General features: G+C 38.1%; 1 protein-coding gene, 2 long non-coding RNA genes and 1 pseudogene across 5 annotated transcripts; 1 reads left to right on the forward strand and 3 right to left on the reverse strand.

Moving 5' to 3' along the window:
• Positions 1-3,738: 3,738 nt before the first annotated feature.
• Positions 3,739-9,535, reverse strand: LOC120595404 (uncharacterized). Its single transcript, XR_005650817.1, has 4 exons — positions 7,591-9,535; positions 6,497-6,665; positions 5,140-5,262; positions 3,739-3,912 (listed from the first exon to the last, which is right to left on the reverse strand). It is a non-coding gene; the product is annotated as an uncharacterized LOC120595404 (long non-coding RNA).
• A 17,610-nt stretch (positions 9,536-27,145) lies between these two features.
• On the reverse strand, positions 27,146-38,813 carry LOC120595403 (uncharacterized). The gene is made up of 3 exons (XR_005650816.1): positions 38,603-38,813; positions 33,323-33,467; positions 27,146-30,096 (listed from the first exon to the last, which is right to left on the reverse strand). It is a non-coding gene; the product is annotated as an uncharacterized LOC120595403 (long non-coding RNA).
• On the reverse strand, positions 37,065-37,183 carry LOC120595857 (uncharacterized; annotated as a pseudogene).
• Positions 38,814-38,823: 10 nt separating the features above from the next.
• GOLGA7 (golgin A7) lies at positions 38,824-55,202 on the forward strand. Of its 3 annotated transcripts, none has more exons than XM_039853495.1 (6): positions 38,824-38,954; positions 39,171-39,303; positions 44,504-44,656; positions 50,218-50,319; positions 51,347-51,413; positions 53,809-55,202. In XM_039853495.1, exons 2-5 carry the CDS (start codon positions 39,193-39,195, stop codon positions 51,383-51,385), a joined length of 405 nt encoding a protein of 134 aa, XP_039709429.1. In that variant the 5' UTR covers positions 38,824-38,954; positions 39,171-39,192; the 3' UTR covers positions 51,386-51,413; positions 53,809-55,202. The 3 variants fall into 3 exon arrangements, with proteins under 3 accessions (XP_039709429.1, XP_039709426.1, XP_039709427.1); XM_039853492.1 differs by having other exon boundaries at positions 51,352-51,413; XM_039853493.1 differs by having other exon boundaries at positions 38,924-39,303; positions 51,352-51,413.
• The last annotated feature ends 3,424 nt before the right edge of the window (positions 55,203-58,626 follow it).

Here is a 58,626-nt window from a genome sequence, read left to right on the forward strand (position 1 = left end):
TTTAGATTAAACAGGGTTCTCACCCCTTCAGGAGAGAAATCAGTGTCTGGGAGAAGGATGAACTTCAACCCAACCTGAGGAAGAACATCTTAACAGTCAGAGAGGTCTGCAGTGGGGTGGGAGAAAGCGAGTTATTTTCTCAGTGGAGATTTCCAGGCTCAGGCAGGGTATTCAGTACTCCCTGACTTTGAATTGTCCATCGCTATCAGACAAATGCTCCAAGAGATCAAAGGAGGCATCACTGAAGGCTGGAGGACCCCACAAAGAGGAGAGATCCCCTTTGGGTCTATAATAGCAGATAATAGTTTCTATTTGATTGTGGAATCGATGAAAGAAGAGTTTGATTTAACTTAATTTTCACAGTGACACATTCCCCTAACTCACCCTGCTGATCCCAAGCGAATGCTGAGCGATGAAGAGGGGTGAGGAGGGGCCTGGCCCTCTCAGGTGGTGGAGGAAAGCCAAGGCTCTCTCCTGCCCTCAGTGGGGCAGCAAATCTAGAGCTAACTCCCTCCCTCCTCCACGGAGTAGCTCCCTACTGCAACTGGAGAACTGGAGGTGCCCTTGCAAACAGCAGAATCAAAGTGGAAAAAATTACAAGGCAACTTTTTTGTTTCAACTTGTCTCCTACAGAAAGGAAATAGATTTTATTATAAGATCTAAGAGGCAACATGTTTAATAAACTGCAAAAAAAAAAATGTACTTTTGGCTAGATACTAACATGATGAGCTTTGGGATAAGGATTTTTTTTTTTTTTAAAGAAAGTTAGACATGAATCCAAAAGAGGGCTGGGATCCACCTCCCACCATCCCACCAAAATGCTCTCTAGGCAGTTGGGAGCAATCACCTTAACCCTGTCACAGATACCATGCAAAAGGCAAGATTAAAGGCTGTTCCTGCTCCCTTTCCACCCAAATGGAAAAATTTATTGCAAAAACTCTTTGTGCAAGCCAAGTAATATATAGTCCCCTTGTGATGCGACATCACTTAGACACTGACAAATCCCATTCCCCATGTTGTGGGGCCTCTGACTGTGCAGGGAGGCAGCCCCAGAGGTCAGGAATGAGAATATTTCATTGTGTCCACCTCCACCCCCAAGTGAAGAAATATTTCATTCGCATTCTCCTTGGCCCAATTGGAATCTAAAGTCTAGACAGCTTTCAGATAATAGCCATTAGAGACAGCGAAGGGGAATGCATATACGTCTCAAAGATTAAGTGGACATTGGACTTCTCTCGTAAGTTTTCTGGAAAGCTCTCAGAAGGCCCCTCTGATGAGCAACTGAAGGAAGAGTGTCTGGCAACACAATTCCAGATGCTGGGACACATTTCACTCATCCCTGGAACCCTCACCCAGTTCCTAGAGACATGGCAGGGAAAGGCTATCCTCACCCCAAACTTGTTCAGAAACAAGTGCAAAGACAGTCCCTGGGAAAGTAGGCGAGTGTGTATCAGCGTCCACCTCACTCGTTAATTCTTTCATTTAGCAAATATTTATCAAGCGTCCACCACTCCTCAGGCATTTCGCTGGACACAAAACTGTTCACAAGCCCAATAAAGACCCTGTTCTCCTGAAACTGAAATTCCCGCTGGAAAGTCTGGCAAACTTTCAATCAGAAATGAGATGCTATCTAGAGTATACCAACTTACATTAAAACTTTGAGATATTGTGAACCTCACTTTACTGCTTGTAACCTCAAGCAACCACATCCTCTACCTTCTTTCCCATATGCACTGTGGTCTGGGCTCACAATACATCAGTGTCTCCATACCCTACAGCAAAGATGTTTCATTCCACTAAACCGTAGGACTTCCGCTGGCAGAGACCACACCTATCTTTCTCCAGCCTTTTCTTAATACCAAGCATGGTTTTAGGCACAGAACTAAAACCTTTAGGGTACTCAATTAATACTTGTAGTTATTAAGCAAATAAACTTACAAACAATAAAAGATGTATCTATGCCTGTCAGCTCCAGGGCTGTTGTAAACGCAAACTTTACCTTTCTGCCCTCAGGGAGAGCAGCATTCACGCTGATATAACTCTGTCCCCCTTAAGACTGACCAGTTTTGGTGAAGGATCACACTGTCTTTGTGTAACATCAACTCCTGAAAAAGCAACAGCAGTTTGACCAGGTTAGGTCAGATTCCAAGGCAGCTTGTAAGATGGTTATGTTGAAGCCACTTTTCTCACACAAAAAGCTGGAAACTCTATCAAGTCTCTGATATGTTACCAGAGTCTAGTTCTAAAAATTCCCTGGGTCATCAGCTAGGGCATACATAAGCCCTGGGAAGGAAAAAAAAAAAAAAGTTTATTATAGCTGCATCTATCTTTCCTGAAGCTGGAAAGAATTATGTGCCTTGATCCCAGTGCTTCTGTGCCTCTGATGAAAAGACTCAACCCTGAATCCCAGAATGATTGCCTGGAGCAAAGGCTTGAGTAAGATTTCACCTCTTCTCTTGCCAAAATGTGGCTTTTAGAGCCTGGGCTGCTGATGAAAATGTCAACAATGCTCCCATCAAGAGGAAAATGCTCTTTCCACTGGCTAAGAGCACTGACATTCCAATAGATCAATGGTGGTCTGAGGCACCCTTTGCTGGGCAGAGAGAGAGAACACACCTCCCTTCCCCAACCAAGAGATCCAATGTGGTTAGTAGTGAGTGTTCCTGCTCCAAAGAGGCTGAATGAGGAGCAAAAGTTGAGACAGGTGATATCCTTTTTTTCCCACAGGGATCCTTAGAAGAGGCAGGTGGTCTCAGTCCCTCCCACATTCCAAGCCTCTCCGGCAGCAATGGAAACTCAGGATCCATGTTTAGAATCTGACCCCCTTCCAAGATCTCACTAAGCACTTGCAAATTAAACTTCGTTCCAAAGGGCAACCAACTGGACAAATCCCAAATGCCAAAGAGTCAAACGATGGGAGGATTAGCTAGAGGTTAACATTCCTGTGGGTCTAACTAACCCTAAGCCCAAAATTCACATGTTAAAATATAAATGAATGGTTTAGGGCTAATGGACCTGACTGCCAAATCTTGATTAACAGTGAGCTCGCAAGGCTAGAACACCGAATGTGTTGGAATAGCTGAAGGAGAGCTGAGCCCGCTGGGCTCAGCCGCAGCGCCCCCTTGCTTGTTAACTTTACTAACCAAAGAGGGAGCAAGTGTTGCAAAGTAGCAATGATACAGTAACTAGCTTTGCAGCGACTCTAGAAAAGGGGCAGATATTTGCTATACAATTAGTTATGTCCTTCCATAGAATCATGGAATCGTGTAGTTGAGTGGTTTCTAAATTTTCTCTGAGAACAGGAATTCTGGAGAGATTGTAGACCCTGCCATAGCGGAAGAGCTGCACTTGCACCTACTGAATCTGATTGGGGTTCTGAGTTAAGATATTGTTTGAAGAAGTGGTTTTACTGATTGTATCAGATAGGACTCTTTTTAACTACAAAAGTCAGAGACTCTGATTTACACAAAAATAGATTTAGGTAAAATTTAGGTTAAAGACTATGGGCTTCAAGAACAGCCAGATACAGTGACTTAAACAATGTCAGCAGGACTGAGGCATTCTCGGTTTCTTACCCTGCTTCCTTCTATGTGAGCTTCATTCAGGTAACCCTTCCCATGCAGTGGCAAGGTTCGACTTCCACTCTCACATCTCACAAGTCCAGTGGTTCCCTTCCCTAATAGCTCTCTATCAGTTAGGACCAGGTTAGTCTGCCAAGTAAAGAAAATTCAAAATGACAACTGTTTAAACAAGAAGTTTATTCTCTCTTATATAAGGAAAGTCCAGAGGTAATCAATCCGGGATGAATGGCTGCTCCACAGTCTTCAGGAATCTGGGCTTCTTTTCTCTTGCTGTCATAGGTGACTTCCAATTCATAGTCCAACGTGGCTGCTTGAGCTCCAGCCATTTTACCTATATTCCAATCAGCATAAGAGAAGAAGGGAAGAAAAAGGGCTTGCTCCTATTTCTTTAAGACTATTTTGGAGAAGTAATATATGATACTTCCTCTTACATCCAAAGGCCAAATTTAATCGTATGTCCACAACCCGCTCTCAGGAAGGCTGTATATGTTAACATTTATTCCTTGTAGTTATAAACCCAGCTAAAAATTAGGAGTTCTACTACTGAAAAAGATGGAGAAAATGGATATTGGAGGAAGACTAATAGTAGCTTCCTAATATGAATCTTATAGGTTGGACTTTCATCATGATTCAATCCTGATTCAATCTCTTTGGCCAGATAGAGGGAATATACTTATTTACCAGGTCTGATTCTCATGGCCATGCCTGCTTCTAGAGAGAAAGGAAACAGGGAGAAATGCTGGGCAGACAGAAATAACAGAATCCATTATACTGCCAAAATAAATTTTGACAACAGCAGAAGTTGATAACAGAACTCTTGCACTCTAGTATGATGTCTTAATCTTTTCATTTTTCAGGTGCTTCCAGAAACTGAGGTTCTGAGAGGTGAAAGGACTTGTAATGATATGCAGCTATTACTACTTAGGCACAGGTGAAGACTCTCTGTCTAGTGCTCTTCCTACTCCTGCTTAATTACTCTGTGCTGTCTGTCACATTATACAAATATGAAATTTGAAGTCAAGGTCTATAATTTACACCATACTTGGCTGAACATAATGAGTTCCAATAAATTGCTTCTTAATTTTTTTCAACCTTTATGACCAAGAATGGAGATTTACTAACCCCATGGACATAGTTACATCAATATAGAAAAAAATAAGCTTCCTTGATTTCCTTTTCTGAAGCTTACTAATCAGCGTATACCTGTGTTTTCAACCACCATGAGCAATCTGTCATCTCAACATCTGAGAATACAGCCTCCCTCGTTCATCCATCCATCCATCCATCCATCCATCCATCCATCCATCCTTTCACGAAGCTGCTTGCCAAGCACTGGTAAACAAAAATGAGAGAGGGTCCTTTCCCTCAAAGGGCTCACATTTGTATGTGGAAAACACACTAGTAGAGAGATAGATAAATGGGATAAATATGTTTACACACTTAAGATGTCAATGAGAACAGAAAGAAAAAGGCCTCACTGTCAGACTTCATAGAGAGGTAATAAAGCTAGCCAGGCAGGAAAGGGCTTGAGCAGAGAGATCAGAATGCACAAACACACATGTGCCTGAGAGGGTACTACGCAGAGTTCTGTATGGCTGGAGCTTGATTGTGAAGGGCCTGGAGGCAAGAAAGGTGACAGAGGATCACATCTCAAAGGTCTTTGTATGCCTTGTACCTAGACCTGAGGAGAGAGAATGATTTAAATTATTAATCAATTAAAAATTTAAAATGAAGTGTAGGCAAATAAGTGCTAAGTCACCAGTCAAGTTCCAAAGAGAAAGAATCTTTTCTATTCTGTGATTATTTTTCTTAAGACTCTGGCTCTGCACAAAGCGTTCAGAGGTGTAGGAACTAGGTAAGGTGGAGTGTGAAGAAAAGTAGTTCATTTTCATTATTCACAGATCCCATATTTGTGAATTTGCCAACTCTCTAAACTATATATGTAAAATCAAGTGCAGTGCCTCCATGGTCATTCATGAACATGTGTACGGGGGTGAAAATGTTGAGTCATCCTGTATGCACATTTCCAGATGAGCCCGAACAAAGCAACACTCTACCTTCTTTTGTATTTATTTCAAATATCTTTTAGTGCCACCTTTTTGGGGATTTCTGTTGGTGATTTCACTGTGGGCCCCCAAGCAAAGTGCTGTCTGGTATCCTAAGCACAAGAAGGCCATGATGGCACTCATGGAGCAAATCACTTGAATTCGAAAAGCTTCATTCAGGTATGAGCTACAGCCCTGTTGGTCATGAGTTCAGTGTTAACGAACCAATAATATACATTAAGTAGGCTGCCCTTAAACGAAAACACACATAAAACAAGGTGATATGGACTGGTTGACAAAAATGTTGTTACCAAAAGCTCATGAGAACCTAACCCTGTATTTTTCCACCACCACCCCATGCAGGTCAAGTCTCAAGTCACCTCCACTGCCCCACCCAGGCAACGTAGATCCTGGTCTCTGAGACACATGAAAGGACTGCCACCTCCCTATTCACAGCTAACGGTGATCCTGGCTTCTCTCCATAGCGCACCCTCACGTCCCTATAGCACAGGAGACTACGGGTCTCTCCTCGTTGTGCCTCAGCAGGACACACAGCAGCAGAGACTGATGTTGCCACCTGAGCTCACTTGGGGGCCCCCATCACAGCCTGTGCTACTGCCTTGTCCAGAGGTCTAAGACCAGACTCCAGCCTTGTCGATAAGGGAGATCAGTAGAAATCCTTGCCAATGGGTTGCCCTCATTTCAGGTATCAGGTATCGACTGAAAGAACAGATGGCAAGAATGAAGTAGGCAGAAGAGAAAGGGAGGGCATTTGGTGTATCAGATGTCATTTAACCCCTACGGGGGATGGGGTGGTAATCCCTGTGGTATAGGTAAGGACATTGAGACTTGTAAGAGTTAATTACTCACCAAGGTTACAGCTATTAAATCTAGAAGGAAGATTCAAACCCGCATCCACTTGGGCTAGTTCTACCTCTTCAGGTTGCCTCTGCTTTGCTCCCACAGAAAAGTTAGGGTTCATGACTTTGTGAGGACTCAGTGACAAGGACTGTGAAAGTACCCGATGAATTATTAAATTCTGCACAAACGAAAGAGGATATTACTGTAAGAAACCCAAAGAGACTGTCTACATTTTCTCAGTGTCCTGGAATCTGGTTGTATCTAATGCTGCTGCTGGAGGGGAGAAGCCTGTGCTTAACCTTGCTTTTTGTGTTCCAAGGATCCAACTCCTCAGTAATTTTATTTGGAGTCAGAATATGTGTAAAGTCCTAGATATAAGCACCAGCCTTTTCCATCTTTTCTTAGTACAGGTTTATAGGCCTTTCCCAGTCACCACTTTCATTCTGACCAAGACCTCATTGGGCCCCAGCTGGCAAGGTCCAGGATAGTTAGCCTTGGTACCTGGTGTGTGGTCCTGGTGTCAGCGCTGGGTACCTGTACTTCCCTGGATTGGGGTTTTCCTAACTCCCAGTGTACATCCAGAGCATACAACGAAGCTTTGGTCAGGGTTTCCTGCTTTGGAGCCTAGTTCCCTTCATCAATATGAAAGTCCTGCCTTGAATTCCTTCAGTAAAGAAGCTTAGAATTTAGCCAGGAATACAGAACATATTTCTGGATCCACAGATCTTCCACGAGCAACTTTCCCAAAGGTACCTTGTTTGGAACAAAGAGTAACCATCAGAGTGACCAGCAGGACATCTGGCAACTAAGACCACAGTCCCAGTTATGTAATTATATAATAACTCAGATATAAGCCAGAACATGGTAAAGGACATAAATGAAGTACTGACAAAGTGCTGCATGGTTACACAGCTAGTGAAAGGTGAAGCTTAGAATCCTAAACCACCCTCTCGACTAAGGGCTCCCAAGCAAAAGATGCACTCCAAAAAGGTCTTGCAGTTGAGAGACATAGGAAAGAAACCACAAGTTCCACTCCCTCCACAAGTTCCACTCCCTCCTACTATTCCTCCCAGCATCCTCCCTCTATCCCCAAAGTACAGTACCTTCACTGTAGTTAATGAGCTCCTTGCAAACCTTGGACATCTGGAGTTGGAAGGACAGCTCTGAGGCTAAACTAGGTTTTCTATAAGTGTTTTGACAGATTCACCTGGGTGTCAGACAACACAGAGTAGAATTCCATGAATTTAAGATTCCTTCAATCCCTCTCTACTGCTGCCCAGGTTTCCATTGGTGATTAGTTCCCAAGAAGCTCTTATCAGGTGGCACTGTGGAAACAGTGCTCAAGCTAGTTTATGTCTTTGGGAGTAAGGTAAGAGGAGTCGCCTTGCTCAGATGTTTGGGTTAGCAAAAGCACCCCTGAAGGAGATGGACAGCTCCACCATGGAATGCATCCAGAGCCCTGGAGGCAGTCCAGGTGCTTGGAGAGCTAAGCCATTAGTCCCATTGTCTGATTAACATCTCTCCGCCTGGCCCTTGTGTCGGGAGAGATTGATTGAGTCCATGCTCTCAAAATGAGGCAGTGGCATGGGAGCAGGGAGGGGAGGATGAGTCAGACAGATGGGGTGTCACGGGACTAGCCGACTTGCCCTCACCAAGAGGGAATTTGGTGGGGGAGGGAGCCCAAGGAGAAAGAAGCCTCTGCCCTGCTGACCCCTTCCACAGCAATTAGCAGAGGGGGCATGATCCTTCTGAATCTATGCAATTAAACAGATGCGGTTTGTGGCCAGTTTGCTAGACCACTCTCTTCTACCAGTGCACTAATGGGCCCTAAGTGGGTCCCAGATTCTCAGCTGCCAAATGGAAGTATCTGCCAGCATTTCGGGCTGTCCCAAGACAAAAAGAGGAGAATAAAGAATGGGGATATTTGTGTGTGGGGGTGGGGTGGGGGGATTATCTCCATTTTTTTTTCTGATGCAAACTAGAAAGAAAAGCCAAAGCTCACAACCAAAAAGTTATCAAAGAAAATTTCGGAGGCACACAGAGTGCAAAATAATATGAGTACACAGGATAAAAATTCTGGCAATCAGTTAATCAACAGCTACCTTACTGACCAATTCCTTTGGGCCCAGAGAAAAGCTAGATTAGTGGTTTTCAACTGAGAGGAATTTTTTTTTTTTTCTGGAAAGTAGGAGGTAGCTTGAAAATATTCTCCTCTTCTTTCCATAGTCAACTGCAATAGACCCCCTCTGTAAGTATTATAGAAAGAAAAAGCCTTAAAAAATAATTTAGGATCTCTAACCTCAAGGTGCTCACACTGTTTAATTAGAGAGACCAGACTTTCTAATCTTAAATCATAACCATGGAGAGTAGAAAAACCCCAGAGATTCAGTTCCTTGTTTCGAAGATAAGAAACCTGAAGTCCAGAGAAGGAAAGAGACTTGTTAAAGAACTCGAGTCTAGCTTTGCTTAAGGGAAATAATACAGGTTTAATATGACAGAAGAGAACCTAATCCTAAACTGGTCACCTTGACAGAGTGTGCACATATGTGTGTATTGTGTGGTTTGATGTACTATGATATGGTGGTGTCTGGCCAACCTTCAAGCTATTGTAAGCAAATTGGATCAACATGTAAAATGTATTTTTGTAACAGTAATTCTTGGGATGCTGAGCTGGGAAGGTCATGAACCATGGCACGGAGCCAGCTTAGAATTGAATAGGAGTCTGAAGTACTACCTGTTGACTGGACCTTGCAAGAACTTTATCTCATTAGGAATTCCAAGGGCACAATTGAGGCAGGAAACACGGTACGAAGGGTGGCCCCAAAAAAATGAGGCAGTATGAGTGAAGAATTTAATAATACCTCCAAAAGGACTATAAAAATTGTAGAATTTGAAAGTGAGACAAAAATATGAAAAACTTGAGGCCAGCTTACTAACTGATGGGGACGCTCAAGACAGACTGACTCACAAGACATCATTCCATAGGCCATGAGAGAGCAGAGGCTGAGAATGGACAATACCTATAGGAGACAACCATTTGTTTTTCTGGTTTGAATTAAAGTTAAACTGCTTTATACATATATACATATATGTATGTATAAAGTAGTGTATATATACATATATACATGTATATACATATATACTACTTATATATATGTAGTAGTATACATAGTAGTATATATATATATATAAAGTAGTATATATACATATACATACATATATATATGTATCAGACTTTCTACTAATTCAGATGAGCTACCTCTGAATTAAGGCAGGTGCAGGACTTCTTTCTATTGAATATTGTTTTCATTTCTTCAAAGCCCTTCTCTTTCCCCTACACTCAATATTTTCATTTTCTTTCCTAAATTATAATTTAGGTAGCTGATGACTCATGTAAAAATGCCATTATTTTAGATATTTCTCTAACATGATAAAGAAAATCTATATTGAGCCAAGCACTGATGTCATAATAGCGAAACACTAGAAACATGGGCTGGACTTAGTGACTTGCTTCCCAAGAAAAAAAATGTCTGAATGGGAATAAAAGTAAATTTACAAGGTAGAAAGCTGGCAAGTACTCACTACCTAGGCCAGGTGACCAGGTTTCACATCGCTAGTGATAAGTCATGTTGATAGCATGTACCCCCTGATATGATGTATATGACAAGAAAACGTCACCTCTGCAGGCTTCTTCTCCAAAACTGATACCACAGTCTAATCATGAGGAAATATCAGACAAATTCAAATTGAGGTGCATTCTACACAATACTTGACTAATATCCCTTTAAAAACAAGGAAAGACTAAGAAATTATCACAGATCAGATTGAGACCAACGAGACATGCCAACTAAATGCAATGTGGTATCCTGGACTAGATGCAGAAATAGAAAAGGGATATTTATGGGAAAAAAATAGTGACATTCAAATAAAGTCTTAAGTTTAGTTAATAGTAATGAACCAAAAGGAAAAAAAAAAAGTAATGTACTGATGTCGGCTTCTTAGTTGTCATGGTTATGTAAGATGTTAACAATAGAGGAAGCTGGGTGTAGGGTATACAGGAACTCTCTCTGAAGAACTATCTTTGCAGATTTTCTGTAAATCTAAAACACTCCAAACTAAAAACTATTATGTTTAAGGAAAATGCAGCTTTAAGGAGCAATCCAGTATTTTTGCATGTTCACAGCCAGGAAAAAAAATTAGAATAAAAACAAAAATGCCCATTTCACCACTAATTCATATTGTTCTAAAATTTTTGACCTTTGTAACAAGGAAAAGAAATGAGTAATAACACCATTATTGTTATTTCTATGTAGAAGGTACATGAGCAGTTGTTATATTTTAACTTTCACTTTTCTATATAAAAATAAAATCAACATAGGTATGAAAAAGAGAAAAATAATCTTTGTCAATAATATTATTATATAAAGCACAAGAGAAATAGCTAAAATTCTGATAATTACAAACAAGATTGAGTAATGTGACTTATAAAATAAACATATGGAAAAAAAGCAGTGGTTTACCTCTTTGCCAGAGATAACTAGTTAGAAAATATAATAGGAAATAACATCATTCTAAAATCTAAAAAAAAAGATAAAATAAAATATCAAGTAATAAATTGAACAAAATTGTCAAGGCTCTACTTGAACAGACCTATAAAATTTTACTGAGGTACACAAAAGATATTCAAATAAATGGAAGGATGTGGTTTGTTCTTGAATGAACAGATTAAAAAATAATAGAGATGGCAATCCTTCTATAAATTATTTCATAAACTTAATTCAACCCCGATTTTTAAAATAGGAAAAAATGATCTAAAGTTCAGCAGGAAGAAAATGAACAATTATTTGTGCTAACAAAAAACTAAAAGTAATCTATATTTCTTTCAATCAAGGACTGGCCAAACTAATTATATCATATCCACTCAATGAACTATCACAAAACAGTTAAAATTAATGGGTTAGAACTTTATATAGTGATATGAAAAGATGTTTAATAAATTTTTAAATACAAAAAATGAATCATAAAGAAGTCTGCATAACGTAAGCCCACTTACGTAAATATGCATACACCGATGTAATTTTTAATACGTGCTTTCCAAAAACGCAGAAGAAACTATTAACAGTGCCTGTTGGGAGTGGAACTGGAGAGCTGAGAAGAGAGGGAGCGAGCGCTTTGATTTCTCATCTCTTTTATTGAAACTGTTGGCCATGAGCATGTATTGTTTTTATTTTTTTGTTATGAAGTATTTATGTATTGGCTTTTACAATAAAAACTCCTTAAAATATGCAGTAAGAATTATGAAAATTAAAATATTACTGCTATATCATCAGTTATTAAAATACATAATGAAATTAAAATAATTAAAAAGTTATAATAATTAGCTCATTAATGTGATATACTATAAATGGACAGGTCAGCATTACAGACTAGAGAATCTCAAAACAAATCCAAATGTACACATAAGTATTTAGTATAAGATAACAGCAGCATCTGGGAAAATAAATGACCAATAATATCGAGATGGCTGAATAAAGCATGAAGGGGAAAAAAGATTAGAGCTCTGCCTTATAACTTATCTGAAATTCCAAGTATATTAAAAAGTTAAATGTAATAATGACTGGAAGAAAAAAATGACTGGAAGAAAATAGATTTACATAATTTATTATAAAATAATATGTTAATACTATAAAATTGATTTACATGATCTTATGATAAAGGAAGTTTTTCTATGCTTACCACCAAAAGCAAAAAGCACAAAGGGAAGACCAATAGATTTGACTAAATAAAATGTTTACAATTCTGTTTTTACAATAGCAAGAAGAAATAAAATTGTAAACAAGCAAATTCAAATAATATTTGCAATGTGTATAACAATAAAGAGCACTTAGAAATTAAAGTGAAAAATTAATATTCCAGTACAAAAATGAGCAAAGGATATCCGTTGGCAATTTACAAAACACCTTCGAGGGTCAATAAACATGATTAAATTTTCAGTGTACTCAGTAGTCAATAATATGCAAATTAGAACTACAATAAATTAGTATTTATATCTATCCTATTGTTAAAAAAAATTTAAAGATAATATCCAGTGTTGTCAAGAATGCAAAAAAAGGGTACTCTCCTACATTTCAGTTGGGCATGTTGACAATTTGCATGAAAAGTCTTTAAATCTGCTTAATTATTGACTCAATAAGGCGATTCCTAAAAATGTATACTAAGTAGTTAAGAATGTATATAAATATTTGTGTACAAAATGTTTATCAAAGCATGATTCACAATAGTGCAATATTGAGGAAAATGTCCAAAAATGGGGATTAGCTTTAAAAATCAGAGGACAATTTTATTCTATAATTTATATGGAAATGAGAGGGTTTAGAACAGTCAACACAATCTTGAAGAACAGCAGTTGTATTAACTGAATCTAGAACTCTTTATTCCTTTTTAAAGGAGGTTTCTAGAACAAATATAACAGAATACTAACATTTGGTAAATATATGTGGTAGGAACAGGGGCGTCACATTATTTTCTGCATTTTTGTATGTTTGGAATATTTCACAATTTTTAAATCTCAAACAACAGCAGACTTGCTCTCACTGTAACCATTTGAAGGACCAATAATGGCAGCAGCCACCTTATTGGGTAATGGACACCCAACGATGTGACTGACCATCACCAGCTGGTTGCCGGGGATGGAGTGATGGGCCTGATGACCTCCAAGATCCCATTCAACAGTAAAAATTCTGATTTTTGTGGCTATACAACTAGAATTCTTGAAACTAGAAAAATATTTACAGTAACAAATCCAATTTTTAAGGGACAATGGGAGAACCTATGTTCATGTGTCTTTCAAATATATAAAGTGAGACCAAAGGCCATCCGGAAAGATAAGGACTGAGGAAGGGAAGATAAAAGGGGAGAGTAGGCCCAGAAAATCATGACCAAACCTACGCTGGACCCTCAAGACCCCAGGGAGACATGGGAGGAAGTGCACATTAACAAGGTCCAGGTTACAAAGAGCTCCACTGTGAACGACTTTAAGTCGCTTGTTTTGCTCTGATTGAAATATTCCCAGCAACCGAAGTGCTACAGATCGATCGGCCTTGCTTAAGTGAAACGTTTTCCCCTGGGCAATCTCATACACTGCTGATGAGAATTTAAATATGTTCAATCAGCCTGGAAGGCAACTTAGCAATATGTATAAAAAATGTTTTAATTGTACATACTGTTTGACCCAGTAATTCCATCTATAAATTTTTTTCTTAAAGAAATGATCGAAAATGTCCTTAAAGATTTATGTATAAGGACCTTCACTTCAGAGAACAATGAACATTTAGAAAAATCAGAGAAAAAAAATACTAGTAATATAGGATTATAATTGGATTATGATATATCCAAATAACAGAATACTCAGCACAATATTTAAGAATGTGAATACTGAAAGATTGTGTTCCATGAATAAGGCAGGTTATGAAATAGTACATAAACTCAGATTCCATCATGTAAAAAAACAAAGGAAGAAAAAGGAAGAGAGAAAGGAAGGGACACAAAGGGACAGAGGGAGGGACAGAGAAAGGATGCCTACTCACCCTTTTCACCTTGGATAAGTAGCATACCCTGTCTAAATCTAAGCTACCTCTTCTATAAACAAAGACTTCATCTCATACCTTGTAAAAAAATAAACAAATAATATGTTGGTGAGGGCTCTTTGTAAACTTCAGGTGCAGCAGAAATTAAAGGTGGTGAGAGATGGTGAAGAAAGAAAAAGAAGTTAAAAAAAAAATTGGAAGGCACATGTGCTCTTCTCTGCAGGAGTTTTCTTGGGGAAGAGTGAAAAACTTTGAAAGCCATTTATGCATTTATAAATTAGTGAGCACCAAATCCCCAACATGGCCTCCAAGGCCCCTGGACCCTCCAAGCTCAAGTGGCTCTGCTTTCTCCTTCCTCCTGCACTGCACGCTCCCAGGCTTTCTCTCAGTTCCTCTAATCGACCATGCTCTTCCTTTTTCCAGGCTTTGGCAGGCGCTTCTCCTTGACCTGAATGTCTCTCCCCAACCTCTACATTTCTTTTCCTAGATAATTCCGACTTATTTTCCAGAACTGTGTTCGAATGTCACTTCTTCAAGGACGCCTTCTCAATCTGGGTTGATTCCCATAGTATGCTCTCGTAGCATCCTGTACCTCACTTTTATAGCTCTTGATCACAACTAAAATTTATAAATTCCAGAGTTTGCTGTTTTCCATCTACCCTCCCGGCTAGAGTAGAAGCCATCCTGCTCTTTGTCATAGACCCTGTGCTGAGGCACAGTGGCTTACACATAGTTAGGACTCCATAAATATGTGTAGAATTAATTGTACAGTCTGTTACAACCTGAATATCCAGAGAATGCATGAAGTACACATTGAAAGAATCTGAAAACATTTAAAACATATCCTTGCCCAAGCCGCATCCCAGAAAAACTGTTTTTAATTGGCCTGGTGAGTGCCTAGGCATGAGTACCAGCTGGATTTCCCCAGTTGATTCTAAGATGTTGCCATAGGTAATAATCACTGTTGAGAATCCAGGACCAATCTCAGAGCAGGTGAGCGTCTCTCAGGTCTGGTCAAGTGGACACAGTACAGAGCAGAAAGCTTAAACCTTGAATGCACCTCTCCTTTCTTCCCCACCTGCCCTCTGTGACATCTGTAAATGCTTAGAGACAAATATGATGCAGCCCAGGCCCTAAGTCCAGGCTGAGGAGAGGTTTGCTTTTACAGCACCAACACTCAACAGATTAAAATGTGAAGTTGGAGACTGTTTACATCCTTCCTGCTGTTTTTCTGGTATTTCGGTTCACTGAAAAGGTGTTGTCCCTTTCAGAGGTCTTAAGGAAGCCATATTAACACCTGTTATACTAAACATTCCAGGGTCCAGAGCTGAGCACACACACAACTGGCTGCTCACTTTCATTTAAACTAGCTCTAATTAATGTCATTAGATTCAGAGTCCGTTTATTTGTAGCATATGGATTTTCCCACTATATAAACCATCTCCAAACTGAACCATCTCTCAGCAAAAACTATTTCCTGTTACAGATGTTTCTACCTCACTCCACAGCAGACTGGAAACATACCACAGCAGGAGAGTGAGTAGGATCATGTAAGAGCTTGGAGGCTGTTGTGGGGTCGTGCAAGCCCTAATATTCAGTGTGGTCTTGAGACCAACAGCATAAATATCATGTGGGATCACGTTAGAAATGCAGTCTCAGGCCCCACCCTGAACCTGCTGAGTCGGAATCTGCATTTTTACAAAATCCCCCTGGTGATCCACATGTACATTTAAAGCTGAGAGGAATTGGTCTCAAACACACTGTGCATTGGAAGCACTCAAAGAGTTTTTTTTAAAAAACGTTAATGCCTAAGCTCCACTCCAAGATTCTGGTTTAATTGTTATGAGATATGGCCTGAGCAATGAGATTTTTAAGTTCTAATGTAGAGTAAAATGTGGGAATCTAGGTCAATCACCTCTTTTTCTGCTAAATAAACTGAGCCTGGGAGTTAAGTAACTCACCCAAGGTCTCACAGTCAAGACTCAGGTTGAGTTTGATTGCATAACAGCAAGAGAGCTTAGGTCCATGCTAGAGAAACAAACACCAAATTGCGCAATATTTTTTGTTAGTGTGTGTAGTGGATTGTATAGTGTACCCCCAAAAAGATATGTCCAAGTTCCAACCTGCTGGTAGATGGCTTTATTTGGAAATAAGGTCTTTGCAGATCTTAAAATGAGATCATCCTGAATTTAGAGTGAGCCCTAAATCCAAAGATTAATGTCCTTATAAGAAGAAGAGAAGACACAGAGAAGGCAAAGTGAAGATGGAGGCAGAGATTGGAGTGATATGTCTATAAGCCAAGGAACACCAAGGATTGCCAACAACCACCAGAAGCCAGGAGAGGTATGGGTTGATTTCTCCCTCAGGACATCCAGCAGGAATCAACCTTGAGACACCTTAATTTCAGAATTCTAGCCTCCTGAACTCTAAGAGAACAATGTTCTGTTGTCGTAAGCCACTCAATTTGTGGTGATTTATCCTGGCAGCTCTACGAAATTAATACAGCCCACCTCAAGCTTGCCAGCTCATCTGGTACCGACATGGGCACTCCAAAAAATTGTCTGAATCCAGCCCTGAACCAAACAGTTTCTGCCAAGCATGACAGCCCAGAGAACACCCATTGCTCGAAAACGTTCAACAGTTTCCCATTGCTAGTAAAACGAGTGCAACCTGAGCTTCATGGCCTGTCATTTGCATAGGCCCCTGCAAGGAGCCCTGGGAATTCTGTTTTCATAATTTTGTATTCTTATTCTTAGAGTGTGACTCCCAAACTGTGTATATGTGTCAAAAAACACTAAACCTGAATCTGACCTTGCCCCCGCTTTTAGTGTAAAATGGACAGTCAAAGCACGCTGCCACCTCACCTCAGTCTATCTCTCCAAGCCCATCTCCCATGTATCACCTACTTGAGGATACCCTCAGCTCAGCTGGACCTTCTCCGTGCTCCCTGAAACGTGCCGTATGCCTCCCATCTCCCAGCCTGCACCTCAGGCCAGCCCTCTGCTTCTCTGCTTCTCTAAGGTTTGCTTTCCACAGACCTAGTTCAAAGCCAATTCTGCTTGGGAAGCTTTTCCTGACCTTCCTAGCCAATGGAAATTGGCTTTCTCCTGCAGAACTCTCTACTTAATATTTTGATATTCATCTCCCCCATAAATGACCCATTTGTTTTTCCAAATCTCCAAGCACTTGGGAAAAGAAAAGGCCAGAGAAACAGACCTCCTAGGCATGACCCACAATACACCTCCCTCCCTCTTCTCTTTTCTGCCTCTCCCAGATATATGATTCCAAAGTCTCATTCCAAATGGCAATCCTAAGGCCCCCACACAAGTCGGGCCAGTCACTTTCTTACCCTCTCCACTATTGCTCTCTTGAAGTTTGCATCTTAGGCTGCAAAGAAACCTCAGTATCTATCTACATATTCCAGAGCTATCTAGAACCTCCCCAAAGGGTGGGGTTTGGCCATCCCAAATGGAAGTGTACACAGAGTCTAAACCTATCCTGCATATGAGGTGAGAGATGACACTCCCACCAGCTCTGTGTCACCAAACAGAAGACATCCTGGAATGTATATGCCATCTCTGAATAACTTCAAAAGGAAATATGGACCAAATAGCTTCCCAGCAGACATTTGCCTAAGTCATATGCTTGGTTCCTGTACGAGCCTAAGAATTTCTTGTTGGTCATATCATTCCAATGAGTAGTAAAGGAAAAGATGACCCTGGAAAGCTAGAATGACTGGGGACATTCGTGATGACCTAAGCAAAGATTCGTTTGTGGTCACTCGGGAGCTAGACTGTAAAGATATACAAGATAGGATGAAGATAGCTAGCTTACATTTTGCATTTCTTGTGGTTCTATAGTATTCCCTTAATGATTTGGATTAGAACGCTTTCTTTAGCCCATATTTATCAAAATGACAGTCTGCTTTTTCCCATGTCAACCTCCTCACAGATATGCATACTGGATTCTTGTTGATTGTCCTCTTCTCTGTTGGAGTGATCTTGAAATGTTAGTGTGCCTCAGTGTATAAGTGTGGATGCCCCAGGAAGAATAAGTTTAAGGTATTATCGTTCATTCATTTATGCCCCCATACTGTGACAGCATAAGGATACAGACTTTACTCTCAAGGCACCCTTGAAGAGCTCACAGTCTAGTGAGGAAATCTCACATTACATTGCCATCATTTTGTGTCCACATGTCTAAGTGCTATAAAAGAGATATAAATCATAAGTACAAAACACTATGGAAGCACAAAGGAAACAGCAACTCACTTGTTCCCCATGGATGAATCAATCACATTCTTCCCTAAACCAAATGTTCCTAGAGGGGAAGGGAAGTGGAAGAGATAAAAAATTAAAGAAGAATTATATGATTCAGAGATTGAATCAGTAATGTGTCATGAAGTTAAAGTTTATTTCAAAATGCAAGAGTTGCATAATAGGAGTTCAGAGGTTTCTAACCTTGATCTCAGATAGGATAATGAATATTCTTGAAATATGTGAATATGAGTAAAGGGATTACAGCCGACCCTTAAACAACTAGGGTTTGAACTGTGGGGTCCATTCATATGCAGATTTTTTTCAATATATACAGTCATCAGCCTTCCATATCTGTGGATTTTGCATCCATGGATTCAACTAACCTTGGATCAAAAACAGTATTTTCAATCCAAAGTTGGGAATCCATGAATGTGGAAGGCCAACAGTATGCATTGTTCTATGTCACTTTACATAAGATACTTGAGCATCTGCAGATCTTGGTACCCGCAGGGGGTTCTGGAACCAATCTCTCTGCAGACAACAAGGGCTAACTGGAGTTAAGTTTTGGGGGAGTCAAAAGTTGTATGCAGATTTTCGACTGCACAAAGGTCGGTGTCTCAAACCTCCCACGTTATTCAAGAGTCAACTGGACACACTATTAGCTCATACCTATTAGAGGGATTTTAATCACCAAGATGTCAGGGCGTTACACAGGTACAGGACTGATGCCTGAATGGCAGCCCTAGACAATACGGGATTTGCCCGGATTAGTAAAAATTTGTCCACCATTCAGGAGAACTTTGCTTGCATGAAGTATAACCACCATGAGTCAAATTTTTAAGAAATAAAGTCTAGCATCTAAGATGTGCTTGGAATTCAGGAACATAGAATAGCAAAGATCCAAGCACTGGGAGAGAACACAGACCAAAAAAGAGGATATGACTTGAAACAGTGCTGGACTGTAATTCCTATGTATAGTCTAAGATAATTTTAATTTTAAGTATAAACTATGAGGTCTACAAATGATTGTGCTGGACGGTGTAAGTTTTTATGCAGGATTTAACATGAAAAAATTCTTTGTTCAGTTACTATGTTCATTAATTAAATTATGTTCATTGATAACTATCCAAACTCTTTTCCTTATATCGCATATTACTTTGTGCTTTGATTTTGGCACACTAAGCGCCTGAAGGAGGAAACAACATATTAGCTAAAGGGTGGCAAAAGGCTTGAAGAAGTAAAGTTGGGGCTCCTAGGACTCTACTCTGAAGACACAGCTCAACAAATACATATGACATATACATGTATTTTACTCACTAGGAAATTATCTGTTAATAGCAAAAGATTGGAAACAATCCAAATGTCCACCTAAAGCAGACTGGTTAAATAAACTATGGTACATCTATACAATGCAGTTTTATGCAACTTAAAAGAAATGAAGATCTCTAATGAATGGTTATGAAATCATTTCCAAGATCTTTATTAAGGAAGAAATCAAGAATAATTTAAATGTATATAAGTATATAAGTATATTTCCTTTTATGAAAGAAAAAAGTGAAGAAAAGTATAATATACTTCCTTTTGTGAAAGAAAGGGGGATATATATGCACATTTTTGTTGTTACTGTTATTTCAAAAAGAAACAAAGAAAATATAAACCAGAAACAAATGACGATGACTGCCTCTGAGGTCAGGAGATAGGCTGTGGAATGAGGAAGTAGAGATGAGAGCGAGGATTTTCTAAGCATAATTTTAATATTATTTGGACCTTTAAACTTTGTATTTTATATATTCAAAAGCTAAAATTAATTAAATTAAAAAGGGGGGGAACCCTACAACTTTAAATGGAACGCAGAAACATATTAACCTAAGTGTTTATCAAATTAACAACATAATTGTCTTATTATTTTGAATAACTTTTGAATACTATATATATCTTCAATGGTTCTATTCTCTCTGAACAACTGCGTTCTGAGGATAAAAAGTCATTAACAGCATTGTGATTATAACCATGATACTCTTTAATGTACATTACAAGATAAAGAAAAGAAGTTAAAATAGCTTATTCTGTAATCATGAAACTATTTATGTATATTACAAGATAAAAAAATAAGTTAAAATAAGTTATTCTATAAACCAAGGTTTTCAGAATAAGAGAGCAGAGATATGTACATAAAATAAAAGAAGTGAAGAAAAACCTTACTTGTTTCTTTCTCCATTCAGAAAATCTACAGTTAGATTAGATTTGGAAATATCAACATAAATTCATTTTTAAAAATATTCATTCCTAGCTCTGTCTACTGAAAGGCCCTAGAAATTATGACAGTGACGATGAAAATACCTACCTAGCACCTGAATCTTGGTTGGTTTTCCTTTTAACTGTGGTGAATACACATAACGTTTACCATCCTAATCATTTTTAAGTGTACAGTACTGATAAGTCAGATCTTGGTTTTTAACACCATTCCCCATTAAAAGAAATCAGGGCTCTCTGAGAAATGGCTGATTTCAGGTCTGTGGCAAAAAAAGAATAAGGGTGAGTGGGACATCATGATGTGCCAGAAGGCAAGGAAAGCACTCAAAGATCATTCGGGTCAGATCAGAAGGACACAGGAGCCAGCCCGGAGGCACTCACACTGTCTGAATTTGGGTAAACTTGAGCATCAAAAGTGACTGTAATTTATTGTAACATATTAAATAAATGCACGAGTCCACAGTGATCCTCAAAGGAGAGAGAAGAGGAGGGAGGATGGCCTCAGAGGAAAGCTCTTCTTTATAGAAGGTCAGATAATATTGAAGTGAAGGAAATCACTTTGCAATCTCCACAGTAATCAATGAGTCATACAAGGCTTATCAAAAGATGCTAAAACCATTTGGTGAGATGTTATTAAAAGAAGGAGATGTGCAGGGTCCTAAAGTATTACCCCTCAGTTTGCAAGGGTGGAAATGCACCTCACAACTGCAAGATCTGTCAGTCACCACCTTTAACCGAGTGATCATGCACAACTTCACTAATAGGGGACAACCTGCTACCACATGTCCCCTGATGTGCTGCAAAACGAGGAACACAGCATTGCCTATGATTTATTTTTGCAAAAATGTTTAACCTGAACCTAATCAAGCCTTGGTCATAATTCTCATTTTATAAGAAATGCAGGCAATAGAGGAAGACGTTAAAAACACCATGAAAAGACAAATTCAGAATGTAGGCTATTCTGTAAAATACCTGAACTGGACTCCTAAAAAAATCAATGTCATGGAAAAAAAAAATAAAAATAGAAAGCAAGTGATGGGACTGCTCTGATCAACCAGGGCTAAAGAGACATAAAAACCAAAAGCAACATGTTAATCACAATTAAATCCGGGTCCAAAAATAATCAACAAAAGACATCACCGGGATAATTGGGGGAAAATATGTTTGTATAAATTTTTTATTTCTATATATATGTGTATATACACACACACACACAAAGAATAATATAAATAGATAAACCAACGAAGTATCGACTGATCCCCTTGATCGATCCAAAGCCACCTGAGAAGTGACTAAGGACTAAATAATATGCCAGAGAGTGATGAGTTGTGATGAGTTGGTGAGCTGAAGTAATCAGTCTTCGAGAACTAAGTCTCCCTTCTAACAAAAGAATCGAAGAAGTCTCATCATTTCTCAATTGCCCTTTTCATAAAATTGAAGTTAGATTTGCCAGCCTCACAAAGGAACTCTCTGAGGCTTCGCTAGTTAACATCTGTAAATACTGTTAGGCTAAAAAGCATTATGAAAATCAGATGTGCAAATATCAACACATGCCTGAGGTATGCAGAGAAACCAACATGAGTCTTCGGCACACCAGGATGTGAGTGTTCAAAGCATTTTAATACAAGTGGTAGCTCTTCTGAGGTTCTCTATGGAACTTGCCCTTTCAAGGGTATGACTAGGGAGTAAGACCCCTGCCAGTGGCACAACATTTACCCTCAGAGAAAGGCCACATGATGTGGAGAAGGAACACTGAACTACAGGGTCAGAAAACCTGGATGAATATTCTAACTCTATCACATTTTTTGCCTGGAGCCTTTGAACCAGTAACTAGAAAAGTCATCCATTTTTCTTGTGTCGGATTCAGAGTCATTTTATTTTTATCACAAGGCTTGTCTAGGCATTAACCAAAGTTGCATATATTATTTAAATATATATCAGAAAATATAATTAAAACTAACCAGTTCATCTTTCCAGCTTCCAAAGACCTGTGCTTTGCCTCAGCCACACTCCTAACCTCGGCCCCATCCAGACCTAGAACATTAGTATATGCTATATTCTAACTAGAGAACCAGAGAAGAGTATAAAGGATTTCTATTTTTCAAGGCTCTTGGATAATCATCATCTCAATTGATCATCCCAATAGTGCCATGAGATAGGTAGAGCAGAAAATAAATGAATTTCATAAGCGAGTTAACAGAGGCTCCAACTATCTTGGCCAAGATAATGAGATAACGCGATATCTTGGCCAAGATAACGAGAACATTACAAAGCTGAGAACAGAATTCAGTCCATCAATCTATGTGCCACCACCACAGCCCTGGGCCTCACAGTGCCTTCCTTCCAGCATCATACCTAGTCCTGATCTCCGTTTAAACCCCAAACCAAGTCTGCTCTGTGCACCATCAACAGCATGCCACTAGCTCCCCTCATGACCCAGGCTGTCTGTCCTGTGAAGCTTCAAAATTCCAGAGACTGGCTGGAAATGCGCAGGCAATAAAATGGGGCCATCACCAGTGTTTGATGAAGGCAAGAATCCATTGCCCATTTTCTTCCAGGTTCCAGTCTTTTTTTGAAGGATGGGGATCGAAACCTTTTGCGTAGAAGCACAGAAATCTAGGTCAAGCAGCAAGTTTGGACATAATCTAAACCAGTGGTTCCCAAACCTGGCTTCCCACTAGAATTGCTGAAAAGTTTGTTAAAAATAAAAATTCCTGTGTGCCACTCACAAGAGATTTTGGTTCAGTAGCTCTATAGGCAAGCCTAGGAATCTATTTTTACCAAGCTTCCTTGGGGCCCAGCTAGAAGTGTTGCACTGAGCAGCAGTGCAGAGCCTCTGTAGGAGTATAGAGAGACTCTCCAGGACAAGAGATTGATGTCCAGAGACAAAAGAAACTTGGCCAAGGTCACACAGTTCAACAGTAATTTATAGCTTCCTGATCAAATTCACACACATTATCACACTGGGGCCTCTTATCAGCCCTATAAGGTAAATGAGAAACCGCATGTCCTACTGTTTCTGGGAGAGAAAGAAGGGCCTTTTGTGCTAAGCACTTTCTTCATATTAGTTTGTTAGGGCTAATGCAGTATCACAGACTGGGCAGCTTAAACAAAGAAATTTATTCTCTCACAGCGAGAAGATCAAGGTGTTGGCAGGGCTGGTTTCTGATGAGACTTCTTCTTGACTTGTAAACGACCACTTCTCACTGAGTCCTCACATGTCCTCTGTGTGCAGTTGTGTTCTATACGCCTCTTCTTAAAAAAAACACCCACCAATCATATTGGATTAGGGCCCACCCATAGGACCTCACTTTAACTTAATTACCTCTTTAAAGACCCAATCTCCACACAGTCCCGTCTAGGGTACTGGGGGTTGAAACTCCAACATATGAATTTTGGGGGTACACAATTCAGCCTATAACACTCTCTGTACTCTACAGGACTGAATTTTTATACTTGATTTAGATATAATCGAGGTAGTTAGGAAATAAAAATTAAGCTTTCAAGTTTAACATTAATCAAGCATTTTTAATGCTTTTTAAGGTCCAAAATATATTTTGGGTTATTAATACAAAGAAGTTTCTAAAAAATGTTATTTTTAAGCCTAAGAGCTTAAAATCTGTGTTCAAATTTATTATTAAAGAACGCTATAATTCACAAGTAATTGCTGTTGCCTCTCTTTATAAAGGTCTGATTTTAAAAAGGAAACGTCTGAAAATAGTTATAAGAAGCAGAATAAAAATACCAAGTTTTGAAGCAGCTGAATTGGAATAAGAACCATCTTAATGCTTCATTGAACAAAATAACCTTTGACCCTGTTTATGTCTTGTGAAGGCAGGATTCTGGAGGTCAAGGGTTAATTGGTCTGGAAATGATAATATGTTTATCAGCAAAATAAACTGAGAAATAATGTGTGAGTAAAGGCCAATCTGTTCTCACTGTATCAAATTCCTAGGAAAACACAATGAAATCGACAATCTGTACAGTCTTTGCACACACAATAAAGATATTTTCCTTCTTTTGTGGACCGAAGAGGACTGTGCCAACACAAACTTCTGCTTTTCATCTTTTGAATAGTCCAGGGCAACAGTGCTATCTCTGACCCAGGGACATGTTTTTAGAAGCACTGGAACCTCTTCACAAGAAATTAATTAATGGTGTATTTTCAAATCTTTCCTAAGTGCTCCCTCCCTGATGCTTCTAACCCTACTCCCACCCACAGCCAGCTAAATAAAGCGGACCTGTAAGATCGGGCTGTGCTAGGATACTGTGGAGGGCCAGCCCAGAAGAAGACTGCAAATCAGGTTCTAATTTCAAGTTTACCACCTTCTGTGTGATTTGGGGTAAGTTAATTCAACTCTCTGGGCCTCAGTTTTCTCATCTGTAAAACTACAGGGTGAGATTCAATGACCTCTTACGTCTTTGCAATGACTTCCTTTATAAAAGGAAAAGATATTTTTTAAAAGGAAAAGATATGAGATCTCGAAAAATGTATTTAAGCCTTATCTGTCTGATGGAAGAAGAAGGAAGAGGTGAAAGAGGAGGAAGGAGGACGAGGAAACCAGCAGGAAATGACTGAACTCTCCTCCATGCAAGCACTGCTGCCCCAGCGGTGGCTGGAGCACCCTGTGAGGGGAGCATTTACCAATGGGGTCTCTACAAACACACAACAGGAGAGCAGCCTAAGCTGATAGAAACTAACTGGGACTAGAACTCAGGTCTTCTGACTCAAAACACAGTGTTGTCACTGTCTAGCTGTGTGACATTTGGAAAGTCACATAAGCACCTTTCACCACCAGTTTCTTCATCTACAAAAAGAGGGAGTTAGATTAGATGGTTTCCCTCTTCTCTGGGATTGCTTTAGTGAGACAGCTGGTATTGTTAATTGATAAGGAAGCAGTTCAAAGAGGATCCATCTGTTTTTAATTAAATTCCATTTGAGACATCTTTATAAATGCTCTGGGTCTAGGAGATAACATATTAGGAGATACTGAAAACATACATATTGAAGCCATATGGCAATATATAAAGGACAGACCCAATTAAATAGAATTAAACCAGTGACGGGTAAGAACCAGGAAGCCTATGCTTTCAGAGATTTGGGGAGGGAGTTAAAAGTTTATTGGGCATCAAAAAAGTAAGAGTATTTTCAATGGAAATTGGATGTTAGCAGAAACATCATTTCAGGAAACTGACATTCCATGGCCTCTGACATAGTATGAGAAAGTAAGGAAAATAAGCAAGCAGAAGCCAGAGGTGAAATAGGAGAAATGGTTGGAAATGTCATCTATGGGAATGTGAAATGGGAGGAAGAGGAGCAAAACACAGAGCGGATGACAATTCCCACCTACAACTTACATTTACCCACGGGTTTTGTCTTTTCATTTTTGTTTTTTAATTCAATAAACTTTATTTTCTTAGAGTACTTTTACGTTCATAGCAAAATTGAGCAGAAAATACAGAGTTCCTATTTGCCCTCTGACCCCACACAAGCACAATCTCCCCCACGAGCAACAGCTGGCACCAGAATGGTGCACTTGTTACAACTGATGAACCTATATTGATTCATCGTTATTGCCCACAGTACATAGTTTACATCAGGGCTCACTCCCGTTGTTGTAGACTGTTTTTTGAAAAAAAAATATCACGACATGTATCCACCACTATAGTATTATACGGAATAGTTTCACTACCCTAAAAATCCTCTGTGCTCTATCTATTCATATCTCCCTCCCCACTCACCCTTGGCAACCACTAATCTTTTTACTGTTTCTATAGTTTGACTTTTCCAGAATGTCATATAGTTGGAAACATTTAGTAAGCAGCCTTTTCATATGGAGTTTTTTCACTTAGTAACATGCACTTAAGTTTCCTCCATGTCTTTTCATGTCTTGATAGCTCATTTTTTTAGCAGTGAATAATATTCCATTTTATAGATGTAGCAGTTTATTTATCCATTCACCTACTGAAGGGCATCTTGGTTGCTTCCAAATTTTGACAATTATGAAAAAAGCTGCTATAAATATCCATGTGCAAGTTTTTGTATGGACATAAGTTTTCGATACATTTGGGTAAATATCAAGGAGTGTGACTGCTGGATCATATGATAACAGTATGTTTAGTTTTGTAGAAAACTTCTAAACTGTATTCCAAAGTGGTCATACCATTTGGCATTTCCACTGGCAATGAACGAGAATTCCTGTTGCTCCATATCCTCACCAGCATTCGATGCTGTCAGTGTTTAGGATTCTGGCCATTCTAATAGGTGTAAAATGGTCTCTTGTTTTAATTCACAATTCTCTAATGATATATGATGTTGAACATCTTTTCATGTGTTTACTTCCCATCTGCATATCTTCTTTGGAGAGGTATATATTCGGATCTTTTGCCCATTTTTAAGTTGAGCTGTTCATTTCCTTATTGTTGTTTTAAGAATTCTTTGTATATTTTGGATAATAGTCCTTTATCAGATGTGCCTTTTGCAAATATTTTCTCCCAGTCTGTAGTTTGTCTTCTCATTCTCTCGACCATGTTTTTAAAATAGTCGACATCTGGTTAAAATGAACAAAGTCAACTTTGAAGGAGAAAAAAAATCACAAAACGTATCCACTAAAAGGAGCATAATGGAACAGTGGCCAGTAGGGGAGAAGGAGAGGGTAGCACATAATATAGTCTTATCTCAGTATATATGTTCTAGTATACATATACAAGGCATGGGTACAAGTACTAAAACAGCTTTCTCACACCATGCAGGAAAACTCATTTTACTGAGTATATATAAGCTTCAGAGGAATGGCTGGTATGGCTAGCACCATTGGCCTTATTTTTTCTCTCTTCTTTCCATTCTTTTCATAATTCATCTAAAACATTTTGTAGGGGAGGGAATGGAAAGAGAACAGTTTCAGAGATATTTTGAGAGATACACAGGCAAAGACACAATGACTGAGAGTGACTAGAGAGGGGATTCCTGTTACTAATTTAGAGAATTACAGAAAAGGAAGCAGGTAAAAGATGAAAAGAATTAGCTCAATATTCAGCTTGTCGAGTTTGAGGTAGCTTTTGCTTGAATCTCAACCCAGTCAATAAAATCCAGGTTAATTTACAATGCCCTCATTCAGCATCATCTAATGACAAAGAGAAAAGTATATGTAGAATGCTATTAACAAAAAGACCTAGTATTTCTTAGAATTTTTTAACTTTTTATTTTGAAATTACATAAAAAGTTGTTTTTAAAAAGTTTTATATATCTTTCACATAGCTTCCTCAAAGGCTACCATTTTACAGAACCACAATATAATATCAATCATACAATTAATGCTATTACTTAATACTATTAAGATGAATAACTATTAATTGGTTATATTGATTAATATTGACACATAATATTAACTAATCCATAGGCAATCCAGTGCTTAAAATTTTCATGGCAATAATTATTTCAAGAAATTCAGAACGGTGCCCGACACACAGTAGGCACTGAATAAATACTTGTGAAAGAATGAATAAATGAAAAATAATATTAGATGGGAAAGTATACCAACATCCAGTGAGTTACCAAAAGCTGAGTTAGGAACTTTACCTGAGTTATCTCATTTCATCTTCATTACAACCTGTGAGGCCAGCAATTAATTATCACTGATTTCATACAAGGAAATTAAGGGTACAGAGTTTTTGCCCATTAGAACATGCTGGATGGATTGGAAAGAAAAAGACAAATTTCAAGCAATAAGTACAGCTTAGAGACAGACCAGAACATACTCTCCTCACCCTCAGAAGCTGGGCCATTTTCCTCAGGGACACATCTCACCTGGCAAGTCGTACCACATACCACAGAACGTCTGGTTTTTAACACTTCCAAACGTGGTCATCCTCTTCAATTCCATGAAATTCTGATGCAGTGGTTCTGTCTGCTCACTTTTGAAAGAAACCCTTCAGTTGTAGCAATACCATGCCAATAAAGAAAATTCTATCTTAAGGGCTCCTACCCTCTATTTTCCCTTCCACAGGCCTCCCCATACCTACCTGTTAGAGATCATCGCACCAAAGCCCACCCTACTTCAGACTTCTCCCTTCTTCCTCTGCCTAAGCCAGGCTCATCTGGCCTTTGGCCTGTTCTTCATGGCTCCCCCTGGTGACTGACTAATTTGACAGCTAAGGGGCAGCAGAGATATGTAACTTCTCTGCAGATTCAACACTATATAGGGCTAATGTCTCATCCTGGACTAGTTCTTAGCAAAATTGCAAATGGGTGATGCCATCCCAGATAAGCATCCCACTCCCACCAATTCCTGCCCTTTCCCAGGCACCTTTGGCATTCAAGCAGCTATGGAACCCACAGGAAGCCCTCTGGGAGCCCCACTGGGCTATTCTCTGTGCCTCAACTATTTCCTTCCATACTTTTCACAAAAATAAAACTCATTCGCATCCTGTTGTACTCTCTAAGGCCCTCCGGGCTTCTAGGGAAAAAAAGCAGTCAATCTAGGCTAACATATTCATGAATATAAACATGCCTCCAGGAAGAAATTTGCATTTTATCAATTGTGCCTTCCTGGTTAAGAGGTTTGAGATCAAAGAAGCAAATCAAATAGTGGAGATGTGGTTTTGGTAGGAGAGCCTTGGGCCATTGCTTCAGCTACAGAGCGATTTTTTTTTTTAACCTCTGTAACTCAATGACCCTGCCTATCAATGACTTAAAGGAAAGAGTAGAAACCCTGCTGATTAAATGCAGGAGACTCACTAAATTAGACAAGGCACAAATGACTGACTTTCAAGGGTAAGAAGGAGCTTAATAGAGACATTATGTAAGTCTTACATTAAAAAACTAAAAACATACCACAAACAACATGGAGATCACATGGTTCAGCATCACCCAGCAGGAAAGGTATGAGGGGTTCAGAAGGGTGACTTTGGGCACACAGTGCTCTACATAGAACAGGGTTCAATAATATGTGTGGATGGATGGTTTAGAATGCAGAGAATTCTAAAACATACTCAGCAGAGTTTTGAGTCTGTGGCCACTAATGTAGCCTTCTCAAAAATACCCTCTGCAAGGGCTTCCATCTTCTCTTCTTCCTCAGGGGGTTCTTCATTCATTGCTCTTGATTCTTTTCTAGCCCTGAGTTGTCCAACTCCTTATCTGTCTGTAAATGAGTCTCCATGACCAAATGTCAAGAGAGTAATTTTACTCCAAAAAGCAAAGACCTAAGTGTGCATCGTTTCTTCAACAATGCTGGTTCTCAGTGGGAAAAAAGTTCTTAAATTTGCAGACAACCGCGATTCTCATTTTGCCAATGCCCTGGAATGCATATTACTATAAAGATACTGTAGTGATTAATTCTGTGTGTTTGACAGATATTTGTCCTTTATAAGAAAACTAGGCATGATCTGCAGTGGACTTGAAAAAACCTTTTGGAAGAGTTGTGAAGTCTTCATCCCTAAAAGTCACAAAGATAAATAGTGCCCTCTTCTAAGACGGATGTTTGAAACGAATATTCGCCAGGCCTTTCCAACTCTAGAAAGACACAATTTTAAGGAAAATTATTTTTCTTTTTCTTTTTGACTTTTGCCAAAACTAACATTGAATTGGGTTCAACAGAGATATGGAAGCTTAATCATCTATCCTAGATAGTGATGGCGTGTTCCCACCAAATGCCCTCTTATTCTTCCCAGCCATAACCAGTTACATAATATGTGAGGCCCGGAGCAAATTAAAAACGTGGACCCCCATGTTCAAAAATTAAGCATTTCAAGATGACAACAGGAGAACATTAAGCCAAGCATGGGGTCCTTGTAAGTGCAGAGCCCTGTGCAACTGCACAGGCCTGCAGGCCCACAAAGCCAGTCTTGCTTCCAGCTCTGTGATTCTGTGCCTGTGCTGGTGAAGAGAGAATCTGAAATCTCCAAATCCTCTGCTACCACCAGCCACCACAGATATAAAAAGTATGCAATATTTTCCCAAACAAAGGCAAAGGACCCCTAGTAATGATATTGTTAATCCACTCTTCTCACAATGAAAGAATCAAAATGCAGGCAAGAGCAGCTCTTTCATGAGTTAAAGTGTTCAGTACAACTGTTAGGCATCTGTTCAGCCTGTTTCCTGAAACTGGGACACATGTTGCTTTGGATGGTGGGATTTAAATGGGAAGAAACAGATGCTGTCAACTCAGGTACGTTAATAACGTTATCTCAAAATGCAATAAAGCCGTATAAACTTCTGAAATAGAAGGTGACTTGAAATTACCAACAAATGAATGAAAACAAAAAGACAGTGATCCTTGGAGGTCTGTCCATTGTGCAAGAACACCCTAGAAACAAGAAGTGAAAAAGAAGAAAATGGATCTGACCTGCCCCTCTAGTTCTGCTACGATGGCATATAAGGAAACGACAAAAATCAATGTTAGATGAAATGGGGCGGGGGCTTAGCAACATAAGCATGGCCAAGGAGAACAGTTTAAAATGTCTTTAGAATAAATACATCTTTCAATTCTATTCAAATCTTTGTGAAGAACCTGGGAGGAAGTGGTTGGACCCAAATAAAACAAAGCCCAGTAGGGATAGTAGCTAGAAAATAAACTGCAGCCTGGGAAGCTGTTTGTAAGCAGGACAGAAAATAATCCATGGGTCAAAAGTTGAACATGTGATACAAAATAGGATTTCATATTGAAAAGCTCACTTTGTTCTGATCAGGTATTTCAAAGGTATGTTAACCTAGATGCCTAAAAACAATAGACAGGGCTGGCTTAAAAACCTGGGGCATGCCTACCCACCATGACCTGCCCAGTGAGGAATTTAAGATCAGATCACCCTGTGAAGTTAGTTACTTTACATAGAACCTCTTTTTATTAGTTTACAGGATGTGACCTCAGCATAATATCAACACTCCAAACTCAGTTAAACTTTGGGTTTCTCTCCTCCCCCACCTTGGAAGCCAACAGAGGGGAAGCTTGGAGAAGGAGGCATGCTTGGTTTAGTCTCTCTTCCTTGCTCTTTCTCCTTCCCCAGATTGTCGGTCACCATGTTTGATTCTTTCAGGGTCAAACCCAAGACAAGAGGAGATTAGAAGGAAAAGGGTAAAGAGGTAGATAATGTTGTATGAGCTGGTAGTGCCCTCTTGGAGGACAGAAGGACTACTAGGAGCTTCCTCCAGGAGTCAGGCTGGGCTCCCTTGACTGAGGAATGCCTCTCTCCCATCTGCAGCTTAACAGCTTTCCCCTGGTCACCTATTTGCCTATAGAAATCCCTTTGCCTGTCCAGGAGTTCCTCTTTCATAGGATCCCTTTTAAGAAGACCCAGACCAGCTCCCTTCTGCATGATCACTGGATCCTCGGAAAACATGTGCCTTTGCTGCACCATCAGAGAAAGCACAGCTCCCTTCCAATGCAGCCTCTTCACTAGGTCACCAGGATTGGGCAGCTATAGGCATAGCCTCCAGCTTTGACACATTTCAGATATGAATTCCTCAAACCCTAAGGGACACAATGGAAACTGTCAGAATAGTCTTCTTGAATCCCTTCTAATTTGTTTGAGAGGAAAGGCCACAGCATTCTAATAATCCTTCAAAGAAAGAAGGTTTTCAGGCTGACAGAGAGATGAGTGATGAACTAAAGCAGCTAAGACAGGTTTTACAATCTCCTTAATATGTCCACATAGGTAGTTAAACACTCAGTTACTGTTCTCAGCATTTAGAGCCATTGTGGAATTTTGAAAAATGGTTTCATTCTAACACACCATTACAGAATTTACAGGGGAACAGATTTCCAGCCAATAAACAACAAAAAATTCTAACAACAAAAAATGTATCCAGATCATAAAGTTGTAGTCTACCAGGTTGCAGGGGAATTTTTGGAGAGTAGAAGGTGGGCAGGTAACACCTAACATTTTCTCACTCTAGAATTCTATTATTTTTATAAGTGTCTACCCAAAAACTTAAAAAGTATATTTTTAAAAAAGAAAGTAATCCCAAGAGGTTATGAAAGAGAGTGCATGATTAGGTAGCACACATGGTATTCAGAAGTGCTTAGGAGAATTCAAAAGAAGGAAAGTTCTTGATAGGGTAGAGTTTAGTTAGGAAGGATTTATCTGCTCTAGTAGTACTTACTCCACAATTTAAATTTTTTCTAGTGTTCTTCACTACCAGGCTGTGAACAGCTCAACGGTATGTTTTATCCATAACTGTATTCTAAGGCTTGGCACGTTACCTGGCATGGCATAGATGTCGATAAAGATCTGGTATGTAAGGCTGTCCAAAGTGTTAAAGGCTGCAGTTGTCCAGTCCTGCATCAGGAATAGCAACCAAAGACCATATGCACAGGCAGTGACAGGTAGGACATAAGAGAGTGACTGCAAGATACTGCTGATTGTAAGATGCACCCCAATTTCAGAAAGAACATAATTTTCAGCTGGAGACTATATTAGAATAGAAAGGACAAAGAAATCCTTACTCCTTCCACACCCCCATTTTTCTGACTAGAAAGAAAATTCCAGCAAGGCATGATTGCTTGTCATTTGAAGAATCACCAACTCTTCGTTCTTATACAAGCCTTCTGGTAGCTCCATGAGATTTCTATGGTTGCCGACCAGGAAGATGCTTTAGGCATTCATCTAAATTAAGCCCAACCCTCAGGAAGCACAGAGATCTACTGTAAGATTTTAAATTTAGACATTACAGGACCCAGGCAATAACCACAGCTGGGCCTAAAATTGCCTTGCAGGCTATGTTGTGACACACTTTGTAATACCTATGGGAGAGGAGTGATCTCAGCAAAATGGCAGAAAGGAGTTCTCTACCATTTTCCTTCCAAAGAACACTAATCTTGACAATCGCCCATGGACAAGGGTATCTTTGGGGAAGTCCGAGAGTCCAGCAAAGAAGTTCCAGCATACCTTTGGAGAAAAAAAAAAAATCCAAATTTGTATGCACTGAAGAGGATAAGAGAAAGAGCTTCACTAGTATCACTGCCCCGCTAAGGTGTTACAAAAAGGTGCCAAGAGAGACCTTCTTGGCCTATGATTTCTCCTTCAGAGGAAAGTGAAAGTGAGTGAGCAACCACCTTCCCCAGCTGTGCAGGGCATTGACAAACAGGCCCACATCTTTCTTACCCATCCAGAATACTGAAGTGTGCTTCGTGACAAGTTTCGGGTAGGCAGCCATGGCTCTCAGAGGGTATCAAAGTAACATAGACTCCAACAAGAAAGCTGCTCACAAGCCACTGGGGATGCCATATCCATAGATCCCCCAACTGACCTGTAGGTACCCCCAGTGCTCTACACACCTCAAGCAAAGACCTTTGAGCACAGCAAGTACAAGCCTTTGCAGATAGCTTTTGAGCATGTGTAGAAAGCCAGCCTGAATCTACAAGACTGGGAGAAAGTACTCAAACTTAAGCATTCAAAACTACCCTATGGAAAGCAAATAGAAGGCTGTCAGCACTCAGCCTGGCTTTGCAGGATTGAGAAAAGGCAGACAATTAAGAATTTTGCCCCAAGAGAGAACAAGAAGTGTGAAGCAGGCATATCCATAAAAGGTCTAAGAAAGCTTTAGGATCCCTGGGAGGGCTTGACAGAAGATAATTCTCCCCTGAAGCCAGTCAGTGAATACTGCAAAAAGTCACACCTTCTTGAAATGCAAAAAGAGCAACATAAGACTTCAAGGAACATTAAAATAATCAAGGAAACATGACACTACCGAAGGAATATAATAATAATTTTCCAGCAACCAAACCCTAAAGAAATGGAGATCTGTGATTTGCCTGATAAAGAACTCAAAATAGTTGTTTTAGATAAGTTCAGTAAACTAAAAAACAAAACAATACAATACAAAACAAAATAAAACAATACAAAACAAAAAAAACGCACAGAAAAATTCAATTAAATCATAAAAATATGATCAAAATGAGAAGTTCAAGAGAGAGACAGAAATCATAAAAAAGAATCAAGCACAAATTCTGGAGCTGAAGAATACAATGAATTAAGTTTTTGAAAATACAACAGAGAGCACCAATAACAGAAGTGATCAAGTAGAAGAAATAATCAGTGAACTTGTTGACAGTCATTTAAAAATTCCCAGTAAGAAGAAAACAAAGAAAAAAGAATAAAAGAGTGGAGGAAGTTTATCTGAATTATGGGGTACTATCAAGTGAAACAATCTATGCCTTATTACAGAAGAAGAGGAGGAAGAAAGGGACGGAAAGCTTATTTAAAGGAATAATAGCTGAGAACTTTCCAAAACTGGAGAGATCTGAATATGCAAGTTCATGAAGCTCATGTCCCCAAAAGGGTTCAACCCAAAAAGATCTTCAAGACCATTAAAATTAAACAGTCTAAAATCAAACACAAAGAGATAATTTTAAAACAGCAAGAGAAAAAAATTTTTTTTTGCACACAAGGGAAACTTCATAAGGCTATCAGAAGATTTCTCAGCAGAAACCATGCAGGTGAGGAGAGAGTAAGATAATATATTCAAAGTGCTGAAAGAAAATACTGCCAGCAAAGAATACTTTATACAGCAAAGCTGTCCTTCTCAAATGATGGACACATGAAGACCTTCCCAGACAAACAAAAGCTAAGGGAGTTCATTACCTCTAGACCTGCCTTAGAAGAAATGTTGAAAAGAGTTCTTCAAACAGAAATGGTAGGATGTTAATTAGTAAAATAAAATCATGTGAAAATAAACCTATAAAGGTACATATATAATCATATTCAGAATACTCTATTACTAGGGGAGCATTGGTAGTATAGTGGTGAACATAGCTGCATTCCAGAATATTCTATCACTATAATATGGTGTGTGAATCATTTAACTTGAGTATAAATGTTAAAGAACAAAAATATTAAAATTTGCTATAGCTACAATAGTTTTTTAATGACTACATAAGGTAAAAAGATATAAATTGTGACATCAAAAATATAAAATCGGGAGGGCGTAAAAGGGTAGTTTTTGTATGTAATTAAAGTTGTTATCAACTTAAAATAGACTGTTATAAATATACGATGTATTATGTAAACTTCTAGATAACCATAGAGTGAAAACCTACAATAGATACAATAGATACACAGAAGATAAAGACAAGGGAATCAAAGGGAATTTGGATTAAAATTCTCCAATCAAAAGGCACAGAGTGGCTGGATGGATAAAAAAAAAAAAAGACATAACTATATGCTGCCTATAAGAGACTCACTTCAGCTTTAAGGACATACATAGGCTGAAAGTGAAGGGATGAAAAAAAGATATTCCATGCAAATGGAAATCAAAAGAGAACAGGGTTAGCAATATTCATATAGGACAAAATAGATTTTAAGTTAAAAGCCATAACAAGTGCAAAAGAAGGTCATTATATGATGATAAAGGAGTTAATTCATCAAAAGAATATGACAATCATAAATATACGGGCACGCGACACTGGAGCACCTAAATATACTAAGCAAATACTAACAGATTTGAAGGGAGAACTAGGTAACATAATAATATTGTATAAAGAACTCATACAACTCAGTGGCAAAAATAAAAAATAAAAAGAAGACATACAATAGCCAACAGATATGAGAAAAGTTGCTCACCATCACTAATCACCAAGGAAATGCAAATCAAAACCACAACGAGATATCAACTCACTGTCAAAATGGCTTTTATGAAAAAGACAACGGATAACGAGTGGTCAGGAGGATGTGGAGAAAGGGGACCCCTGTACGCAGCTGGTGGAAATGTAAATTGGTACAGCCACTATAGGCAACGGTGAGGAGTTTCCTCAAAAAATTAAAAATAGAACTATTATATAATTCAGCAGTCCTACTTTTGAGTACATATCTGAAGGAAATTCAATCAGTATCTCAAAGAGATATCTGTACTCCCATGTCATTGCAGCATTATTCACTACAACCAAGATATGGAAACAACCTAAGTGTCCATCAATAGATGAATAAATAAAGAAAATGCTATATATAAATAAAGCATATGTTCATGTATGTATATATATCTCTATATCTTGTACATATGTATACATACATACATACATATCTTATAGGAAAACAACTCTTAGGAGATCTTGCCAAGTAAGTCAGGAAACATCGACTTCACAAACACTAGTAGACGCTTAATGAAAAACAGGAACAGGTGATGGAACATAGTAGAAAATCCAGAAATAGCCACACACACACACCTGGTTTTAACACAGGCACAAAGGCAATGCAGTGGAAAAAGGAGGTTGTTTTCAACAAAGGGTGATGGAACAATCCTATAATCATATGCAGGAAAATGAACTTCAATCCATACCTGTGGTAGACAGGATAATGCCCTCCCCAAAATGTCCATACCCTCATCCCCCAAAACCCATGAATAAATAAATACACACACACACACACACACATATACACACACACACACACACACACACACACACACACACTTTTAGGCAAGGCAACTTTTGCTGACTCACAGATTGCAAGGACCTTGTCAGTTTACAATCCCTTATTTTTTATTTTTTACGCCTACAGCACCTGGTCTTCCTGAGTGGTCTCCCATCCAAGTACTAACCAGGCCCAACCCTGCTTAGCTTCCAAGATCAGACAGGATCGGGGTTGTTCAGGGTGGCATGGCCGTAGACACCATAATATTTTGAGAGTGAAAAGACAGGCCATAGACTAGGGAAAAAATGTTTTCAAATCATATATTTGACACAGGACTAGAATATATAAAGAACTCTCAATACTCAGTAATAGCAAAACAAATACAAAAAAATTAGCAAAAGACTTGGACACTTTACCAAAGAAAATATATGGATGGCAAATAAGTACATGAAAAGATGTTCAAAAGCATTAATCATAGACAAATGAAAGTTCTGTACATAGTGTATAATTGATTTTTTATAACCACAGATAAATATAACACAAGTATTGGCAAAGATGTGAAGCAACTGGAACTCTCATACACTGATGATATGAACTTAAAATGGCATAACTACTTTGGAAAATAGTTCCGTAGTTTCCTAAAAAGTTATCCTATGACCCAGCCATTTTATTCCTGGGTAGTTACCCAAGAGAAATGAAAACATATGTCCATACAAAGACTTTTCAATGCGTATCCAATAGCAGCTTTATTTGTAACAGCCCCAAACTTTAAGGAACTCAAAGGTCCATCAACAGGTGAATGAATAAACTGTGACATGCTAATATAATGGAATAATATCCAGCAACAAAAATGAATGAATTCTTGATAACAAAACAGATGAATCTCAAAATAGTCTAGGCGAAAGAAGCAGACCAAAAAAAAAAAGAGTACATATTGTATGATTTTTTTAAAATAAAGTTCAGGGAAATGCAAACTAATGTGCAGTGACAGAAAGCAGATCAGTGCCTGGGGAAAGGGGTTGGGGAGCGGCAGGAAAGACGGATTACAATGGAGCAAGAGGAGCCTTTTGAAAGTGATAAAAAAAAGTTCACTATCTTGAGATGGTTTCACGATTGTACACAGCCTTCTACACTTATCGATTTGTCCACTTTAAATATGTTCAGTTTATTGTATGCTACTTATGTCTCCATAAAGCCATTTTTAAAATATAAGAAAATAATTTTTAAAAATACATAAAAGGATCAAACAGTGGTGCTAACAAGTTATATTAGCCAGGCACCACCAGATACGGGTAAAGCAGGGTTCTTTGGCTGCCTTGCAAAGGTATGCTGAGTTAAGCGAGGGCACCAGCGGTCGAGAGGAATAGAACTGCTTATCCTCTCAGGTCATCTGAGGGGTACGTGAGATAGTGGATGAAAATCTATGTGGTAAGAAGAAAGATAACGCCTCAGAGAAGAGTTAGAGGAGGGATGCTTGACAGTGAAGCCCGGGCAGGTTCTTCGTCCTCCCTTACTTCCACCCTGTTGCCAAATGGATTCCTAGTACCTGTTTCCTAGTTCTAAATTTGTGTGAGCAGTTTGTTTTGTACAGATAACGTTGGGTGGTGTCCCGCGTCTAAACTGCGACATTCAATCAATAGTGAAAGCAACCCCTTCCATCAGTGAACAGAAATTACCTCGCCACGATCATTAGGGAAATGACGCAACCACGAAATCCCGAGCCTCAAATTGCAACCTCTGATCCGCTCCGGTCCCATAGTTTTTCCTCCGCCCCATCCCGCCCCACCCTCCAGCCCCGCCCGGCCTTTTCCTTCCGGATAGGCTCCCCTGGGCGGGGCGGGGAGCGGACTCGGCCCCGGCCCCGCCCACGGCGCGCGTCCCCGCACCTCAGCGTGCAGTCAGAGAAGAGGGTGGGTCTTAGACTTCAGGTAGGAAGCTGAGTTGAGGGGCGGGGAAAGAGGCCTTTTGCGGCAGGACGTAAGTGACGGTGCAGGCGGCGCGACAGAAGCTGGAGGGCCGAGGAGGCGGGTTCGTGTTTCCCGGGCCGAACCGGGCTGTGGGGGGCGCGGGGCCGGGACAGGGGCAGTGGCCAAAGACCAGCGGTGACAGCATGGGTGAAGGGGAGTGTGGCAGGGGAGGCCTTGGGCTGCCTTGGGCGGTGGATGGGTCTGCGGGGCTGGAGGCCTGGAATCCTGGGTCCAGGCCAGGGATCTGACCCGTGGTTGGTGTCCCCCGAACCCTCAGCGTGGCCCGTCTTGTCCTCGCCATGAGGCCGCAGCAGGCGCCGGTGTCCGGGAAAGTATTCATTCAGCGAGACTACAGCAGTGGCACACGCTGCCAGTTCCAGACCAAGTTCCCCGCGGAGCTGGAGAACCGGGTACGCAGCCTGGCTCCCCGCACCTCTTCTGGGGCGAGGGAGGGAGACTGCCCAGGGAAGGGAGGAAGTATGCGCTGAAACCCGGGCCGCAGAGTGTCTTGCGGCCCCGGGGACAGGCAGGCAAAGAAGGGGCGTTGGCTACAGGTGTACGAAAAGGGCAACTAAGCAAGACCTAGTGTTTGGAGGAGGAAGAATAAGGCCAATCTCCCGGGTGTGATGACCTTATAGAACTCCGTGATGCCCACTGCCGGTTAATCTTCTTTCCTCTGATGTTCTCCACCCCCACCCCGTGTTATTATTGTCAACAGTGATGAGGAACTAATTCCTGAGGCTCCAGGCCACCTAACTCAACATGTTGTGAGCCATTTCCTCCTACTTCACCATGCTAGAAGAATCATCGTCATTCTCGTGACTGGCATTTGTGGCTACTGTGCTGGCCGCACTGCTGGGCAGAAAGAATTTAAGTGCTGTGCCAGGCAATGCAGACAGGCCTTCTTGGAACCTGAAAAACAGAGCATTAGATAGGACAATATTGAGAACAAGGCCTTAAATTTGTCACTCCCAGTTATCACTGGGAGCCACCTGTGTTGTGTTGGCTTGCATATAAATATTGTCATCAGGATATAGGTTCTTTGCGAAACCCTGCATTACAGAAATGGAAGAATGGGATGTTTCCCCTTTCTTCAAACTTAGAAAAAAAATAATTTTATCTTATTTTAAAGATCCAATGAAGTGAGCTAGTGAATGTGTGTGTTTTCTTATGTCTACATGTGTTCACCATGGTCTTGAGCCATGTTACCTTACAGTTTTTTACTCTTAAGAAGTTAATTTCTTGTTTATGGGAACAAGCTTTGTGGCTCTTTCCTCTTTGACAAGGAGGTGATGAGGCATGCTGTGGGTGTGGGGCTAAGAAGTGCTGGTCATGGAATAAGGAGGTGTAGATGATTCCGTACTAGAGAAATGTGTAGCAGTCATTTAAAACTTGTTTGTAGCAAGGTAGGTGGTTCTACCTGATTGCCAAGGTTGGAAAATCAACAATGATCAATTATAGTGCCCTTTAACTTGATTTATAACCTTGGACAGTTTAGTGGCCCAAGTATGTTTCTTTAAATGCAAATTAAAGATCAAACATGCCTTATAAAGATGGTTTCTAGATTAGCTTGTTTGTGAAATTCCATGAGAATGTTGTCGTTTGTTGTCCCAATGTTATGAGACTCAGCCTGACAATAAGTGGACATAACTACAGTAGTTTGAAGAGGTAAAAAATGAGCAAGTTATCTATTGGCTAAAGCTACCAGATTTTTTTAAAAAAGTAATTTAACTTCATAGTTAACATGTTTTACATGTTAGGACTTACATGAAATGAATCAAATGTTTTATTTTTAAACCTCTTATAGAAATTCTCGTACTGTTTATATACCTTCAAAACAGAATGAAATACTATTCTTTTCACCACATTTACTTGGATGTTACAAGATTCCTTCTCAAACTTCGATTTCATAGTTGAACCAAATATATGTATGCAGAATCAGACATTATTAGCCTTCCACTCTGTGTGGTATAGAGCAGCGGTCCCTAACCTTTTTGACACCAGGGACTAGCATCACTGCCTCAGCTCCACGTCAGATTATCAGGCATTATTAGATCCTGATTTATTATTAGGATCTAATAATGCCTGATAGTCTGAGGTGGAGCTGAGGCAGTGATGGTAGTGCTGGGGAGCGGCTGCAAATGCATATGAAGCTTCACTCGTTTGCCAGCAACTCACCTCCTGCTGTGCAGCCCGTTTCCTAACAGGCCACAGACCAGTACCGATCCTCTGCCCCAGGGGTTGGGGACCTCTGGTATAGAGCCTTTAGTTTAGTCCGAATACAGAATCATAATGTAGTCACAGTATTCATGTTTCTTACAGGAAATTGATGTCTCTAAGTTCCGATGTCTTTTTACTTCTTTGACTTCATGTAGAACTTCTCATGATTCTGAATACTATATGGAATGTTAATATGGTGCTGCTCATTGGTGCCTTTGATTTTTTTTTTTCTTTTTAAATATTTGGGTAAAAACACTAGTTTATACTTTAAACTGCTTGGGAAAGCTTTGATTTTTTTTTTCCTGTGTTGAGATTAAATTTAAATTACAGGTTTAAATTTTCCTTGCTTTGCTTGATGGAAAATTGAAAGGTTTCTCTCTTTGTTTCTCAACTTACCCTAGAAATTGTACTGATTGCTCCGCCACTGAGGCTGATTTTCTTTTTGTGAGAACATCACACTTGGCAACTTAATAGAGGAAGAAACTAATATACAAGGGTTTTGTATTACTTTAAAGCACTAAAAACACACATTTGTACCCTTTAATTTGGGAGTGAGTACGAGCTCTGTCTGTTAACAAGTTTACTTTCTCCACTGCCTGTTAGAATGAACTACTTTGAGGCTTAAGAACTTTGTTGCTAGGACAGTTCTTTAAAGGAAGCTTTATTCTCACTTTAGCCAAAATACAGACATCTTAGGCAATTTTGGTCTGGGGGGAAGAGAAATGAGAGAACTATAATGGAGACATTTGTTCCCCTACATACCTTTAAAAATATGTCTGTACCTGGACGATACACTAACCTTTGACTTGTGATCATTTGAAGCTTCAGCTCTATGGTTTCTACTGTGCAGTTCAACAAGAAACAAAAATTCTGGGAAAACAAGCCTAATTCCTATTTCCATTGTGACTTTTAGTGTTTATTGATCACAGTTGTATTTGGCTCCAACTTCACATATCTCCAAATTTTGATATAGTTCTTATATCAATGTGCAAGTACCCAGGGGAGAACACTAACAGCTGTTCTTCTTTGTGTCTAAAAGGAGTGAGGTGAAAATGCCCACATTTGTTCTGTTCAGCCCTTATATGTTGAATATGTCCTTTGCTTTTACTGCTGACTACCATGATTTTTAAGTAATCGTTCAAAAAAATTCTTAGCGCTCTTTTTAACCTTTATTTCTTTCTTCTTAACCTTTTAGCCTTTTTCCTGTTTAGAAAAAAAAAAAAAGTGCAGCTCGCTGCCAGTGTTCATTTAACATCACACATAGGAACGCTACATTTTCTAGGATTTGACATTTTTAGTGATCAAGAATTACTATATTTTGTAAATGGAAACACCACTACTAAAAACAGAATGCTATAAATAGAATGATGACATTTATCTCCAAAGATTGTCAATAATAAAAGCAAGATATTTCGTGGCAAACTTTGTGGGTAAGATTAGGACTGTAATCTGCGAGTTGTCGCAGGGTAAACGCTGCAGCCACAAGCGCTGCCGGCAAGTATTCTCGGGGCAAACGGGAAAAGAGTTAAAAAATCCTATAAAATAAAAATCAATTAAATGTTTTTAACAGTAACAACAAAATCCTTCACCATGGTTTTTTGTTTTTGTTTAATGATCTATGATTTGCCTCCATTCTGTAAAGCATTGCAATCTTGGAATAACTTTTAAGAATTAGCCTTGCTGGTATGATCAGTAAATAATTCTGATCTGAAAGAAATGAAATGTTTCTGGTTTGGATCCCATAGTTTTGAATGATATCGTGTCCAAAGAAATGTAAATAATTAAAAGAACTTTTTTAAAAATCAGGTCATAACATTATAGGTAAATCAAATGTGAGTAAAATTATTTAGACTTTTGTAAATTTACTGATGACAAATGGAAGGCATTAATTTAGGCATTATTAGGTGAAGATTACAGTTTACCTTTAATATTTGTTCACTTAACTTTTCTCCTAAGTCTGTTTTCAGAGACTGAGAATTCTAACAGAGGTTCTACAGATGACCATTCTTGACATACCACATCTTCAAGTAGTAGTTCAGTGAAGAAACACTGCCCTCTCAGCTCTGTCTCTACCCACCCAACCCTTGTGAGGAACTCTAATGTTCTGGAAAATTAAAAGTAGCTCCTTTTGAAAAACAGGTAGAGCCACCAGCACTTTAAAGTTTACTTTAAAGTAAACTTTTTCATGCCACTGGCTTACTGTGGCCTCCCAGTTTTTCACACGAAGGACAAAATGATTACAACTGACTTTAACCTAAAGGATTTTAGTAGCTTAAGAGTGAGGATAAATTGTTTTATACTTTAAAAAAATTATGTTCTTGGGAATATTTTGTCACACTATATAGGTTCAACTTTTTTGAGTATTTCTATATGTAAAGACTTCATAAAAGAGAATTCATGTGTAAATAGTTACTCATTTTAGGAATAAAGGAGATACTGTGAGAGAAGGCCCAGAGTAAGAACAGATAAATCATTGTTACCAAAAATAATGGGATCATATTCTCTACTAATGGGTCTCGGAGATCCTAGATAAAGTATTGAGATTTGAAATCTACAAAGTACTGTTAGAAGAATAAAATTAAGTGATATCAGAAGAAGAAAGTAAAAGCAGATGATTAGAGTGAAAAACGGTGACAATAATGTAAGATAATGGTGTCACTGAATAGAAAGAGGTAATAGAAATGACGGTGTAAAGAATTGTGCAGTAGTTTGAGATTGTGCCTTGTTCGGTGTGAGCTTTTAGTATCAAATAGTTACTATAAAAGCAATGGGATAATGAGTAAATAGAATACAAAACTTGTACCCTTTGATCCTTCTACTTAAAATGTCCTTACCTCCCTTTTTTTGCCCAGTAAATTCCAGTGTTTAGGAACTCAAGATCAACTGCTCTTTCCCGATAAAGGGAACATCTGCCTTTTTTCTCTCCACCATACTTCGTATATGCCTCTGTTGTAGTATCGTTTATTGCATTTTTATATTTACATATTTGTTATGCTTCCATGATTGTAAACTCCTTGAGGACTAAGACAGTGTCTTGCTCATCTTTGTCTAAGATCTCTCATAATATCTAGTGGTAGGTACTCAATAACTGAATATAAATTAATAGAAAGATCAAAGAATTGTCAAATTTAATTTACTTGAAATTCAGTATAGAGAATAAAGAGACACTATATTGAGCCTCGAAGATATCCAATGTTCATAATAGGCATAAAATTAAACGCTAATTAGTTTTAGTAACTTAGGGCCAGATTTAATCACCTAAAAATTGTTTGCCAACTATTAGATAAAGAATGTTGACAAAGCAACATGATAAATTAGAGATAGCAAGCATTATTAGTGAATTGCTGTTTTTTTTTTTCCAAAACTTATAAAATTGTTTTCCCCATACAGATTGATAGGCAGCAGTTTGAAGAAACAGTTCGAACTCTAAATAACCTTTATGCAGAAGCAGAGAAGCTTGGGGGTCAATCATATCTTGAAGGCTGTTTGGCTTGTTTAACAGCATATACCATCTTCTTATGCATGGAAACTCATTATGAGAAGGTAAGGCCACCTTTGTTTTTACAGAATCTCTTAAAATCATGAAGAAGGTGATATTATTAAAGAAGCCTTTACACTAATAATAATTAAATTTGTTTGTTGCTTTAATGTCCAGAACACTTAAAAGAGTCTTGCATCTTTGAGAAACAGGTCAGAATTAGATGTCAACTTGAGTTGGTGTATCAATTTTTAAATTGGCTTACGCTTAAGAAGAATATATAAAATCTATGTTCTCATTCTACCCAGCTTTCTGAGAATCCTTTTATTTCCAAATTTCTATCTTCAGTCTTATCCTCCCACCTGAGGTCTTGTCTTCTCTTTTACAACTGCCTGTTAGGCCCAGAGTTGTTGGCTTCTCAACCTAGATGTCCTAAAGTCAAACCTCACACATCTGTTTTGTTTAATAGCACCCTGTCTTTTTCAATACCATCATTAGGATGAACGAAGGGGAAAAACTTATCAGTGATCAGAGACTGAACTAGCTTCCATTATCCCATTCGTTAATTTTTCATAATTTCCTCTGCTACTGTCCTAATTTTTGTCCTTTTGACCTTTCTTAGACTTAAAATAGTCTCCTGACAAGTCTCATTTCTCCCATTCTTTTACATTTCCAACCTGTCTACTGCTATCTTCATACAACCAGCCTTCCTTCCCCTAGCACTCCTGCTGTCAGAGGCCTTCCCTGGCTTCCCATTCATTGCCACTGAGTAAAATTCAAGCCCCTTCTCAAGCTGACCTCCAGCTTACCTTTTCAGTTCTGTCTCCCACCCCTTCCTCATTTTATCTTTCAGTCAAACTCAATTCCTCACTGGTTACCAAACGTACTCTCTAAAGTTTTCCTCCACATAGGTGCCATTCTTCCCATGTTCAAATCTCACTAGTCCCTTATGTTCTACTTGCATCTAACTTTTCCTTACTCTTCCAATCAGTCTTTCTCCCCTTTGTATCCCACAACATTTCATTTGTATCTTTTTTCCAGCACTTATCACTCTACTTTGTAGCAGTTTAAATACTTATTTTCCTGTTAAGAATGTATTTTTCTTGAGGTCAATGACAGTGCCTTAACCATTTTTGTGTCCCTCTCCGAACCGTGCCTTAGGTATATTAGGTACCCATGAAAGTGTGTTAAATGAATGAATTTAAGTTGATTACAGTGAACCCCTAATATATTATAAAATTCTGACCATGTTTGGAAAATTAAATGCTGTAAAGATATTTATATTATACCCTACATGGTAGAAGTGGCCCTGTGATTATCTTGTACTTCATGTAGTAGAGAGCAGATATGGTTTCAGCTAATATATATTGAGCTAGTGTTACAAAAGGGTATATTTAAATAAATAAATTAGGAGTTTATATTCTTTTACATATCATGCAGAGAAGCAGCTAACTTTTATTCCTGTTTAACATTCAAAATCAGAAGTTATAAAGGATCAGTATCAGCTTTCAGTCTGTTTTGTCTTAGCAGCACCTCTTTAATAATACATTTGCTGAGTGAGAAGGGATGGATTCATTTAGTAAATACATATTGAAAGCCTACAATGTGCTAAGCATCATGCAGGAGATATGGTTGCTGACCTGGTGGAATTTGTAATTTAGTGGTAACAACTTATGATAAAAATACAAAATTGCAAATTGCAATAAGTGCCTTAAAGAAAACAAACTCTCCTGTGAGAGAAAATAGTAGGAGAGACCCAATTTAGATTGTGTGGTTAGAAAAGGCCTCTGACACGGTAACATAACATTTAAGTTGCTTCGGGGAAAGATGAAAAGCCTGAGGACATTCAGGCAGAGAGATCAGTATTGTATGTAAAGGCCCAGACAGCTTCCTGAGTCCTGGGAACTGAAAGGAGGCCTGTATAGAAGGAGAGGAGTGGGGAGAAAACTGCTAGAGATGAATTTGGAGAGGTGAGGAAGAGCTTTATCATGAAGGAGTATGTAGTCCATGGAAAGAAGTTTAGATTTTATTTTGAGTGCAGAGGGAAGCTACTCAACAGCTTTTAAGCAGGAGAAGGATATAATCAGATATTCATTATAAAGAAATCTCTTTGCTCTGTGAAAAAGTATAAAAGTAGAAGTAGGGAAATCAGTTAGGATGTTCCATAGAAATCCAGGCAAGAGACGATAGTTGGACAAGGAACAGCAGTAGAGATGGAAGTAGGGGAACAAATTCAAGGGATCTGTTGATAGGAGAACAAAGACTTGATGAAGAGCTGAATGTAGAAAGGGGAGGTAAGGCTGAATTCATATTGATAAAAACTCTTATCCAGGGATGGTCATTTAAAGAAATATATAATATTGTCAATTTAAGTTAGAAATACATTCTCCAGATTACTTTATTCATTCTTAGTAGAGTATTAGATGCTTGAATTGTCATGTCACTATAGCTTTTAAATTTGTTAATAAGGTTTTAACTCCTATTTGTCCATGTGCATTTGCTGAAATAGATAAGGTAGCTCCTTCTGATGTCAGTTGCAAAAAAGAAATTGGTATTTGGGGGCCAGCCTTGTCATATACTAATTATGGGATCATGGACAAATTAATCTTTCAGAGTGCTTTCAACTGTAAAATGGTTCTTAGAATTAATAAACTGCCTCACATATGATAGATGTTTAAAAAGAGTGTTTTCTTAAAATAGATTTAGAAATTAAGTTAGTATATATTTTTTCAATCGGATATTTGTAAACTGACATACAATTTTTTTTATTTCAAGTTCAAGTAATCTTTTTTAGCAGCTGCTAGTTTATTTAGCTGCTAAAACATTTAGCAGCTCTTAATTAAAATTCTTTTGATTATTAATCTTGGAAAGCAGTTCTCAATGGAAATTGATCCCAATATATGTTTTAACTTGGGTTCATAGGCAGTATACAAGATACTACTTTACAAGTCTTATCAAGGGCTCTTTACATAGTATTATAAAGCAAATAAAAACCAAATAAAATTGGTCAAGAAACCAATATTTAAATATTTAAGGTATGATCACCTTTTTTAAATAGCTGATTTTATTTTAGAAAGTGGACATGAATAACTAGATCATGGAAAGTGAATAACTGGAATCTCTGTCATTAAGATATAATGTACGTATGCTTTTAAAAGAAAACTTTTAAAATTTATATTTATATTTTTGATAAAATGATAAAAGTATAAGAATAATCACCCTCTCCCGTGTTCCTTAGGAATTTTTTTGCTATTATTTTTTACTTTATGAAAGGACAGGATTGAGTCATTTAATCTTTATTGTTTTAGATACTAAAATTTATAATCAACAGCCAAATGTAATAGTGCTTTCAGTTTGTCATGTGGGTTAAATTTTTTGAAATTGTAAATAGGCCTTTTAAAGCTCACTAGAACAGTCGTGCATTTTTTCTCCTATAATGTGCTACTTATTGATTTAAAATGAAAATAAAGGCTTCAGTGTTATTTTTCTATTGTTGTTGCACATTATAATCAGGGAACAGATAGGCTTGTAGAGGTCATCTCAGTAGCTCTCTGCCTTGTTCAACTAGAAAACATCCCTTCTGCCTATGTGATGTAATCTGTAACAGAAACACAGTTAGAAGGAACTTAAATATTTTTTGAAAATATTATGATCCTGGTGTTCTCACTTAGCCTCATTTAGGATCTTTTTTCTCAGTGGTCTAGTACAGTATAAATTTATTTATATTAATAAATAAATTTATACAGTATAAATTTATTCATATTAATACTTTCCTATTGCTAAAGAGACTAATGTTTAAGAGCATTTTGTTTAGGACAGTGCTGCCTTCACCAAATAGTATAAGAGGATTTGGAGCATATACAAAAAGAAAACTGTTTTCTTTTTGAACTGCTACCCAAGTACACGTGAATGTTATTAAAGTTAAAATAAAAACCTGCACAACAAAGTTGTGCTTAAATCAAGTAAAGGAATGCAGTTTCTTTGCTAGTAATCTGTACCCAAGGAGAGAGGGAGGAAAGCTTTCTGAAGGAATCTTTTCTTTGAAACCAGCCATGCAAACATTTTTCTGAGTGTATATTTCCTAATATAAATGGATCTCAGTGAGGGAAGACTGGCTCTCCAATTTCCAGGTCTGGCTGGTGAGCTAAGAAGGAAATCAGAGAGAAGATTGAGTGTCCTGAGTTGGGCACCTTCATTATTTTAGCATGATTGACGAACACTGGTAGATAGTATCTAAGATTTTTTTTTTTTTTGGTCCATTAAGACCAAGCACTGCTCAAATCCTTTGATAGTTGAAAACAGGAGAATGATATATGTATTACTTCAAGTAATTGGTGAAAAAAACTTTTTAGAAATAGTATTCTTAATTTACTATATAAGAACCCTGTAGATCGCTCTTTTAATAATATTATGCTCTTTTTAAAAAAGCATGAAACACAAGATTGTATTATTCCCAAAGATGTAACTTTAATAAACCATTTACATTTTTTTCCTTCAATAGAAAATTTGTTATACAAATCAAATAGTGTTTTACATTCTAAATCAGTTTATATTAAGCACCTAAATTGTTCGTTTGGCCTGGTACATTACAGGCACACAAATTAAGTCATTTCTTAATTTCCAGCTTTATTTTTATAAGTTCTTTTTTTCCCTTTAAGTTATGATCACATTTATCTGTGACTTTATCATAAGCTGATAGTGTGAATTTAAAATATGTAGTAATTTAAGAACTGGATCAAAGCTTCTTTGAATGTTAGAGCCAGAAAAGGATTCTGATGACTTTGAATCTGAAATAAAACATGTAACTCTTTGATTTTGTATATAGCCATTAAGATTTATTTTCTTCTAGTTTATCTGTCTCAGAATTCCCCTTATTAAAGCTAGAGATTTGGCAATTTCCAGAAGTTCCTTTGTATCCTATCTGGTTTTTGTCTACATTTGCTTTGACTTTTACAACCTTAATACTAAACTTAAAAATTGAAGTTCCTGTCTAGGACACAAGAGAAAACTACAGAGTAGCACTACATGCAATCATGGCAATGACATAAGGTACTTGTAGTCATCAGAAACTCCATGGCAGGTAATACCCACATGCTTTACAAAGGAAATAAACTGTTCAGTTTTAAACTAACCGGGCTACCTTTTGCTGTCATGTCAAACTTCATGTCATTACTTAAAATTGATGAAAATGTACAAAGGAGAGAAGCAGTTCTTTAGTGTTAAAGAAGGCCAAGAACTACCCTTGATGTTAGAAGATGTCGCATTAACAACACTTACGAGTAGGGAAAGAGAAAAGCATAACTGTTGTGTATATAATTGTCTATTTATCTACATCCAGGATTGAAGGGCCTAGGAGATAAGGGGAGGGGATTGGTTCTCTTGCTTCTGTATGCATTTGTACTTACACTGCATTGAAAATACTTGCGACTTAAAGAATGCATCATGCTGCACTATGAGTTGTACGCAACTGGCGCGAGCCAAATAATCAGAGCTGTATCCCTTCATGTGAATATCCATGACTCGCTTTGAAAACTAATTCCACTGCCTGAATATTTTGAGATCGAGATGATACTTAAAGGGAAATCTGATGAAGTTTGTAAAAAGCTGTGTTTTTTCTTTCTGTCAGGTTCTGAAGAAAGTCTCCAAATACATTCAAGAGCAGAATGAGAAGATATATGCTCCCCAAGGCCTCCTCCTGACAGATCCCATTGAGAGAGGACTTCGAGTTGTATCTTTTTAGTGCAGATCACAAGATCTAACTATAAAAAAATTTCAGTGGTACTATTCGGCATTGGCTAAATTTAACTCCCTTCTCTTGTGTTTGCCCTAGGAATTGTCTTTGTGAATGGCATACCTACCATAAGCCTCCTTTCTCCTTTTTTTCTTAAAGCATGTCTTCTCTCCTTCCTTTGCGTTGTGCAGGTCTCTGGATTGTTCAGTATTCTGGTTACTGTCTTTCTTGGTGGTTCCGAGGGCATCTTGTAGTAATAATGGGGGTGGTATGAGTAATGCATTTCAGCTGCAGAAACTCTGAACCTAAAGCCCCTTTGAAATGCATAAACTCATAATGTGTGGTGAGACTTGTCATCCAAATGAATTGCAGTTCCATGGGTTCATCTGACTAGTTGAAATCACTTGCAGCTGCCAGATGTATAATTTCATTACCTTTGACATACTGTGCATATTTTTAGAAGCAGTAAGCTTTGAAAATCACTAAGTGAATTTGGTAAATAAAATTGCAAAAAAACTAATTTAGCTTGATAACTGGAGTAATGGATCAAATAAATTTTTCTAAAAACCTAGGTCAGATAATCCCAGGCCTTCCTGCTGATAATAATTTCAGTTTTATTATACTCTGCAGAGATGGTTCTTAAACTTTTAGAGGTCATGAACTCTCTTTCAAGAAAAAGTTTGCATATAATTTCAGGGCATTTTGAACCCCTGAATTTATTACCTTCATAGATTCTCAGTTAAGAACCCCCCTAGTTCTACAATGAAGTATCCTTTTTCAGATTCTTTTTTTCCAAAAAATAATGTTTGGAGAAGTACACGTGGAGTACAATAAGCAATTACATTTCTTAAAATTTTCAGCAAGGTAGAGAAAGCATTGTATTTAACTTAAGTAGGAGAAATTTTTCATAATTTAAAAATAAGCAAGGCAAATTGGAAAAAAAGTCTACAGATCATACACATCATTTTGCCATAGTCCTCTTTTATGTTATATTCTATAGTGTGTTTTCTTAACAGCCATGCTGTTTAGATTGAAATTACCATTTATGAAGACAGAGGCATGAGCAGTGGAAGATAAACATAGAATTAAAGGTAAATATGAAATTATATGATTTATATGTAGTTTTTGTAATTTTATAGTATACATGAATTCTCTTTCCTGTCTGGGAAATAATTTGTTAAATAGTGGCATATTCCCTGTATTGGCTTAATATTTAAGATGTGTATTTAATTTAAGTTCTATTTGGTGATACAGAATTTAATCATGATTTTTTTTCCTCTGTATTGTTTTCATACCGGTTTTTTTGTTACTTTGTTTTTTGGAGGTTTCGGTTTTGGGGGAGAGAGGATCTTATTTTAATATTTCAAAACCATCCTAGGCACTTAAATAGTTGGGTTTTGCATTTAAGAATCAGTTCAGAGATCTCCCTGCCTGTATGACTAATGGCTTTAAAAACCAAAGAAACATTTCAGAATGGAGAGAAGAGATTATGAATATTTCATAGCCCTGTAAAAGAAATTTTACCTCTAGCAGGCAGAACCATAAATTTAATTCTTTTGTTTAGAATGTTTATGTTCTTATATATCCATCAAATGACTCTGAATATGTGAGAAACAAATTAGGTAATACTAATAGAAATCTGTAGGCAAAATCACATAGAAGCCATAGTACATTAGCATAGTCTTCTAAGTGACAGAAAATTGTACTTCACTGTTTTTTGCCAATTTCAGTCATTTACTCTTTCTACAAATAGTGTTATGCTGTTTTGCTTTCCTAATTAACTTTGTTTACAGGTATCTATCACTAATTAACAGGCAGCACAGAAGCAAAATCTACCAAAGTAAATATATTCCTTCCCAGGGCAATAGTAATAATAATAGCCACTGTTTTGAGGGCACCTGCTATATGCCAAGTAATATACAAATGGTATTTCTAATTATCACAAGAATTCTACGAAGTATTTCCCCATTTTATAGATGTACAAACTGAAGTACAAATAGATTAAATGATGTTCTCAAAGTCACACTGCTAATGAGTGCTGGAATATCAACCCAAGTCTAATTGACCATAAAACCCGTTTTTGACACCATACTTCCGCTAAGTACTTGCAGCCCCAAGTATATGGAGAAAGGAAAGAGTTCATCAGATTATTGTAAGGTTTATTCCCTTTTTCAATACTCTTTAAAAAATACATTGTGTATGCCCCTGTATCATCTATTGAATCCTACAGACCAACATTCCAAAGCTGCCTTCTTTTAGCACTAGTGAATGTGTCACCTGTCTTGAAAGTCAAAGACCTAATGATGACGTCATCTACCATATATTTTATTTCTTTGAAAAGGCTTCGTTTTGGAACACTTAGTGTTATTTGTCTATACACTTTATCGCACAATTTCTCAAACGAGCAGTCAGAAACCTTATATGTGGTTTTTGTTACGTGCCATTGGAATAAGTTTGTTTTATCAATTGCAGCTGCATTGACTTGGCACAACCCACTTGTCATGACTCATTTTGTAGCTATTATTGCTAAATATAATATTTTTCTGAAGTGGTATGGGGTTTTGAGCAATTATACACCAGAGACTAATCAATCAATATTCAGACAACTGTGAAATTTTGAAATGGGAAAGATTTACATTAGGAACTTCTGGATAGTTTCATGAATGCAAATATTTTTGTTCAATACAATTTTCAGAGCTGTGTGTTCCTCAGGCCCAGGATCCAGTGTGGGCTGAAGTCTTGAGGGGGAAGGGGGGACCATAAGAGTAATTTAATTCTATCATTTTTCTTAAATCTACAAGGTGTCTTCAGGTTTAAGCATTATGTGGGAATTTAATGTTTTAACAAAAGAGTACCCAAATCATGGAGATAGCTTTTATTTTAAAAAGATTTTTAAACAAAAATTTTTTGTTCTTTTTAATTTTTTAAATATAGTATTAAATAGACTGGTGATGTTTTCTCTCTTTGGGTTAAGATTGTCTTTATTTTAAAATATGGAATATAGCATTATTCTAACACAATAAATTCACGATAATAAAAATAGTTAACACTTGATGGCACTTATGTGCCTGCACTGTTGTAAATGCTTAATTTTAATCATCACGAAAACTCTACAAGGTAGATACTGTTATCTGATTTTTCTGATGAGGAAACTCAGGCACTGAGAAAAGTTACTTCCAAGGCTAAAAACAGGTAGATATAGAAAGAGGCAGCCTGAACCCAGATTTGCTACCTAACTGTGCTATACTACCTCTAGTGACGTGGTTGGTCAAAGATCAAAATATACAGAGCTTGGATTTCTAGACTGTTGAGAGCTGTGTGCTCCCCTAGGCACACAGTACAGATGCATGTATTTTATTAGAATCCTAGATTAACAGAACATAGGCCACATATGAGGCACTCAGATCACTTGGTGTAAGAGAGATGGTTTAGAGGTTATTTTTATCATCCTTTTCTAAAACCTTTACTTTCCCCGTCTGATTATAGATCCCAACTCTAGCTGGGACCCTCATCTGTCCACTGGCCAATCGCAGAGTGTCCCCTACCTCCTCTCCAGAGCGTCATTCCTTTGTATCTGCTGCCAGAGCCACGGTGCCATTTCCTCCAAGGACTAACTTTCTAATATTCCACACCTGGAGTGACCTCTCGTCGCTCAGCATCCACTTTATGTCTCCAAATTGTGTAGGACTCTGTAATCTTTTGATTAGTTTCTGAGAAAACACAATGAAGCATTTCACTTTTTTATTCAAAGCCATTAATAAAATATGTAGTTAGTCAGCCCAACTCAAAGTTTATTTCTTATCTGCCACCAGTCCCAAATGGTTCTCGTCATTCCTTGGCCCAGCTTCCCAGGTGGCTGTAGACTTCAAAGTGATGTGTTAGCCAGTGTTCGGTCTTATTCCCCAAATAAAATGCTTTACTCCAGGATTTCAGTGAAGGGTAGGCTGTGTCTGTGGTTTTGCTAATGCATGTCCCAGATTTCAAAGAACTACCAGTTTTGCCATGACTCAAATCTTAAAGATGTTTCTGCCATTCAGTTTCTCAAACTGAAGCTCATTGGAAAAATAATGTGTAATGTTATTTGTTTTATTATAGCAATTATTCCTAATTAAAGCAGTATTAAATGCAATTTCCAGTTATTTTTCTTTGGAGAATTTTGTTATTATTGTATTACCTTGAATGTTGAGAAGATGTGGTATGTGTTGCTTGTTCCTTACAAAAATAAGCACAATAAAGTGGATGCTAAACCATCAGACACATAAATGTCCCTGCTGTTTCCCTGAAAGTGTAATAAGCAAGTATAATAAATATTTTAATTATAGTTTTGTTATAAATATAACTTATGAGAAAAAATTTGATAGGAATAATACTGTATATTGCTAATTTTTAACTATCTCTGCTGGCAAACCTTATTCATAGACTCTCATATACAGTATTCAATGCACAGAAATCTTATGATTGGTTCAAGTACAGTAAGTTAAGTAATTTCCAACTAAAACTCAAGTCTGAGTCAACATTTCTAGTTCCTTTGGCCGTATGTTCTCAGCATTAGGGCTTCTATGCCCTTCATTCACACATGGGCTTTGAAAGAGAGCACCATATTTGGGAGAGAGTTAAGAAATATTTTAGGAGAGAATGAAACAGTTAAGTTTTACTTTCAGAGATATTGTAGGTGCTAATACTGGATTTAATCTTTCATATGTAATTCCTTTTATGGATCTGTTAGTTATTCAATAAATTCCATAGGTCTGTGTAATATTTTAATTGTATAAAACTCCTTTGTTACTTTATAGCCTGAAATAATGTCTGTCTGCCTTTTAAACCCATTGCAATAACTTTGCTGAAATATTAACACATTAGTAAAACTTTTCTTAAACAAATTGTCTCTGTGTCATGTTTGATGTGATTTAGTAACATGATAAATGATGTAGCATTAAATTTGGCAGATAGACAATATGCAGTACTAGAATTACTGGTACAGTGCAGCTTGGTATTTATGAACAGACATCGTACTTTTATATAGTTCGTTACACTTAAGTGTTTTACATGCTTATAAGAGCAGATATGTTAGCTAAATAGGTAAAAACCAAGAAATAGTCCCTAAGTCAAAAATAGATTGAACTAATTAAGAGACTGGAATGTTTCATTAGGAAAAAAAGTATCACAGTTGTTACTACCTTAAATCATCTGGTCACGATGAAATGCATTTGTAGAGATTAACAGTTTATAAAATATAGTTTTATCTATATCCAAGGGTTTTTTGTGAGATTATTTTTTCTTTGTAAGATTTTCAGCTTTTCTTTCCTGTCCAAATTAATAGTAATACTCATGTGTAGCCAAGCCAGTAGTCAAAATAGAGGTCATAAGACCCAAATTAAGTTCCTTCATATTCCACTTGGCCCTGGCTCTTGGCATAAACTAAAGTCATAGTTTCTCAAAAGTAACATGCTTTGTTTCTTGTTTTGTTTATTTTCATATAAAGGAGGTCAGAGTATTAGTGCTATATTTGATTTATGTACTTATTTCTCCTTCCCCTTTCCATGCTTCTCTCTTCCTGCACCCCAACTCTTCTGCCCAACAATGGAGATTGTAAATTCCATAAAAGCAGGGACTGTTCCTACTTACCCTTGCGTCCATCCCTAACTCCAAGCATTATCATAGACGGTGCTACGTACGCTTAGCACTCACATATTTGTAAAGTGAATAACTGAATGTGATACAAGTTGACAGCTAGCAGAGTTGCTTTACTACATCTTGATTAGTAAGGTGTTTGACTTGATAAAATAGTAAATTGTATACTCCCCTTTTAAAGTCTTGTTCTAAGATTGGAAAGAAACGATACCTGGCTCAGACTCCATTAGAGTGGATTTTTGCCTAGAGATAACTACTTTTGAGGATTCGAATGACCATTCTTTAGGTCAAGAATTCCTAGGGGATGGGAAGGAACTGCATTCAAAATCTCTGAAGTAGATAGGTAATGTAAATAATGAATAAGCCTCTTACTCATACTTTGTCCTTTTTATTATTTTGTCTATCATTGACATTACCAATATGTAATGTTAAATCTAGATATGATTAAAGTTAGGAAACTTTTTCCCGGCTTTATTGAAATATAATAGACAATTAGTTGCTCGTATTTATACTGTGCAATTCAACGTTTTGTTGTTGTTGTTGTTATAGTTGGCATATATTCATTTCAGTTGTACAGCATAGTGATTAGAGGTCTATATAACTTACAAAGTGATCACCCCACTAAATTTAGTACCCCTCTTCTCCCTTACATGTTTATTACAAATTATTAACTATTTTCCTTATGTTATACATGATATCTCCCTGTCTGTTTTGTAACTATCCATTTGTACTTCTTAATCCATTTGCCCTTTTTTACCATCCCCCCAAACTCCCTCTCATCCCTTAGCCCTCAAAATATTCTCTGTATCTATAAGTTTATTTCCATTTTTGCTATTTTGTTCTTTAGATTCCACATGTATGTGAAATCATGTGATATTTGCCTTTCTCTCTCTGGCTTATTCAGCACAATACTCTCTAGGTCCATCAAGGCAATCTTTTTTCCATCCCCTTCTTTTTAGTCTGTGTGTGTCTCTTAATCTGAAGTGAGTCTCTTGTAGGCAGCATATGTAAGGGTCTTGTTTTCTTATCCACTCTATCTTTTGGTTGGAGCACTTAATTCTTTTCCATTTGCAGTACTTGTTGATAGGAATGTAGTTATTACCATTCTTTATTCATGGTTTTGATACATGTTTTTTTCTTCTTAAAGAAGTCCCTCCAACATTTCCTGTAATACTGGCTTGGTGTTGATAAATTCCTTTAGCTTATTTTTGTCTGGGAAGCTCTTTATCTGTGCTTCGACTCTAAATGATAGCTTTGCTGGATAAAGTATTGGTCGTAGATCCTGGGTTTTCATCACGTTGAATATTTTGTGCCAGGCCCTTCTGTCCTGCATAGTTTCTTTTGAGAAATCAGCTGCCAGTCTTATGGGTGCTCCCTTGTAAGTATCTAACTGCTTTTTTCTTGCTACTTTTAAGGTTTTCTCTTTGTATTTAACCTTTGGCATTTTAATTATGATGTGTCTTGGTGTGGGCCTCTTTGTGTTCTTTTTTCAGACTCTCTGAGCTTCCTGGGATTGTATGTCTATTTCCTTCACCAAATGAGGGAAGTTTTCCATTATTTCTTCAAATATCTCTTTAATTTCTTGTTTTCCTTCAGGTACCTTTATGACATGGATATTTTTACATGTAATTGTGTCCCATAGGCTCCTTAAATTATTATATAGTCTTGGCTTCTTTTTTCTTGCTGTTCTGATTGAGTATTCTTGGCTTCCTCATCCTCTATATAAGTGGTTCAATCCTCTTCTTTATCCACTCTGTTTATGCCCTCTAATATCCTCTTCATCTCAGATAATGTGTTCTTCATTTCTGACTGGTTCCCTTTTATAATTTCTATTTCCATTTTTATGGGTTTTTTAAATCTCTTTGTTAAAGTTCTCGCTGAGTTAATCTACTCTTCCCCTAAGTTCATTGAGCATCTTTATAACCAGTGTTTTGAACTCTGCATCTGTTAGATTGGTTGACTCCGTTATTCCTGGATCTCTGTTCTGCTCTCTCATATGGTTTCTGCTTCTTTGTCTTCCCATTTTGGCTGCCTTTCTGTTTCTGTTTATACATAGAAACTAAGTAAAGCTTCTAAGTCTCCCAGTCTTATTAGCACGGCTTTGTGTAGTAGGTGTCCACTGGCACAGTTCTGAGAGGGGTCCAGCTGCAGGCCAAGTTTAGCCCCAGCCTGTGCCCCTCTGGGGTCACCTTGTTAAGATTCAGCAAGCAACCCCCAAATGCTGTGCTTATAGTTGTCTCAAGAGGCCACACCAGAAGCCAAGGCCAGCTGTCTGTCACCAGTGTCTTGGCTCTGCTCAGCAAGAAGCACCAGACTCTGGCGGAGGACACAGCTGCAGCAGCCTCTGTCCCACTCAGCCGCTTGGGACCCAGCAGCCTTGCATCTTCGCCCCCTCCCACCATTGCAGGGTGATTTCCCATTTCTCTCCCTAGTTGTGGTCCTACTGTTCATCTAGATCCCAGGCGACTTGCTGTTCGCTCCGTGTTTCTGTCACAACTTTGAGTTGGTCGCAAGAGGGATGAACAAAGCCTCTATCACCTATGCCATTTTTTGAAGGAAGCATTTTTGAAGTCTATTGCTCTTTAATTCTTTTCAATTTAATCTTCAAAGTTCACTTTTCAGAGTTTTCTATAACCTAGTAAGGTATGAATAATACTTTGTACTCATTTAAGC

Source organism: Pteropus medius, unplaced genomic scaffold, assembly GCF_902729225.1.
Source record: "Pteropus medius unplaced genomic scaffold, Ma_sr-lr_union100, whole genome shotgun sequence".
NCBI classification, from domain to species: Eukaryota; Metazoa; Chordata; class Mammalia; order Chiroptera; family Pteropodidae; genus Pteropus; species Pteropus medius.

What these genes read in the sequence shown, in the direction of transcription:
- GOLGA7 (XM_039853492.1), top strand. Translation starts at nt 39,193, where the DNA reads ATGAGGCCGCAGCAGGCGCCGGTGTCCGGGAAAGTATTCATTCAGCGA. An exon ending in CCGCGGAGCTGGAGAACCGG is followed by an intron (nt 39,304 to 44,503) that starts GTACGCAGCCTG and finishes TTCCCCATACAG; the next exon opens with ATTGATAGGCAGCAGTTTGA. An exon ending in TTGAGAGAGGACTTCGAGTT is followed by an intron (nt 50,320 to 51,351) that starts GTATCTTTTTAG and finishes CATGCTGTTTAG; the next exon opens with ATTGAAATTACCATTTATGA.